Genomic DNA, 68,117 nt, shown 5'->3' on the forward strand with positions numbered 1-68,117 from the left:
GCTTACCACGTGTTGTGAGTCATCATTTGATTCATATTTAGTTTTTTTGTCTTTTATTAGCATATTTGGTATTGGAGTAATCCAAAAGTAATTGAAAGTAATCAAGTTAAAGTAACCCTACCCAACCCTGGTCGCATTTTATGTTAGTTTTGCCGGAGATCAAAGAGTTCAAAGCCAGGAGAGAAAGCTTACCACGTGTTGTGAGTCATCATTTGATTCATATTTAGTTTTTTTGTCTTTTATTAGCATATTTGGTATTGGAGTAATCCAAAAGTAATTGAAAGTAATCAAGTTAAAGTAACCCTACCCAACTCTGTTTATAATAAACCCGCCTCATTGATTTAAGTTATTTTTCCTTCCTGCAATAATTCATTTTCTTCCCTTGAAGGCCTTTTAATAGAGATCCGGACCGAACGGTGGTTTTTCTATACTATGAATGTTTTCTTTCTCTCTTTTTTTGTCTTTTTCTCCGAAAAAAGTTGTCAGGCATGTCAACTCCTTTGCCTTAAATTGATGTAAATACAAGCTGAAATGTATTGCGGTGTCGGGAAGAGAGAGGGCTGACATTTTCTAGGAGTAAACGGGACTTTGAAATAAAACAAAAACAGTAAAATCAGTTATTTGTTTCTTGGTTCGTTTAAGTTCTCTTTGATATGATCCTAAATATGGAATTAAATGGTAAATGGAAAATGAAGTCCCCCCAAAAGCGCTTTACGAGGTACTTCTACAGTAATACTACAAAATAACTAGAGATATGATACAAAAATGATGGCATGGTAAAAGTACTAAAAAGATACAACGAGAGTAATGCTACAAAATAAAATTGCAGCTATACCATAAAAATACATTAAAAATACCACAAAAATTTGACTAGAGTAATACTATAAAATACTGCAAAAACACTACAAAAATGTAGCTAGAGTAATACAACAAATATACTACAAATATACTAGATAGATAGATAGATAGGTAGATAGATAGATAGATACTTTATTCATCCCCGTGGGGAAATTCACAAAATACTACAAAAATACTATAGCAGAAATATTACCAACATATAGCTATAGTAATACTACAAAAATGTGACTTTAGAAATACAGACTAAGTGTACAGTCATACTACTAAAATACTACAGATCCTATACAATAATGATGCCATGGTAAAAGTACTACAAAGATACAACGAGAGTAATGCTACAAAATAAAAGTACAAGTATACCATAAAAATACCTTAAAAAATACCACAAAAATTCGACTAGAGTAATACTATAAAATACTGAAAAAAAAATGTAGCTAGAGTAATACAACAAATATACTACAAATATACTAGATAGATAGATAGATAGATACTTTATTCATCCCCGTGGGGAAATTCACAAAATACTACAAAAATACTATAGCAGAAATATTACCAACATATAGCTATAGTAATACTACAAAAATGTGACTTTAGAAATACAGACTAAGTGTACAGTCATACTACTAAAATACTACAGATCCTATACAATAATGATGCCATGGTAAAAGTACTACAAAGATACAACGAGAGTAATGCTACAAAATAAAAGTACAAGTATACCATAAAAATACCTTAAAAAATACCACAAAAATTCGACTAGAGTAATACTATAAAATACTGAAAAAAAAATGTAGCTAGAGTAATACAACAAATATACTACAAATATACTAGATAGATAGATAGATAGATACTTTATTCATCCCCGTGGGGAAATTCACAAAATACTACAAAAATACTATAGCAGAAATATTACCAACATATAGCTATAGTAATACTACAAAAATGTGACTTTAGAAATACAGACTAAGTGTACAGTCATACTACTAAAATACTACAGATCCTATACAATAATGATGCCATGGTAAAAGTACTACAAAAATACAACGAGAGTAATTCTACAAAATAAAAGTACAGTTATACCATAAAAATACCTTAAAAATACCACAAAAATTTGACTGGAGTAATACTATAAAATACAACAAAAACACTACAAAAATATAGCTAGAGTAATACAACAAATATACTAAAAATATACTAGATAGATAAATAGATAGATACAGTCATACCATAAAAAATACCTTAAAAATACCACAAAAATTTGACTTAAGTAATTATATAAGATACTTCAAAAATATAGCTAGAGTAATACAACAAATGTACTACACATATACTACAAAAATACTACTGCAGAAATACTGCAAATATATAGCTATAGTAATACTACAAAATGTGACTTTAGAAATACAGACTAGGAGTACGGTCATACTACAAAAATACTACAGATATGACACAAAAATGATGCCATGGTAAAAGTACTACAAAGATACAACGAGAGTAATGCTACAAAATAAAAGTAAAGTTATACCATAAAATACCACAAAAAATCGACTAGAGTAATACTATAAAATACTGCAAAAACACTACAAAAATATACAATATAATATACAACAAATATACTAGATAGAGAGATAGATACTTTATTCATCCCCGTAGGGAAATTCACAAAATACTACAAAAATACTATAGCAGAAATACTGCAAACATATAGCTATAGTAATACAGTACTACAAAAATGTGACTTTAGAAATACAGACTAGGAGTACAGTTATACTACAAAAATACTACAGATATGATACAAAAATGATGCCATGGTAAAAGTACTACAAAGATACAACGAGAGTAATGCTACAAAATTAAAGTACATTTATACCATAAAAATACATCAAAAATACCACAAAAATTCGACTAGAGTAATACAATAAAATACTACAAAAACACTACAAAAATATAGCTGGAGTAATACAACAAATATACTACAAATATACTATAAAATACCTAAAAAATACCACAAAAATTCGACTAGAGTAATACAATAAAATACTACAAAAACACTACAAAAATATAGCTGGAGTAATACAACAAATATACTACAAATATACTATAAAAATACCTAAAAAACACCACAAAAATTCGACTAGAGTAAAACTATGTTACTGCAAAACTCTACAAAAATATAGCTAGAGTAATACAACAAATATACTACACATATACTACAAAAATACTATTGCAGAAATGCTGCCAACATATAGCTATAGCAATACTACAAAAATGTAACTTTAGAAATACAGACTAGGAGTACAGTCATACTACAAAAATACTACAAATATGATACAAAAATGATACCATCGTAAGAATAAGATATAAATACTACTGTACAAATGCTACAAAATAAAAGTAGAGTCCTACTCTAAAAATATTAAAAAATACCACAAAAATACCACTAGAGTAACGCTACAAAATACTATAAGAATACTATAAAAATACTACAAAAATACAACTAAAGTAAAACGATAAAAATACCCCGAAAACTAACTAGAGTAATACTAATTATTGTTTTTCTTTTTAGAAATTATACAAAAGTAAATAAAACAGTTTTACGGATGGCATTTTATTTGAAATGACAGAATCTTAAATGGATTTCTAAATTCAAGAGTGAAACACAAAAAGAAAAGAGCAGATTGTAATTCAATAATAAATTCAATAATAATATTACCAGTGATAGAAAAGGTAAAAATTTTAATGAACCAGAACAGGATCAGGACCCAAACGCGTGACGTTTCTCACACAAGCTTTTTATTTTACAGGAAATGGGGAGTCATGCACATTAGGCAGCCGGTCTGGCGTGGAAAGACGGGAAGCCAGAGACCAACGAGATCGATAACGAACCGGGATAACGAAAATAAACGGGAGAAACTAGACGGGAACAAAAATTGGAGAAACTAACAAACAGGACAAAAACAGATAGAAACAAAACTGGAACCCGAAATTAAATCGGACAAAAATAAACAGGAACAATACCGGACTTGAAATAACAAAATCAAAAGAGGACAGAGTCAGAACCCACGTCTTGCGGGGCAGAGGATCGTTGACAGACTGACAAAGGAAGAGTGAGAGCACTGAGCTCAAATAGACGGAAAGCCAATCTCTCAACGACGGGCGAGGCCAATCGGGCACCATGCCAACTGTGACACACATGGGCGGGGCCAATTTGGCACCATGGCAACCATGACAATAATCCATCCATTCATTCATTATGTGCACCGCTTACCCTCAGTAGGGTCGCGGGGGTGCTGGAGCCCATCACAAGGGTTCTGCACAAATTCTAGTGGGCAACGATAGAAAGTTTTGGACATGTAATGTCATGATTATCGATGTGAATCACCTGTGCCCGCTCATTTGGCGCCAACCACCGCGGGTACTGATTGGCTCCCTGTCCCTACTTCAACCCAGTCCTGACAATCCCCTATGGTCAGTCCGTCTACGAACCTTTGTGTATTCAAAGCAAGCCTTTTTCGACCCTGACTCCCGCCTGTCCCGTTTTTGCTCCTGTTTGTCTCCCGCTACGACCTGTTTTGATCGCGACCACGTCTGCTCTCCCATCCCGACTTACGACCCGTTTCTGACCCTGACCATATATCCTGCTCCGGCTATCGACCAGTTTTTCCGTCCCTGACACCGCCATTGCCCGCTACGGAAAATCGCAGCCCTTTTTTTTGCTCTCCTGTCCCTGCTATCGACCTGTTCTCCGTTCCTGACACCGCCGTTGAATTGTGGGTGCACCCCTTTCCCTTCTTCCCAATAAAACTGTGAAAAACGATACGCGAGTGGGTCCTTCATCTGCATTTTTCTTTTATTAGCTGTCTTGTACGCAGAAGAAACACTTAATGAGCCGACTCGGGAACGGGAACGAAAACAGGAGGGGGTTTGGATCACTGTGCGCAGTCTGTGCCTGTCAGTTGAAGGACTGGCGGGTGTTAAGAGTCAAATCAGCAGAGAACCTGGAGGAAGGTCAAAATACTTTGGGAGTCCATGCAAATAGCAGCAGGCGGCAGAGACGCTGCCAAGATCAGAAAAAGGACATCAATCTCCTCTGTGGTTGCAACTATTCCGAGGCTTCCTGTGGCTAAAGGAGATGCGGTTGCTTTCACCCTGCCTCCCCAAATGTGATTTCTTCACATGAACACATTTAGTCATAGCATTTTGTAACAAATTGTTAGGAATTAAATATTAAAATGTAGAGGAGGGGATTCCCAGCCCCCTCGCTCAACCCAACTGAAGTGTTGGGAGTCATTAGGTGAGCAAACCCCCCAATTCCAACCCCTAATGCTGAACGCCAAGCAGGGAGGCAACGGGTACCAATCTTTAAGTCTTAGGTATGACTCGGCCGAGGCTTGAACCACAACCTTCCAGTCTCGGGGCGGGCGCCATACCCCCAAGGCCACCGAGCTGGTTTTAAAGCTGGTTTCTGGGCTGATTTAATTTCTTAAAGTATTTAACTAAGTGAACTCCATCGAATATATGGCCGAATTAGCAAGCCTCCTATCTCGATCTTCTCCCCTTCTTCTTTCGACCCACGTTTCACCTCAAGCTGGTGTGCCGGCTCCTCCCATGGGCGTGCCAGGAAAGCCCCCTCGCCTCGATGTCTGGAATGGTCAAAACAGAGAGTTTCTACCTCACCAGGGCCCCTCTGCATCAAAAAGTGCTGATTAACTTATCAGCCCTTTGTTCCAGTTCCCCGCTGTTCCTGTAAGCATCATCTTCAACTAGGTTGAATTTACCTCGCCACACAGCTCAGCCAGTGGGTATCTTTTGCATTTAAATGTAATTTGTATTCGATCGTACAAAATCCTTTATAGTCAAATGTATAAAATCCTTCAAGATGCGTCTTTACATTTAAAGGACAAAAAAATGGTATTCTGGCTTATTAGAGGGTCTCTTTTCAAGATGACACTGTAATATTTGACCCTTTTGGTACCAGCTGCTGCTCATGGCCTAATTGGCTTCCCTCCTATTTAAACTCAGTGCATTCACTCCTGGTCAGTCCGTCAAGAAACCTCTGCACTGGCAAGACACGCATTTTGACTCTGTCCGGAATCCTGCTCGTGTATCTAGTATCCGGTATCGATCTTGTCACTCCCGCCCTGTTCAGTATCTTGCTCCAATATCCAGTATCCGGTATCGATCCCGTCTATCCTGCCCTGTCCGGTATCTTGCTAGTGTATCCAGTATCCAGTATGGATCCCGTCTGTCCTGCTCTGTCCAATATGTTGCTCTAGTATCCAGTATCCGGTATCGATCCCATCTGCCATGCTCGTGTATCCAGTATCCAGTATCCAGTATCGATCCCGTCCGTCCTGTTCTGTCCTGGCCGAAATCTTGTTCCAGTATCCAGTATCCAGTATTGATCCCATCTATCCTGTCCTGTCCAGTATCTTGCTCCTGTATCCGGTATCTATCCAGTCTTTCCCGTCCTGTTCAGTATCTTGCTCAAGTATCCAGTACCCTGTATCGATCCCCTCTGTCCTGCTCATGGTTTTGCAACATCCATTGCAGCCTGGTCATCCTGGAAGGAGGATGACCTCAAGTGCGGTCCCTTCTCAAGGCTTCTTCATTTTTGTTGAGGTTTATGAGTTTTTCCTTGCCCTCGTGTAGGTTTTAGATCAGGGGATGGTGTCATAATAGTCTGTGGTTTGCAATAATCTGTGGTCTGTGCAGCCCTTTGAGACTCCTCGTGATTAAGGGCTATACTAATAAATATGACTTGACTTGACTGAGCTTTTTGAGTTTTTCCTTGCCCTCATGTAGGTTCTAGATCAGGGGATAGTGTCGTAATAGTCTGTGGTTTGCAATAATCTGTGGTCTGTGCAGCTCTTTGAGACTCCTTGTGATTGAAGGCTATGCTATTAGTCAAGTCAAGTCATATTTATTTTTTATACTGATAAATATGACTTGACTTGACTGAGCTTTTTGAGTTTTTCCTTGCCCTCATGTAGGTTCTAGATCAGGGGATAGTGTCGTAATAGTCTGTGGTTTGCAATAATCTGTGGTCTGTGCAGCTCTTTGAGACTCCTTGTGATTGAAGGCTATGCTATTAGTCAAGTCAAGTCATATTTATTTTTTATACTGATAAATATGACTTGACTTGACTGAGCTTTTTGAGTTTTTCCTTGCCCTCATGTAGGTTTTAGATCAGGGGATAGTGTAATAACAGTCTGTGGTTTGCGATAATCTGTGGTCTGTGCAGCCCTTTGAGACTGCTTGTGATTAAAGTCTATACTAATAAATATGACTTGACTGAGCTTTTTGAGTCTTTCCTTGCCCTCATGTAGGTTTTAGATCAGGGGATGTTGTCATAATAGTCTGTGGTTTGCAATAATCTGTGGTCTGTGCAGCTCTTTGAGACTCCTTGTGATTAAGGGCTATACTAATAAATCTGACTTGACTTGACTGAGCTTTTTGAGTTTTTCCTTGCCCTCATGTAGGTTTTAGATCAGGGGATGCTGTCATAATAGTATGTACTTTGTGCAGCCCTTTGAGACTTCTCGTGATTAAGGACTATACAAATAAACATGACTTGACTATCCCTCATTCTTATCAGACAGTTTTCATCAAGTCGCTAAAGTCTGAACGTGCAACATAGTTCCCAGTACGAAAGTTCACGTCCTTTCCCTTGTACTAAGTGCCCGTCCTTCACCGCTAGGCAAACGGCAGACAAACACAGAATAGAAAAGTACATATACAAGCAACGATGTCCCCCCGTGTCTCTGCCGGACAAAAGACGACCCATCGAGTGGCCCCTCCCCCCCACTGGGTCATTTAGCTATAGTTCTCCCAAACGCTTCCTGGTGCAACCCCAAATATAGAACCCAGGGGCCGTGGAGCTTTGTGGCGGAAATATCATTACGCCCCTGAAAGCTGCAGAAGATAGAGAATGGGGGATGACATCAGAGCAATTTCACACCCGGCCTGTGGATGGCCGGGCCAAGCCCAGGGCCTTGCTGCTGCGCTACGCTGATCAAAGCCTGCTGCTGCCCAAGCAAAAGGCAAAAAAAAGGGGAGACTTAGCTATGCTAATCTCCAGGACAAATATATTTTAATCTTGTTAGAATACAAGTTAATGCCGTAGCTCAGTGACCAAACTTTATAGCGTAAGGATACAAAAAAATGCTTCTGTTTGGGGGGAAAACTGGTGAATTTATCAAACAAAATGACTTATTATGCATGTAACAAACAACAGGGGGGGCTGGAGATGAGATAAGTTCGTTATATACGCTTGGAAATCGGGAAAGGGGTCGAATAAGTAAAGGGAAACCTTTAACATTTTCTCAGGACTAGTGTACGAAACAACAAAAAAGGGAAACTAGTAAACTTATAGAACAAAATGACAATTATGCATGTAACAACCAACAGGGGGGGCTGGAGATGAGAAGTTTGTTATTTACGCTTGGAAAATGGGAAAGGGGTCCCATCAGTAAAAGGAAACCTTTAACATTTTTTCAGGACTAGTGTACGAAACAAAAAAAAAAGGAAACTAGTAAACGTATAAAAAAACCCGACAACTATGCACATAACAAACAACAGGGGGGGCTGGAGATGAGATAAGTTCGTTATATACGCTTGGAAATCGGGAAAGAGGTCGAGTAAGTAGAGGGTAACCTCATCATTTTCTCAGGACTAGTGTACGAAACAACAAAAGAGGGAAACTAGTAAACTTATCGAAAAAAAATGACAATTATGCACGTAACAAACAACAGGGGGGGCTAGAGATGAGATACGTTCTTTATTTACGCTTGGAAATCGGGTAAAGGAGTCAAATAAGTAAAGGGAAACCTTTAACATTTTCTCAGGACTAGTGAACGAAACAACAAAAAGAGGAAACTAGTAAACTTATCGAACAAATTGACAATTATGCACGTAACAAACAACAGGGGGGGCTAGAGATGAGATACGTTCTTTATTTACGCTTGGAAATCGGGTAAAGGAGTCAAATAAGTAAAGGGAAACCTTTAACATTTTCTCAGGACTAGTGTACGAAACAACAAATAAGGGAAACTAGTAAACTTATCGAGCGAAATGACAATTATGCATGTAACAACCAACAGGGGGGGCTGGAGATGAGATACGTTCGTTATATACGCTTGGAAATCGGGAAAGAGGTCGAGTAAGTAGAGGGTAACCTTTAACATTTTCTCAGGACTAGTGTACGAAAAAACAAAAGAGGGAAACTAGTAAACTTATCGAAAAAAAATGACAATTATGCACGTAACAAACAACAGGGGGGGGCTAGAGATGAGATACGTTCTCTAGTTACGCTTGGAAATCGGGAAAAGGGTCGAATAAGTAAAGGGAAACCTTTAACATTTTCTCAGGACTAGTGAACGAAACAACAAAAGAAGGAAACTAGTAAACTTTTCAAACAAAATGACACCTATACATGTAACAACCAACAGGGGGGGCTGGAGATGAGATAAGTTCGTTATTTACGCTTGGAAATCGGGAAAGAGGTCGAGTAAGTAGAGGGTAACCTTTAACATTTTCTCAGGACTAGTGTACGGAAAAAAAGAGGGAAGCTAGTAAACTCATCAAAAAAAAGTGACAATAATGCACGTAACAACCAACAGGGGGGGCTGGAGATGAGATACATTCTTAATTTACGCTTGGAAATTGGGAAAGGGGTCAAATCTGTAAAGGGAAACCTTTAACATTTTTTCAGGACTAGACAAGAGCTGAAACCCTCCAATTAAGTAAACAAACAAATAAAACATTTCTGAGAGTTCAAATTAAAGGGATATTGTGTATTTAGCGGCCTCTAGTTTGGAAAAACATCAATAAAAAAACAGTGTGTTGAATAATAACTATTGTCATAAACCTGCCTTTTTTGAAAAGTAGTAAGTCAAAAAAAACAAATACTTTCTTTTAGTTACTTTAAAAGGAAACTTGTGATTTATTTAGCGCGACTTTGATTTAAAAAAATCATTTATAAAACAACAAAAACAATTTTGATTTGGATAATAAGCAAAAACACATGAATATCACAATAAACTGCATTTTCTTCAATATTAGTCAGTAAAAAACAAAAAACCTTTCTTTTGGTCATTATCAAAGATACATAGTGTATTATAGCGCCCCCTTGGATTAAAAAGACTTAATCCATTAAAAAAAAACAATAGTGATTGAAATAATAAGCAAAAATAAATGAACTATCGTCATAAACTTGACTTTTTTGAATAGTAGTAGTTCAAAAATAAATAACAAAAAAACTTTCTTTTGGTTATTTTAAAAGGAAATTTGTGTATAATTTAGCGCCCCCTTGAGTTAAAAAAAATCATTTATAAAAAAATAATTGTAATAAAAATAAAATTTTGATTTGAATAATAATCAAAAATACATAAATATCACTATAACTTTTTTTTTAGAAATATTAGTAGGGAAAATAGTAACCAAAATCATTTTTTTGTATGTTATCAAAAGTTCAGTTAAAAAATCATTTCTAAAAAAAAAAAAACAATTTTGATTTTGATAATAAGCAAAAATATATATATAAAACTATAAACTTAAAGTATCTATCTATCTCTCTTGCATTTTTTAAAAATATTAGGAGAAGAAAAAAAAAACAAAAAAACAAACAAAAAAAAACAACTTTCTTTTGGTTATTATCAAAGGTACATTTTGTATTATAGCGCCCCCATGGGTTGAAAATAATTAATTCATTAGAAAAAAAAACCCAATATTGATTGGAATAATAAGCAAAAATAAACGAACTATCGTCATACACTTGCATTTTTTAGATATTTGTAGTTCTGTAAAACCAACTTTCCTTTAATTATCAAAAAGACATTGTGTAATAAAGGGCGCCTCCTAGGGTTAAAAAACTGAATCTGCACAAAAAACCCAAATATTGATTTGAATAATAATAAAAAATAAATGAACTATCATCAATAATTCAAAATATTAGTACTTAAAATAAAGGAAAAAAAAAAAAACGTTCCGAAAAACAAACAAAACTTTTTTTTAATTATCAAAGGGAAATTTTGTATTATTTAGCACCCCTTGGATTAAAAAAAATATTGATTTGAAAAATAAGCTAAAATAAACAAATTATCATCATAAATTTGCATTTTTTGAATAGTAGCGGGTCAAAAAAAACCCAAAACTTTATTTTAGTTATTTATAAAATTACATTGTGTATTATAGGGACCCCTAAGGTTTAAAAGAGTTACTGTAAATTCCGGACTATAAGCCGCTACTTTTTCCCCAAACTCTCAACCCTGCGGCTTATTCAGTGATGCGGCCAATTTATGTCATTTTTCTAACGGCCACCAGGGGCGCTCGAGCACAAAAGGTAAGATTTAGACCGGTGGAATATATATACTAGTAAATAAATATATACTTTCAACGGGCACCCGGACTCTGCAGGTCTGCATCAAACCTTAAGTACCGGTATCATTTTCCGTTCATTTTGCCGCCTGTGATTTATGGACTTTGCCGGGTATGGGTTAATTTTGTGTTTGTGCTGCATTTTCTCAATGTGGGCGCATGCGGCTATTATACAGGTGCGGCTTGTGTATGTACAAAATCCGTTTTGTTCCTGAAATGTGGTGGGTGCGGCTTATAATCAGGTACGCTCTATAGTCCGGAATGTACGGTAATTCATTAAAAAAAACAATATTGATTTGAACAAAAAGCAAAAATAAACGAGTCATAAACTTGCATGTTTTGAATAGTAGTGGGTCAAAAAACAAAACAAATTTTCTTTTAATTATTTTTAAAGGTACATTGAGAATTATAGCGCCCCCTTGGGTGAAAAAAAAAACATTTTTGATTTGAATAATAGGAAAAACCGTACATAAATTATCACTATAAACTTGCCTTTAAAAAAAAAAGTTCAGTTAGTTTTTATCAAAGAGACATTGTGTAGGTCAGCCACAAACCACATCGTGAAGTTTGCGGACGACACAACAGTGGTGGGCCTCATCAGGGACGACGACGACCTGGCCTACAGAGAGGAGGTGGAGCAGTAGGTGGGCTGGTGCAGAGACAACAGCCTGGTCCTGAATGTTGACAAAACTAAAGAGATCATCATCGACTTCAGGAAAAACCAGCCCAACCATGCCCCACTTCTCATCAACAACAAGGCTGTGGAGGTTGTCAGCAGCACCAAGTTCCTAGGGGTGCAACATCACAAACAAACTCACTTGGACCGTGAACACTGCATCACTGGTGAAGAGGGCACAGCAGCGCCTGTACTTCCTGCGGAGGATGAGGAGAGCCCACCTGCCCCCACCCTCCCTCATCACATTCTACAGGGGCACCATAGAGAGCATCCTGACCAGCTGTATCCCGTGTGGTGTGGAGGCTGCAGTGCCTCCGACTGGGGTAGTGTGAGGAGGGTGATGAGGACAGCAGAGAAAATCATCGGGACTTCTCTCCCCTCCATTCAGGACATTGGCCAGAAGGGCTGCTTATCCCGAGCCAAGAACATCATTAGGGACCCCCCTCACCCCCATCATGGATTGTTCACTCTGGTACTGCAGTGTGCGGTGCAGGACCACCAGGTTCTGCAACAGCTTTGTCCCCCTAGCCATTAGACTGTTAAATGGTCAATCACACACATAGTAAGCCTACACAGCTGCTAATCTGTACATCTGTTTGTTTTTTTGTTTTTGTTTTTGTGTCCTTGCACTACTCGCAGTTCTCTATACCTAGCCACTCCTTTGCACATCTGTTCTCTGCACTATCGTACTCCAGTGTTATTGTTATTGTATAGTGACTTGTTTACCTGACTGCCCATTTTGCACATCTGGTTAGCTGCTCCTCTTGCACTCTTTGCACTATTGTATAATACTATACATAGCCATAATTATTTAGTATATTATAAGTACTTCAATACTCCAACTCAATACAACATTTTATTTATATCTGTACATTCAAGGAAACTCTGCGGGTCAGATGTATCGACATTTCGTTCTGTATACACGTGTACTAGAATGACAATAAAGTAGATCTGAATCTGAATCTGATTTAGCGATCCCTAGTGGTAAAAAACTTCATTCGTTAAAAAAATCTACATTTGTTTGAATAATAGGCAAAAAATACATGAGCTACTATTATAAACTTGCACTAATGAAAAACATCTGGCTCATTGGACTTGAAACCACCATAAAATTGAGCAATTTGGTTTAAAACCACAACATTTGGCTCCAAACAAACTTTTTTTAAGTGCTAAAACACACCTTGAAAAAGGTCAAGTACAGTAAGCGGGTTCATTTGTTTAAAACTACTCCAATGATGAATGTTGATTTGAACAATCCCCAAAATAACGATCAGAATTGCCAAAAAACCCTGAAAAAAAATTGCTGATTGGGGTTGAAACAATTAACCTGACAACAAAAAACAAAAACCACGGAAATTCATTTTTAAAGAAAAAAATCTCAAGTAAATGGATGGATTTGTTTTAAATTAATCCAAAAATGTAACACAATGTTGTCATAAAAACATCCCAAATTATGAAATTTAACATAACACCCTGAAAGACTGTCTCATTGGATTTGCAACAACCCTAAATGAGGGTCATCAAGATGCTAAAAACAAAAACAAAAAGAAAACTCAAGTCAATGGATCAATTTCTTTAAAATGACTCCATAAGACTTTGAGATGAAATATGATCTTTCTGGGCCCCAAAACATCAATTGCCTCCTGCCAAATGTCCCCTACTTTTACTTCACAGAATTTTGAATGTTTGTCCGAATGACTAAAGGAGGCGGGGCTTAGCCATAGCTCAATTTCAAGCTAAGAAGGATAATGTATATACCGTATTTTCCGCACTATAAGGCGCACCTAAAAGCCTTTATTTTTTTCAAAAGCTGACCATGCGCCTTATAATACAGTGCGCCTTATATATGGATCAATATTAAGTCGCAAAGTCTTGCAACTAAAGCAAGCAGCCGCCGACTCGATTTTCCCCCGAAGGCGAAGTCGTCCGCGGTTTATGCTGGGATTTATATACCGGCGTGTCATTTCCTAACCAATGTGTCAATCATCATTTGAATCAGTCACTATTGGCTAAAGTTATTCAGAGGTAAAGGGGGCGGATCCTTTTTGATCATTTACAGGCTCGCATAGGCTAAAGGGGCGAAACAAAGCCTGCAATTGGCCGAAAAAGATGAATGTGAATCACACGTTGGGTTGCACTACGGCATAGAGAAAATTTTTTTTACTATTCTGTATTTGTAAATATTTTACTCTCCTGGATTTACTACACTTACGGTTGTAAGTAGACCATGGTTATGTCTCATTATTGAACGTGATGGCTGCAAGAGAACTTCGGTGAGCTATGCGGCTTTATATTTTCCCGGTATCTTGTATTAGAACCATCTTGATGTTTCTGTGATGAGTCTATTTTTAAACTCAATTCAATTCAAAGTAAAGAACCCCGTTTCACTGCACAATAAAATTCTTACTTTGCTGTCCACACAGTTGCCAGCAAAAAATAAAATGGAAACTAAGAAATGTTTGGCATTTCTTGAATCCCAAGACTTTAAAATTCCGAATAATATTTGGAACGATGCATTTGAGTGATTGGTGACATCGTACGGACACTGTTTCCGTACATGTCTGAGACACGTATTTGCTTCTTTGCAAGCTTTCGGAATGTTAAGGGGGTAATAAGTTGGACTGAACTATCTGACTGTTTTGTCGACATTCCCATTGCAGCGCCTTATCATCCGGTGCGCCTTATGTATGGAAAATCTCATCTCATCTCATCTCATTAGCCATACCGCTTATCCTCATTAGGGTCGCGTGGGGCTGGAGCCCATCCCAGCCATCTCTAGGCAGTGGGCAGGGGACACCCTGAACTGGTTGCCAGCCAATCGCAGGGCACACAGGGACAGACAACGCACTCGCTTATTCACACCTAGGGACAATTTGGACCGGCCAATCCACCTGAAATGCATGTCTTTGGAATGTGGGAGGAAACCGGAGTGCCCGGAGGAAACCCACGCAAGCACGGGGAGAACATACAAACCCCACACAGGAAGTCTGGAGCTGGATTTGAACCCACGACAGGTTCCCATGACATGAACTGTGCCGCACAAGCGCTAACCACTGCGCCGCCGTGCTGCCTTGTATGGAAAATATACAGGTAGGACCAAAAACTATTTTTTTGAGGGGTGCGCCCTCTAACCCGGTGCGCCTTATAGTGCGGAAAATACGGTACTTTTTAACCCTAGGGCTTTTCGAGTGAAATATTCCCAGTTTAAAAAAAACACTCGTCCAACAAAATTGCCCCAAAACAACATTTGATTTCCATAAATCCGAAAGCGTTTCAATACGGCGTCATCCTCCGAGATGTGGGAAATGAGCAACAATAGCGGAGAGAAGCGTCTGTCAGCCTTTGTCAGCACTTTTGTAAGCCTTGATCTGTCAAGTGTGGAAGCTGAGCTCGCTAACATTTCCAGACAGGCAGCTAGACAAAGAGTTTGCACGGGTCCTACCGTGTCTTTGATTACTGGATAGTGAAGAATCTTGAGCGGCCAGGCGGGAGGGAAGGAGGCTGAGGGGTGAGGCGGAACAGGAAACCCAAAGGGGGGTCTTTGCGCTACTCCCGACCAATCTCATCTCATCTCATCTCATTAGCTACACCGCTTATCCTCAGTAGGGTCGCGGGGGTGCTGGAGCCCATCCCAGCAATCATCGGGCAGTGGGCAGGGGACACCCTGAACTGGTTGCCAGCCAATCGCAGGGCACACAGGGACAGACAACTCATTCGCTCACTCTGACCTAGGGACAATTTGGACCTGAAATGCATGTTTTTGGAATGTGGGAGGAAACCGGAGTGACCGGAGGAAACCCACGCAAGAACGGGGAGAACATACAAACTCCGCACAGGAAGTCTGGAGCTGGATTTGAACCCACGCAGGAGGTTCCCAAGACATGAACTGTGCCGCACATGCGCTAACCACTGCGCCGCCGTGCTGCCCCCTTCCGACCAATGTTCCCTGTAATTTTCCTTACGGGTCCGAGCGTTCACACAAAGTCGGTGAGCAACGCTTGAAACAACAGTGAGCAACCGTAATCCCAAGCGTGGCAAGATAATTCACGATCAAACATGTCCAAATTTGACATTTTGCAGAGTTTCCGGCAATGCTAAATTATTTTTCTCTTTTGAATGAATTGACTCATGTACGATGGCCTACAAACGTCGCATAATATTAATATTTTTGGGGGGTTATTTAGTCGGTTGTAAGATACAGAACTGTACTTCATCACATTTTTTTGGTGGAAGTACAATGTTGGCAACAAGATTCACTTGATATCATTGGAAATTATTGGAATGCAACACAAACTTTTTCTTCTTTTTCTGTTTTTTTTCTACTTTTTTTAAAAATTCCTTTAAAAAAAATCTCATTGTGTTTATTTTTTCCGAGCTGTTACCTTTTTTTGTTCTCTATTTACTTTTTTCCTACATTTCTTTCTTTTCTTTTTTTCTGGCTTTTTTCAAATTTTTTCCTTCTTTTTTCTCTTCCTTTTGTTTCTTTTTTTCTAAGCTTTTCACTACTTTTTCATTTTGGTATTTTTTTCTTTTTTGCTCTATTCCCCCCTTCCATTAGGTCATTTTGTGCTTTATTTTACATAATATTTGGTCATGTTGGGATGAAAGAAGCAAAAACAACCTGAAGAGCCGTTTAGGACCCGAAAGAGCCGGTTCCTTTTAGTGAGCCGAGCCGAAGAAGCCGGTTCCCCGACAAACTCTACTAACTTTACTCAACTTCGTTCTACTTTGACTCGACTTCAAAATACCGCATTTAGGACACACGTCGGGGGAACCCGTGTATTTTTACCTTCATTCACTGTAACTTTGACTTAAGTCGCTTCTTAATTAGTAATTTTGAGCCCTGATTTTTGTGCGCTGGCTAGATTTTCTTGTGCGCTGAGAATGTGCGAGCAGTGCGCAATTGCTGCAGATAGGATTTTAACTCAGACAAGACAATTGATCACATGACCCTGATTTTAGCCAACCTGCATCGGCTCCCTGTTAGCTTAAGATGTGATTTTAAGGTTCTGTTGATAGTCTTCAAAATCATGCATGTATTTGCTCCCTCATATCTTTCAGATTTAATTATTTCCCAATTGTTTAGGTCTGGTGAGTTCACTCTGAAAACGCTGGTCTACGAGTGATCCCAAGAGCCAAGAAGAAATCCGTAGGGCCCCTTTGACCTGAAGCATGTGAACGCCTGCATGGACCAGCTGGCAGAGATGGGAAGCTGCGTCGTGGCCGTCATAGACTTTCTGGACGAGTACCAAATTTGCTAATAAAAGACAAAAGAAACTAAATATGAATACAATGATGACTCACAACACGTGGTAAGCTTTCTCTCCTGGCTTTGATCTCTTTGATCTCCGGCAAAACTAACATAAAATGCGACAGAAAAGAAAATGAAAATAAATACAAATAGCTTGCCAACATCATTTTTGCCGTCTGCTCTCCTCTCCTGGCTTTCGACTCGTTGCTGATCTCGACCACGTTTTTTGCTCTCCCGTTCCGGCTACTAACCCAATTTTTCTGTTCCCGACACAGCCATCGCTCGCCACCAAAGTACAACTTCCTCGTTCAGAGCGACCTGCTCCCCGCAACCAGCGATCACCGGATCGTGCGGGCAATCCTTTCCCTTCTTCCCAATAAAACTGAGAGAAACGTAACGCATGTGGGTCCTGTCTCCGTTCTGGTCCTGACAGGTCATCCTGGAAGGAAGGTTACCTCATGTGCGGTCCCTTCTCAAGGTTTCTTGATTGACCTCATGTTGAGGTTTTTGAGTTTTTCCTTGCCTTCATGTAGGTTTTAGATCAGGGGATGGTGTATTGCCCAGGTGTCAAACAGGCGGCCCGCGGGCCAGATCAGGCCCGCTAAGGGATTGAATCCGGCCTGCAAGACAACACTCAGAGAAGCGCAAGATAAAAACAAGCTGCAAGGTTGAAATATGTCAACTTGATGTTGCCAAAGCCAGGTGCCTCGAACAAAGACACTGTACTTGTATTTCTTTCTTTCTCTTTTTCTCTCTCTCTCTCTTCCTCCCTTTTTCTCTCACTCTTTCTCTCTCTCTTTCACTCTCTCTGTCTCTCTTTTTCTCAATCTTTGTCCCTCTTGGTCTTTTTCTGTCTTTTTACCTTATTTTGCTCTCTTACTTTCCTTCTCCTTTCTCTCCTCTTTTTTTCCCCTCTTTCACTATTTCTCTTTTTATCTCTTGTTTTTCATGTGCGCAACCTCTCTCTCTCTGTCCTACACCCTCTCTCTCTCTGTCCTACCCCCTCTCTCTCTCTCTCTGTCCTACCCCCCCCCCTCTCTCTCTCTCTCTCTCTCTCTCTGTCCTACCCCCTCTCTCTCTCTGTCCTACCCCCCCCTCTCTCTCTCTCTCTCTCTCTGTCCTACCCCCCCCCCCCTCTCTCTCTCTCTCTCTCTCTCTCTCTCTCTGTCCTACCCCCCCTCTCTCTCTCTCTCTCTCTCTGTCCTACCCCCTCTCTCTCTCTCTCTGTCCTACCCCCTCTCTCTCTCTGTCCTACCCCCTCTCTCTCTCTGTCCTACCCCCCCTCTCTCTCTCTCTCTCTCTGTCCTACCCCCCCCCTCTCTCTCTCTCTCTCTCTCTGTCCTACCCCCCCCCTCTCTCTCTCTCTGTCCTACCCCCCCCCCTCTCTCTCTCTCTCTCTCTGTCCTACCCCCCCCTCTCTCTCTCTCTCTCTCTCTGTCCTACCCCCCCCCCCTCTCTCTCTCTCTCTCTCCTACCCCCCCCTCTCTCTCTCTCTCTGTCCTACCCCCCCCTCTCTCTCTCTGTCCTACCCCCCCCTCTCTCTCTCTGTCCTACCCCCCCTCTCTCTCTCTGTCCTACCCCTCCTCTCTCTCTGTCCTACCCCCCAGCCCCCCCCCCCCCCTCTCTCTCTCTCTCTCTCTCTCTCTCTCTCTCTCTCTCTCTCTCTCTCTCTCATTTCTTTATCTTTTCTTCTTTCTCTCTAATCTACCCTTCCGGCCCCCGAGACAATGTTAGTTCCAACGTGTGGCCCCCAAGTTAAAATGAGTTGGACACCCATGGTGTATTGGAAGCAGTTACCGGATCACCTGTTATAGATTTGACTCTTTGGCCAAAATGAGCTGAAAACGTAGTCAAGTGAATATAAATATATATTTCAATGCATAAGATGAATAATTTATCATAAGTGGTATGTGCAGGACCATCAATCATGAAATGAACCTCACACAGAAGTTTTGAAATTATCTATTTATTAAAATGATTGTTTAAAAACATTTGTTAATCCATTTCATTGAAACAAAATTGGTCACGCCGTTTTATCCTAAAAAAAGAACAACAACTGCACACAAAACTATAATTCATCATTTCTGTTACTGGTGTCGTTACAGTAGTCTGAAACAAAAAAAGCAGAAAATGCAAAATTAAAATTTTAATTTTTTAAATTATGAGGCATATTTAAGAAAAAGATGGTAATCAGAAGGTAGTACCGTATTTTCCGCACTATAAGGCGCACCTAAAAGCCTTTATTTTTTTCAAAAGCTGACCATGCGCCTTATAATACAGTGCGCCTTATATATGGATCAATATTAGTCTTGCAACTAAGGCAAGCGGCCGCCGACTAGATTTTCCCCCGAACGCAAAGTAGTCCGCGGTGTATGCTGGGATTTATATACCGGCGTTTCATTGGCTAACCAATGTGTCAATCATCATTTGAATCGATCTTTATTGGCTAAAGTTATTCGGAGGTAAAGGAGGCGGATCCTTTTTATCATTTACAGGCTCGCATAGGCTAAAGGGGCAAAACAAAGCCTACAATTGGCCGAAAAAGATGAATGTGAATAGCATGTTTGGTTGTCTACGGCATAGAGAAAACATTTTTTACTATTCTGTATTTGTAAATATTTTACCCTCCTGAATTTACTACACTCACGGATATAAGAGGACCATGGTTGCACATTATTATTGAACGCAACGATTTCGGTGAGCTACTCCGGCTATATATTTTCCCAGTATCTTGTTTCAGAGTGATATCGATGTTTCTGTGATGGTTTTTTTTTTTAAATTAAACTCAATTCCAAGTGTTTATTGTCATATGCACAGTAAAGTTGCGAGCGAAAAAGAAAATAGAAACTAAGGAATGGTTGGCATTTCTTGAATCCCAAGACTTTAACCTTCCGAATATTTGGAACTTTGAGTGACATCGTACAGACACTGTTTCCGTACATGACAGACACGTATTTTCTTCTTTGCAAGCTTTGGGAATGTTAAGGGGGTAATCAGTTGGACTGAATCATCTGACTGTTTTGTCGACGTTCCCATTGTAGCGCCTTATAATCCGGTCCGCCTTATGTATGGAAGATATAGGACCAAAAACTGTTTTTTTGGGGGTGCGCCCTATAACCCGGTGCGCCCTATAGTGCGGAAAATACGGTACTTTAAACTTTAAAGTAACTCATTAAAGGTGGCTTATGTAACTTCAAAACATTCTACTTGCTGACCCCTACTGGCTGAAATCATCATTGCAGCTCCTTTTGTTGCATGTGCAAGTATGTCAAATGTTTAGATGCACTCGAAAAAAACTTCAATTTTTCATCTTTTTGGGTTAGCATTTGGACTGTATTTGAAACAGCCCCTTTTCTTACTTTCACCATTTTCATCCAGGAAAAAAACGCGATCACACGCATGATATAACTCTCCTCCCTCCTTTAAATACCCGTGTTCCCTTTATGTTGGAATTATATACATATATTTATCCTACAGTTGACATTAATATGTTATAAGTGTTCTCAGCCCTTTTTGTAGAGTTTTCAGTTTGTAAGCTGTTCTTCAAGGCCATGAGTTGTTTTTTGTACAGTCTGTCTCTTTATCCCACATACCAATGGGTGCAACTTGCCCTGGAATAATATTCCTTTTATGCATGCAATAACTTAAGTTGTTTTTCACCGAAAGCCTTGAAAGAAGAAAGAAGGTGTCCAAACAGAAACCAGCTGTGATCATCAGCCGAAAAGCAAGGCGCGCGAAAGAAGATTAATTAATTCTGCGTAGCAACAGTTACAATGCGGTCTCAACCAGTTAGAATAGAACCCCCCCCTTTAAGAAGTTGAGACTTATGTACGATAGGGCGAATCCTAATAAAAAGAGAAGAGAGATCGAAGATTTCTTCAGAGTGATTTGCGAGATTGGCGGTATACAATCTCCGATCGCTCTCCTTGCAAGATATCTAAAAACTGATCAGATTCTCTTTGTCTTCAATTTCAGAGCGTTTTATCATAAATGTTGGGGACTTAAACCTAACACTTCCCTCCAGCGTGGCTGAAACACTGATGATATAAGATAAAAGCAGATAGGCACAGTTGGAAAATATATATAAAGGCTCTTTAAACTCAGCTAGGCATTGTGAACACATAAATAACAGAGAGACTATTTCATTCTAAACTATTTAAGGACACCTCAAACTACAGACCCCACCTTTAAAAAAGGGTATGTACACATCGCAGAGGGACAATGACACCGTCATAGTAAAATTGCCTTGCAAATTTCCAGATTTCTTTTTAAAAAGTGGAACAATTCTGTTAGGATTCAAAAGTCATTGTCTATGTGTATTGCTATATAACGTTGTTATTACGTGGATAAACAAAATCTGAGGCATACATGTGTGAGTACCTGAAACAACGTTGCATAACTCCTTGTGCGCATCCTCTGTGCTCTGGCTGAAAAGAGCGATGATATCATCCTCTAGCTCCTCTACGATGACTTCACACTGTGAAAGAAAACAAAACTTGAGTGTGGCGCTGTTAGAGGTCACCCGGCATCCACCCAAAGAAAAATCCGGTTTCTCCTTCCTGGTTCGTGTGTAATCCTAACAACCGGAACTTTGACATTTTTATAGTTTGATATCTCGTGCATCCCTTCAATATGGTTGGTGTAAATTGTAAACAAGCAGCGAGCTGTTTCTTTTGAAATGGAAGCGGAATAAAAAAGCTTGATGCGGTTGAGAAAATGGGCGGAACGCTTTTTTTCAGCCACTTTTTACCACGGAGGAGGACCTCTTGAAGCGCATCTTCCGAAATTAAGTTAAACCTCACTTTATTTATCTTTATAGAGTACCGTATTTTCCGCACTATAAGGCGCACCTAAAAGTCTTAATTTTTTTCAAAAGCTGACCATGCGCCTTATAATACACTGCGCCTTATATATGGCTCAATATTAAATCGCAAGGTCTCGCAACTTACGCAACAGCCAACCGACTCGATTTTCCCCCCAACATGGAGTAGTCCGCGGTGTATGCTGGGATTTATATACCGGCGTTTCATTGGCTAACCAATGTGTCAATCATCATTTGAATCGATCGCTATTGGCTAAAGTTATTCGGAGCCTCGGATAGGCTAGAGGGCCGAAACAAACCCTGCAATTGGCCGAAAAAGATGTGTCAATCATCCGTTAAATCGATCGTTATTGGCTGAAGTTATTCGGAGCCTCGGATAGGCTAGAGGGCCAAAACAAACCCTGCAATTGGCCAAAAAAGATGTGTCAATCATCAGTTAAATCGATCGCTATTGGCTGAAGTTATTCGGAGCCTCGGATAGGCTAGAGGGCCAAAACAAACCCTGCAATTGGCCAAAAAAGATGTGTCAATCATAGGTTAAATTGATTGCTATTGGCTGAAGTTATTCGGAGCCTCGGATAGGCTAGAGGACAAAAACAAACCCTGCAATTGGCCGAAAAAGATGACTGTATAGCAAGCTTGCTAAACTACGCCATAAAGAAACATGTTTCATTAGTCCGTATTTGTAAATACTTTACTCTCCTGGATTTACTACACTCACGCTTGTAAGAAGACCATGGTTGCGTATCATTATTGAACGTGAGAACTTAGGTGAGCTATGCGGCTTTATATTTTCCCGGTATCTTGTTTTAGAATGATCTTGATGTTGCTGTGATGAGTTGAGTGAATTAAACTCAATTCCAGGTGTTTATTGTCATATGCACAGTAAAGTTGCGAGCGAAAAAGAAAATAGAAACTAAGGAATGGTTGGCATTTCTTGAATCCCTAGACTTTAACTTTCCGAATGATGGAACGATGCATTTGAGTGACATCGTACGGACACCGCATCCGCACGTGTTCTCGACACGTATTTGCGTCTTTGCAAGCTTTGGGAATGTTAAGGGGGTAATAAGTTGGACTGAACTATCTGACTGTTTTGTCCACGTTCCCATTGTAGCGCCTTATAATCCGGTGCGTCTTATGTATGTCAAAAATAGGACCAAAAACTATTTTTTCGGGGTGCGCCCTTTAACCCGGTGCGCCTTATAGTGCGGAAAATACGGTATTTGCGGTAACCTTGTTATTGAACCCAGATGACCATCTGGGTTAAAATAAACAGTCTGAGCCAACATATATCGTATTTTCTGGACCGAATAAAGTATCTATCTATCTATCTATCTATCTATCAAGAGTATAAGTCGCACCAGCCAAAAAATGCATTAATGAAGAAGGAAAAAAACAAAAATACGTCGCCCCTGGAGTATAAGTCGCATTTTTGGGGGAAATGTATTAGATAAAATCCACCAAAAACATATATTTCATTTTGAAAGGCAATTTAAAATAAAAATGAAGAAATAAATGTCCCCCTGGTGCACTTTTTATAGAAATAACTTATAAGCAAGTTAAATATATTTACTTTGGTGAAATGACACCACCTTTTCTTACCATTTGGGACATTTCGCCAAAGTAAATATTTTCAACTGAATCAAAAGTAATTTCTATACAAGGTGCAAATGCTCTGTGATTTACTGTTTTATTACATTTCCCCTTTTTTCGGTACAACACGCAAAGGTTGAAATGATAAAGAACGGCCTAGCGCGGCCTCTAGTGGTTTAGAAGAGCAGCTTCAGCGACAGACTGCTGTCACAGTCTTGTTCCACGGACAGACTGAGGAGATCATTCTTTCCTCATGCCATGAGGCTCTTTAACTCCACCCGGGGGAGTAAAAGCCCGCATTAAACCCCACCCCCACATTTGCAAAATACCCTATTTTTATTACAGTGTTTATTTTCCATAGCCCTATTTAAATACTCTATATCACAGGTGTCAAACAGGCGGCCCGCGGGCCGGATCAGGCCCGCTAAGGGATTGAATCCGGCCCGCGAGACAACACTCGGAGAAGCGCAAGAGAAAAACAAGTTGAAATATGTCAACTTAATGTTGCCAAAGGCAGGTGCCTCTCACAAAGGCACTGTACTTTTATTTATTCCTCTCTCTCTCTCTCTCTCTCTCTTTTTTTCCTTTCTCTTCTTTCTTTCTTTCTCTTCTTTTTTTCTCTTCTTTCTTTTCTTTCTCTTTTTTCTTTCTCTTCTTTCTTTCCCTTCTTTCTTTCTCTTCTTGCTTTCTCTTCTTTATTTTGTTTCTCTTCTTTCTCTTCTTTTTTTCTCTTCTTTCATTCTCTTCTTTCATCATCTTCTTTCTCTTCTTTCTTTTATTTCTCTTATTTCTTTCTCTTTCTTTCTCTTCTTTCTTTTCATTCTCTTCTTTCTTTTTCTCTTTCTCTTTCTTTCTCTTCTCTTCTGTTCTCTTCTGTTCTCTTCTCTTTAATCTACTAGTCCGGCCCCCAACTGAATGTTTGTTCTATCGTGTGGCCCCCGAGTTAAAATGAGTTTGACACCCCTGCTCTATATCAACACATTATATTGGGTATTTTTGTATTCTATATCTTTATCATTTGTTTTTCAACACAAGGATACTGCTGGAAGTGAGAATTTCCCTACGGGGAATAAATAAAGTATCTATCTATCTAGTGTGAAAATAACATGCGAAATGACATACAGTACCGCTAATGAAAAGTTAAAACTCAATGATATATGTGAAATTATAAACACATTATTGTAAATCGCACTAGAGAATAAATCTGTGATTTATAATCTGGAAAATACGGTAGTCATAGAAACCAAACGTCATGTTTTTCTTTAAATGTATCAACCTCAATTTAAAAAGCTGTCCCCCCCCCAACCCCCACATCACAGCTTGCCCAACTGTTCAGCCATTTTGACTCACAGAGATATTTGTTGTGCTCATGCTGGCAGTGCAATGGCGCATGCTACTGCTGTGCGCGCAAATGGCAGAGGTTTGATTCCCGGTCCGAGGCGGAATAGCCGGGTGAAAAGTTAGTAGGTCGCATGAGGAAGGACATCCGGAATCAAATCCGTGCCAGAAAAAAAATCGGGCAGGCGACCCACAGCGACGGCGAATGTCGGGAAAAACAAAATCTCGGCAACGCTACGATGAAATCTATCGATATAATTTATGCATTTTGTCAACCTTGAGCAAAGATTGCAGTACGACAATAATTGCTTTGGGAGAAAAATGCTAAACACTGTTAACTATTAAAAACAATAGATAAATTAATAATATAAAATACATTGATAATAATAATTCTACATTACCGTATTTTCCGCACTATAAGGCGCACCGGGTTATAGGGCGCACCCCGAAAAAATAGTTCTTGGTTCTATATTTGACATACATAAGACGCACCGGATTATAGTAGCCTAGATGGTAAGGCGCCCGCTTTGAGACTGGGAGGTCGCTGGTTCGCGCCTCGGCCGAGTCATACCTAAGACTTATAACATTGGTAAAAATGGCGGCGCCCTCTGTTGGCTGCGGCTGCATCGGCTCGCTACAACGATTCAGGTGTATCGACATTTCGTTCTGTGTACATTGTTACAAAGAATGACAATACAAAGGAAATTATTATTATTATTATTATTATAAGGCGCTACAATGGGAACGTCGACAAAACAGTCAGATTGTTCAGTCCAACTTATTACCCCCTTAACATTCCCAAAGCTTGCAAAGACGCAAATACGTGTCGAGAACACGTGCGGATGCGGTGTCCGTACGATGTCACTCAAATGCATCGTTCCATCATTCGGAAGGTTAAAGTCTTGGGATTCAAGAAATGCCAACCATTCCTTGGTTTCTATTTTCGCTCGCAACTTTACTGTGCATATGACAATAAACACTTGGAATTGAGTTTAATTTAAAAATACACACTCCATTCCATCCATTATCTGCACCGCTTATCACAGAAACATCGAGTTCAGTCTGAAACAAGATACAGGGAAAATATATAGCCGAAGTAGCTTACCGAAGTTGTTGTGTTCAATAATAATGTGCAGCCATGGTCCTCTTATACCCGTGAGTTTAGTAAATCCAGGAGAATAAAATATTTACAAATACAGAATAGTAAAAAAATGCTTTCTGTATGCCGTCAACCATGTGCTATACGCATTCATCTTTTTCGGCCAGTTGCAGGCTTTGTTTTGCCGCTTTAGCCATTGCCAGCCTGTAAATGATAAAAAGGATCCGCCCCTTGACCTCCGAATAACTTTAGCCAATAGTGATCGATTCAACTGATGATTGACACATCTTTTTTGGCCAATTGCAGGCTTTGTTTTACAGCTTAAGCCTATGCCAGCCTGTAAATGATAAAAAGGATCCGCCCCTTGACCTCCGAATAACAATAGTGATAGATTCAAATGATGATTGACACATTGGTTAGCCAATGAAACGCCGGTAAATAAATCCCAGCATACACCGCGGACTACTTGGCGTTCGGGGGAAAATCTAGTCGGCGGCTGCAAGTTAGTTGGAAGACTTTGCGATTTAATATTGATCCATAAATAAGGCGCAGTGTATTATAAGGCGCATGGTCAGCTTTTGAAAAAAATTTAGGTGCGCCTTATAGTGCGGAAAATACGGTACTCTATATAGATAAATAAAGTGAGGTTTAACTTAATTTTGGAAGATGCGCTTCAAGAGGTCCTCCTCCATGGTAAAAAGTGTCTTTTGTTGAAATAACCAATTGCTTAGTATTGATACCACATCATGAGATTGACAAAACGATCACTAATTAGCCAAAAAATAATTAAAATATTTCTCCATGCAATTGCAGCATAACTGTTTACAGATTTTTCATGCCTTAATGGCCTTACCAACATCTGATGAATTTGTAGATAACATTGAAGCCCCAGTGTGTAATATATGACCACTAGATGGCCTTGTATTGTCTAATGCGAATGAAGAGCACAGTGTAGCGGTTTTGCAGAGATCGTCCTTGGGCGCCGCCCCCAAAAATACGCAGAGAGGAGATATGGCGAAAAGGGAACGCGCTTTATTGCATCCGGGGCACGTTCAAAGTTACAGACGTTCAACATTGGCTTTTATAGTGTTCTCAAATAAAGTTAAGATATCTCGTGAAGGTCGTCCGCCCCGGCTCCCTTAGCATATCAGCTTGTGACCTCTTGCAACAACTTCATCCCACGTCCTTCACTAGATGTCTACATACTTATCATTAGTTATTATCCACATTCCACAACAGTGGCTAGATCCCCGACGACACGGCGGCCACCTCTAGGTAGGGATTCCACTTTGTAAAACGGAAACAAGTTTTTTTAGACCAATGATTTTTTTTCAATAAAATTTAAAATTGGAATTATGTTCCATGTATTTTTTCCAAGTATTCGAATCAATTCTTTTTTACTGAATGAAAGTTGTTTGTACCACTAAGAAACACTAAACAATACACACTGTACCTTGTAAGTCGCATTGTGTAATACTTGACCACTAGAGTGCACTGTGCAAACGAAAGCCAGTGCCGACTTCCCAGTAAGGATTCACTATGGAACAGAAATACAAATTTCTGGACCTAGGGTTTTTTATAAAAATTAACATTGGTATGATAATTCATGTATTTTTGCCCAATAGAAGTGTCTGAAACTCATGACAAAAAGTTAGCGGACACCAAGGCAGACAACTTTGAAAAGTAGCCTGCCCAGCCATAAAGTTGCCTGCCCCGTTTTTCACAACTTGAAACACAGTAAGACAACTAATCGCAAAAAAAACTGTTGTTGCAAAGTATTAAGGATTGATAATCAGAATATATAACAGAACAACACTTTAAAATTAAGATTATTATAAATCTACTTATTATATTCTTTGCATGTATATAACATTGCTGTTTCCCATCTGCCATGAGTATGTACCTGTATTTACTCATCTTCATTCATGCATTGTTTGCGTTGCGTCGTCTGCTACAAACCACGTGAACTTCTCTTTCCACGATGCTTTAAATGTACGTTTACGTTTTGTAGCGTCATATATTTTGTTAGCTTCTTTTGAAACTTTCTTCTGGGGCTGAGGTTTTGGCTTGATTCCTGGTAAGGATATGTCAGAGTGTGCCGTTTCCTCATGCATGAGAAGATAAGCAGGACATTGTGGTTCAGCCTTTAAACATATTTATTCCTCAACAGCTAGGAAACAACAACACGTCTCCATTCAATACAACATGGCAATCAACAATTAGCTAAACAAAAAATGGTGCGCGAGTAATGACGTCACACAATACCACGAGTAAGAGCGCTGTTAAATTGACAAATCTTAATAATTCCTATCCACTTATCCATTTTCTTGTGTTCTCTGTGCGTCTACTTTGGAAAATGATATGCAAATGCACGACCTAAGAACGATCGGGAAAGTCAGGAAAAAAATAAAAAAATACTAATAAAAACGAAAGAATTTCTTTTTCTTTCTTGAAAAAGTTTTCGGCCAAGACGTTTTGTAAGCCCAAAATAGAATATGCACGCCCCGGGCGTCCGAGCAGCCGTTATTTCAGACACTGCTAGGAGGTACTAAATATTACACACTGTCCCTTTGACAAAAAATAACATTTCAAAATGATATTCTATGGCCTTACAGTACAGTCATTATCGCATATTAGGTATGCAAGTAGTTCCGATTCAGAATATCTATTGCCATGGTCAAAAAGACCAATGAATCTTCGCTCCGGAGCATCCATTCATCCGATAATTGAAAGAAAATACAAAATCCGCGGCATAAATATCCATAAAACCCATAGATAAACCAATGTAAAGATTAAAACAAAGGTACCGTAATAACTTAAAAGCAGCGCAAGTCAATGTTTAAGTGCAATCGCGTTCTATGGTCATCATTATTCACAAGGGGAGAAAGGAGAAGAATGTGGTTACGGCTATTATCGCATGCCAACAGTTCAATTATTGAATTTATATCATTCATAATCCAAATATTGAGAGATTAATACAAATATAAACAACTGAGATGATCTTCCTACATCCCATGCATAAAATAAAACATCGTAAAAATATTCAGTAGTGCCATCTACTCCTGATGCGCACTGCTCGCACATTCTCAGCGCACAAGAAAATTTAGCCAGCGCACAAAAATGAGGGCTCAAGTCAAAGTTACAGTGCATGAAGGAAAAAATTCACGGGTTCCCCTGACGTTGTGTCCTAAATGTGGTATTTTGAAGTCGAGTCGAAGGAGAACGAAGTTGAGTAAAGTTAGTAGAGTTTGTTGAGGAACCGGCTTCTTCGGCTCGGCTCACTAAAAGGAACAGGCTCTTTCGGGTCCTATACGGCTCTCTGGGTTGTTTTTGCTTCTTTAATCCCAACATGACCAAATATTATGTAAAATTATGCACAAAACGACTTAAAGGAAGGGGGGAATAGAACAAAAAAGAAAAAAATACCAAAATTAAAAAGTAGTGAAAAGCTGAGAAAAAAAAGAAACAAAAGGTAGAGAAAAAAGAAGGAAACATTTAGAAGAAAGACAGAAAAAAAGAAAAGAAAGAAATATAGGAAAAAAGTAAATAGAGAACAAAAAGAAAAAAGTAACAGCTCGGAAAATATAAACACAATGAGACTTTTTTTAAAGGAATTCTAAAAAAAGTAGAAAAAAAACACGGAAAGAAGAAGAAAAAGTTTGTGTTGCATTCATATAATTTCCAATTGTATCAAGTGAATCTTGTTGCCAACATTGTACTTCCACTAAAAATGTGATTAAGTACAGTTCTGTATCTTACAACCGACTAAATAAGCCCCCAAAAATGTTAATATTATTGGACAAAAGATTTCAGGAAAAAAAAGAAATGGATATCTTGTGAAAGAATTGTAAGAACAAACGACGTTTGTAGGCCGTACAACCTTTGCAATAGTACACGAGTCAATTCATTCAAAAGAGAAAAATAATTTTGCATTGCCGGAAACTCAGCAAAATGTAACTTGATGTCAAGTTTTGGACATGTTTGATTATTAATTATCTTGCCACACTTGGGATTATGGTTGCTCACTGTTGTTTCGAGCGCTGCTCACCGACTTTGTGTGAATGCTCAGACCCGTAAGGAAAATTACAGGGAACATTGCTACTGATACACCTTTATTTGCAAACTATGAACACTTTAATCACTAAGTATATTCCAATAACATGGCACTAAAAAGTAATCCAAGACAAAATAAGCTTAAAATAAATGTTAGGATAGAGCGGAATACACTGCATGAACCTAGTTTAAAAGGATTGTGTGCGACCTAGTAAAAATAAGTGGTGCAGAAAATGGATGCATGGATGTTTGCAAGTACTGTATATCCTAATCCAAATTGCAGTTAAAACACATTGCTTACATTTCATATAGATTACTCAGACACAAGCCTATTGCAACAGAACATTGTCCAATTAAAACAGCGCAGATAAACCTGAGGTCTATACGAAACCTCAAGCGCCTCACGTGTTCTTCGTCTCAATTTACACATAAATAATTCTTGTAGGGACAAACGAGATGCACTAACACACCGTATAACGTTTTCAGCTTTCCTATCCGTGTGGATAAGCCTCCCGCAGGTCATTTTCCTCACATTGTTCGTCTGCGCCTTGTCACAATTCTATTTTATTTCTATTATTGTTTGTTTCGATTGGATTTTAAACCAGTGCGTCTGTGTATGAGGTGTTCCAGGTTGTTGAGCAGGGATAATGGAGGACAATTTATTGTCTTATTGTAAACTAAATGTTTTTATACAGTACTTTGAGTTGCAAGCATGAAAAGTACATTAAGAATTGATTTGATTTGAAATGAGATAGGAGTGTATCAAGGTATTCAGCCCACAGAATGACAACTAGCACAAAAACCTTTTTTAAATAACACCACCATAATTAGTTATTCTAATACAGTATTTAAGAGGCGCCTGTATTCTAAAACACGTATTCAAGATATTAAATCTATAATTTTTCCTGATAGAATCTGGAGAGATAAATACTGAGGGACCGAGTATGCAATTGTTTCAATGTATCTGCCAAGGTAATTGCTCTACGCTCATTTTCTGTGAAAAAAGTAAGCTATAGTAAATTGTAAAATTCGGTGAAGGTACAAAAAGATGAATGAAAACTTTATTTCGAACATTAAAATAAAAACGGAACATAAACAATAACTCAAAAACAAAATAATGTTACATAATATGTTCGAAAAGGGGTAGTAAAAAGCAGATGCTTATATTGCCTACCCCTTCCTCTTCCCTATTAAATACAACAATGATGATAACAATAATAGTAATAATATTAATAATAACAGTTATGATATAACTATAGCAACAATAACCAAGTTAACCGTAGTTCTAGGCGCACTATTCCCAATCTCTCGTATCACTCATACCCCATTTTCTTCATCTCTGTATTCCGCCAGTCATGTTTTTTTTTGTATTTAAATTTGAACAAGTGAATAGTTGGACATTGTTTGATCTCGTCTTGTAAATTGTTCCAAAGTTTGCCTCCACACACAGACACACACATACTTTTCCTGGTGGTTCTCACCTTCGGGATTATGAATTTACTACAGCCCCATAAATCATAATTTCCCTCTTTCAGAATGAATCATTAATGGATGTTTTCTGGCACTATGTTTTTGTTGACCTTAAATAGCAATTGTGCAGTGAAAAATTTTACTAAATCATCCAATTTTAATAATTTGGACTGCAGGAATAAAATACGAGTATGATCTCGATATCCTACTCTATGGTTCTAATTGCACGTTTTTGGAGGATAAAATTGTGCTGTAGTGAAATTTTGTAATTTTTAGATAAGATAGATTAGGCTTAAATAAAGGTCAACTTATCTTATCCCATTAAATTAGTGTTAGCTCATTGGAGAAATACGTTTTCATGCAAAAACCCCGAAAACATGAGAAAAATGTTATCAGCAAATAATTAATAGTCAAGTTTACTGTACTGAAAGCACTTTCATACGGAACAGGCATTAAACCAGGAAATATTGCAGCAGAGTAAAAAATTAAAGGTTTTTTTTTGTATTAATAATGGTTACTGAGCAAGTCAATTTGAAAACAATTTAGTCAGCGCGGAACTGTAAGCAAATTAAAAGACAGAAATAATTTTGGATATTATGTTGTGTAGATATGACTAATTGGGTCTCCAATTTTCTGGCAGAGTACGATAATAGAGAAGGGCACATTTGCACATAAATGAAATGTTCTAATCCAGGGGTTTTGAAACTATAGTTTGGGGGTTATTTGTAGCCTGCCGACCAATTTTCAGCTGGCCAAACCATTTCTAGTATCCCGAAATTCAAAGTAATTACTTATCTGGTAACTACTTGTGATACAACATTTTTCAATGCTTATTTTAATTCCAAAATGTATAAACCGTGGGGAAAAAAAAGCAATCGGGGCTTCAGGTTAATTACAAAACAAAATAAATTTTCCTTTTGTAGCTCTCAGAGGAAAAAAATATGACTTATTCAATTTTAAGTTGACTCCGACAATACAGTAGTTATCATTTTAGTGTCTTCAGATTCGTCTCAATGTCCAACGTAAATGTGTCAGAATCATCAAAAACCCACCCAAAACAATCCCAGTTTTTGCACTCACTGCGAATTTCAAGGCATTGGGAGCTTCGGGTCCATCGAACTGAAAGTTTTTAAGGTCAGGGAAGTCTCCAGAGAAGCCGGTGCTCCTGGGCGCAAACCTCATGTACTGTTTCTTTCGGGTATCGGGATCCACGTGGAGAGCGTAATCACTCATGGAACTGCAAACCCCGTCCAAAAGCTCGCTGAGGTGAGTTTCAGAACGAGCCAGAGGTACCTGGGACAAAAGAGAGAACGGGATTCTTATCTAGCTTTAAAACACGTTGTTAAATTTGACATCAGATCATTTTGGGGGCAAAATACACTAAGCAAAGCAGATGTTGTAAAATGATTCCCAATGATGCACAGAAACACACAACCTCAGCAATTAGAGTTAACATACACATCAAAATGCTCCTTTGCCAAATGAAAGACCGAACGTGGAAAAACCTCCGCATTGTAAAAGTCCTTCAGAGCGCCCTCAGGTCAACTGTGCTACACCGCAAGACTCTGCGGGTCAGCAGCGTGACCTTCGATTCCTGCCTTGTTTTCTTCCCTAACAAACCTCACCCTCCGGCTCTGACTTTTAACCTACGCCAGTACTTCCCCACAGCTCCATCCGAACCCCACGGTCTTCTTCCTGTGGCCTCTCGGAAGACAAAACAGAGAGCAGCTATGTCTAGACGGGTCAAGACAGGTGCAGCGCCCCGACCGGCCCCGGAAGGACACCCGTAAGTGGGATATGTGGGGGAGGATGAGGTAGGGGGACAGGGCAATGAAAAGGGCAAAAAAAGAGGGGTGTTTTTTTATGACAAGTGACCAGGGCTGCGGGGAAAAACACAGAGGGGCGCATTTTTTGGGGGAGATGGTCGTCAAAGGATATGGAAAACACAGGAGGCCTCAACAGAAGCAATGTACAGAATAAAAAGCTTTTTTTTTCATCTGCTTTTGTGTCCAGTATATCCCTTGCGCCATCCTCCACTGATCAAAAGGAGGAAATTGTCCTAGTCTTTTCTTCTTCTTCATTCATAAGTGTTACTGTGGCAACGAGAGGTTTGCCAGGAGAAATGGAAGTGAGAAAGCAACCATTTAAACATTATTTTAAAAACAGTGGTGGGCAAATTTCTTGAGTCATGGGTTAAAAAAAATTGTATATGGGCCCAGGATGGTTAAAAACATAGCTGTTTGATGTGTATATATTTTGTATACACCAAAAGAGTCTTAAATCCGGTACCTTGGTATTACGTGAGGAAAAATCATAACACAAGCCATTTACCTGTTTCATTGTATTTTTTGTTGATAAAACGACCATTTTATCGAATTGGTTTTGAAACACTAATAAATAGTCATTTACAGTATTCATTTACAAACAAAAACTTGAATTAAAAGTCATTTCTATCTATCTATCTATTTATTTATCTATCCTGGTCATATCCCTTAAGAGGGGTGACCGACAGCAAGACAAACACATATAAAAACAAAGAACATTAAAAAATAAATAAAAATAAATAAATAAAAAAATTAAAAAGGGAAAAAGGAGCGAAAAACACACAAACATTTTTGGACAAAGGCCAACCCAAATGCCCAAACAGTTAGGCACCTCGGCACCCAAGTTAGTCATCCTTTTGTCCCTCCAGATGAAACAGGACACGAGGAAGCGGCCATGTCACTCGGGTCAGGGTGACACAACACACTTTCGCTGGTTTACCCCTGCCGTATGATACAGGTGCCCTGCCCATCCCTTAGAACGCGTCCAAACATCCCACTATCCTTTCACAACACCTCTCCACTCATTCCTATCGCCAACAAGAGCTCTGGCTTCCACAATATTTAGACCTCTTTCCTGCAGTGCACTCATAACACCATCCATCCACGTCAATCGCGGCCTTCCTCTTGGTTTCCTTCCATTTATTTCTGCTCTGTAGATCCTCTTCAACATTTGCTCCTCATCCATCCTCTTCATGTGTCCAAACCAACCGAGTACTCTCTTATCCACACGCTTGCACAATTCCACTACGACTCCAGTTCTGTCTCTCACAATTTCATTTCTCAATCTATCCAATCTTGTCACTCCGAACATACTCCTCGAACACTTCATCTCAAAAACATTTCATTTCCTTCTCAAATGTGCGTTCAGGCTCCAAATCTCTGCACCATACAACACAGTCGGCACAATCACACTCTCATACGGTCCGCTCTTAACATCCATACTCATACTCTTGTTGCTCAAAATTTAAAAGTAATAGTCATATTTCCCATTTTAGGCAATACATTTGATCATTTGCATAGAAAAACCCAATGGAAGCATTGGGACGACTTCAGAAGTGTATTGCATGACGTGTCATAGCTTGATAAATAACAATCATTTAAAAAAAAGCAACTGCTGTACTTAAAAATGAAGCCAGTTTTTCGAATATTGGCCATGAGCACAATAAAAACGATCGTTTTATCAGGGGTACACAAAGGCTTAGAAATCTCGGTAAGTGCAATCATATTGTCTTAAACAGCGAGTTCTATTTTAAATCAAATAACGATGGGATGGGCATTTTGTTCAAATTTTTTCTGGTTGATCAATCGTAGTCAGCATTTACATCTACAGTAGGTGGTTTGGAGCGCATGTAGCTTTGGCGACCTCCAGTGAAGATATTTTTTCATAAGAAGCAGCTCAAATGGTTTCTTATACAGTGGAACCTCGGTTCTCGACCATAATCCGTTCCATAACCCTGTTCGAAAACCGATTAGTTCGATCACCAAAATCATTTTTCCCATTAAAAATAATGTAAATCGTTTTAATCCGTTCCAACACCCTGAATATTTACCTTGAATGTTTGACCGAAACATAAAGCTAACCCAGGCTAATCGTACGTCCGCGTTATCGTAATATTCTGTACGAAAGATGACGCTAACATGAACGTGTAAAAATAAAAAAATCTGGTCGTTTACAAGTCATTTAGCACCAGGGTCTCCACAACAAGTGGTGAGCAGTTCATTGAAAAGGGGGGTCCGTTCCATCACCCTGAATGTTTACCTCGAATGTTCAACGTAAACAAAGCTAACCCAGGCTAATCGTACATTCGCGTTATCGTAATCTTCCATACGAAAGATTACGCCAACATGAACGTGTAAAAATTAAAAAAAAAGGATAAAGAAACGAATTATAAATAGGAATTTTTACCTTTGAGGTGGTCAGCAGAAGGCGTAGGCAAGATCAGACACTCGCACACCTCCTTCATATTTTGCTATTATTTCTTTCTTAAATGCAATAGTTGTACGCACTGCTTTTTTTTTTCACCTGTAGCAACTTTGCTGCTTGCACTGACTTTCTTCGAAGGCATAATTAGGGGCTAAAACACTTTGTACACCTATATTAAAAGCGAAAGCAAAACAAAGCACGTCCGCACGCGATAACAGTTGGTCACGAAAAGAGCGACCTACACCCGTACGTCGCTCAGCATCGCACCCTAGCGTACGCACTGACGCATTACCGGCGTTCGAACTCCGATTTTTTCACCGAACAGCGAAGCAATAATTTCTCAAAATTTTTGGTCGGACTCGGATTTGTTCGAACTGAGAGGCGTTCGAAAACCGAGGTTCCACTGTACCTCTCAGTATTAAATCTGAAGGCGGCTCAGTTAGCCTGTGGGCCGTAGGTTAGCCAACCCCTGTTTTAAACTTTGTATATGTGTATAATAACAACTTTTGTTTGGTTGAAATTCCTGCTGAAATATGTTTGTATAGTTTGTGTATAAGTGTCCTGCAATGACGAGTCCAACAGTGCCACCTGCTGGTATGGGGTAAGGTTTAGTTTAGCCTCTCATTTTATGACCGGAAGGCGGATATTGTTAGCAGTCTCCTGCGCGCTGCTAACGGTAAGACACGATCTTTTGGTGCTCCGCAAAAAGTTTATGAACAACATTAAAACCATAACTGACAAATCTGCAACATACACAGTAATATAATCGATGTTGTCAAGCTGTTTTGGCGCCAATTATGTTAGTTTTGTCGTACGTTGTACTCGACTGAAATGCTAATTTCCCTCATAGATGTTGAGAGCGAGCGGAGGTGCTAACCACACGGTGTGTGTATGTTGTGTCGCTCATTGTAGGTAAATTGTTCCCGTTTTTACACTCGTTATTGTAATTATTTCTGTTTTCACAAATATATAAAAATGATGATGTTGGTTTAAGTTCAGATTAGAATATATGTTGAGTTGAATTCATTGTAAAAGTTAAAACCACTATACGATCACTTTTCAAAAGTATCTTGTTAAAATGTACCGTATTTTCCGCACTATAAGGCGCACCTAAAAGCCTTTATTTTTTTCAAAAGCTGACCATGCGCCTTATAATACAGTGCGCCTTATATATGGATCAATATTAAGTCGCAAAGTCTTGCAACTAAGGCAAGCAGCCGCAGTTTAGATTTTCCCCCGAAGGCGAAGTCGTCCGCCGTGTATGCTGGGATTTATATACCGGCGTTTCATTGGCCAACCACTGTGTCAATCATCATTTGAATCAGTCACTATTGGCTAAAGTTATTCGGAGGTAAAGGGGGCGGATCCTTTTTATCATTTACAGGCTCGCATAGGCTAAAGGGGCGAAACAAAGCCTGCAATTGGCCGAAAAAGATGAATGTGAATCACACGTTGGGTTGCACTACGGCATAGAGAAAACATTTCTTACTATTCTGTATTTGAAAATATTTTACTCTCCTGGATTTACTACACTCACGGTTGTAAGAAGACCATGGTTACTTCTCATTATTGAACGTGATGGCTGCAAGAGAACTTAGGTGAGCTATGCGGCTTTATATTTTCCCGGTTTCTTGTTTTAGAACGATCTTGATGTTTCTGTGATGAGTCTATTTTTAAACTCAATTCAATTCAGAGTGTTTATTGTCATATGCACAGTAAAGGACCCCGTTTCCCTGCACAATAAAATTCTTACTTTGCTGTCCACACAGTTGCCAGCAATCAAATCAAATGGAAACTAAGAAATGTTTGGCATTTCTTGAATCCCAAGACTTTAACCTTCCGAATGATATGTGGAAGGATGCATTTGAGTGATTGGTGACATTGTACGGACACTTTTCCGTACATGTCTGAGAGACGTATTTGCTTCTTTGCAAGCTTTCGGAATGTTAAGGGGTTAATAAGTTTGACTGAATCATCTGACTGTTTTGTCGACGTTCCCATTGTAGCGCCTTATAATCCGGTGCGCCTTGTGTATGGAAAATATAGGATCAAAAACTATTTTTTGGGGGTGCGCCCTATAACCCGGTGTGCCTTATAGTGCGGAAAACACGGTATGTAAAAATTATTGTAATGGTTGATTTTCTGAACTGTATTGTATGTCAACTGAAAAGAGAACCATTTGTTTGATATTGTGAGCAGTCTCCAGCGCGCTGCTAACGATGTTGAGAACCAGCGGAGGTGCTAACCACACGGTGTGTGTATGTTGTGTCGCTCATTGCAGCAACTGTAATAAAAGCCTCGTCATCCAGTCCAGCCTGAATGTGGATCCTTGGTGGGACGGGTACACATGTGCATTCTCTCTTTTGACACCTCTGAATTAATTGAGTCTCCTATATTATATCAACAATTCTACTTCCTTACCGCACGGTCTCTTCTTAAAATAGAAAAACCATAAAAGCAATCACTAATCCCCCCCCCAGCTTTAGGGTCGACCCCACCTCTTCCACATGCGATTCATTCAAGAGAAATGCGATTCATTCAGAAGGGGATGCCTTGAGCTTGACAACGTTGTTGTGCTCAGGAGGAAGGAAGTCGGAGGAACAACACCACGGTACAGCACGAGGGCAAAGGCTGAAGCAACGGAGGATGTAGGTCACCCTAGCCCATAATGATGAGCTTCATCTGTCAATCATTATTTAGATTTTTTGCCTCCCAAAATATAATTTTTCCCTCCCACAGTTTTTAACAATTTCCCATAGAAAAATAAAAATAATGGTACAAAACGAGCAGCACGGCGGCGCAGTGGTTAGCGCTTGTGCAGCACAGTTCATTTCATGGGAACCTCCTGTGTGGGTTCAAATCCAGCTCCAGACTTCCTGTGCGGAGTTTGTATGTTCTTCCCGTGCTTGCGTGGGTTTCCTCCGGGCACTCCGGTTTCCTCCCACATTCCAAAAACATGCATTTCAGGTGAATTGGCCGGTCCAAATTGTCCCTAGGTGTGAATGAGCGAGTGAGTTGTCTGTCCCCGTGTGCCCAGCGATTGGCTGGCAACCAGTTCAGCGTGTCCCCTGCCCACTGCCCGGGGATGGCTGGGATGGGCTCCAGCCCCCCCGTGACCCTAATGAGGATAAGCGGTAAGGCTAATGAGATGAGATGAGATGAGGTACAAAACGAAAAAAAAACGGGCAGAAGAGCAGTGCATCATCAAATGTGGAAAAAAGATCGGTAAACAGGGGTTTTATCTGCACTCTTCACTTTTACTTTATTTGAAAGCATTGACTTCTTTATGTTTTATCCGTGGTTTTAATGCATTTTAAAAAAACACATTTTCAATGTTCAATGTCTTTTCTTCTATGTTTTAACAGTAATTGTGTTTTTTTCTCTTTGCCATTTCTGTAAAGCACTTTGATTGCCTTGTGTATGAATTGTGCTATATAAATAAACTTGCCTTGCCTTGCCCAAACATATCCTGAAAGACTCATCACACCCCGGGAACAATATTTTCGAACTGCTACCATCGAGCGGACGGTTCAGACCCAGACGGTTCAGATCCCGTATAAACAGCCTGAGGGATAGTTTCTTCCCCAAAACTAGCAACACACTAAATTCAGTGTGATAAAAAGTTAGCGGACACCAGGGCAGACAACTCTGAACAGTTGCCTGCCCAGCCATAAAGTTGCCTGCCCCATTTTTCACAACTTGAAACACAATAAGACGACTTATCGCAAAAAAACCCGTTGTAGCAAAGTATTAAGGATCGATAAACAGAATATATAACAGAACAACACTTTCAAATTAAGTTTATTATAAATCTACTTGTAACATAGCGCCGTCTGCAACAAGCCACGTGAACTCCTCTTTCCACAATGCTTTTAATGTATGTTTACGTTTTGTAGCGTCATAAATTTTGTAAGCTTCTTTAGAATATTTCTTCTGGGGCTGAAGTTTTCGCTTGATTCCTAACGACGTATCCATTTTTCTTGTGTTCTCTGTGTGTGCTTTGGAAAATGATATGCAAATGCGCGACCTTATAACGAGCAGGAAAGTCCGTTATTCGATGCGGGCTTCTGATTGGCTGCCGAGTATGCAAATTACCAAACGAACCGGAATTGAAATTCCGAAATTTCCAAACTGAACAAAGATTTCGAAATCGGAATAGAGCAAACGATTGATTTGAAAAAAATAAAAATAAATAAATACATAAAAACGATTTTTTTTTTTAGCAGCACGGCGGCGCAGTGGTTAGCGCTTGTGCGGCACAGTTCATGTCATGGGAACCTGTCGTGGGTTCAAATCCAGCTCTAGACTTCCTGTGCGGAGTTTGTATGTTCTCCCCGTGCTTGCGTGGGTTTCCTCCGGGCACTCCGGTTTCCTCCCACATTCCAAAAACATGCATTTCAGGTGAATTGGCCGGTCCAAATTGTCCCTAGGTGTGACTGAGCGAGTGAGTTGTCTGTCCCTGTGTGCCCTGCAATTGGCTGGCAACCAATTCAGGGTGTCCCCTGCCCACTGCCCGGAGATGGCTGGGATGGGCTCCAGCCCCCCCGCGACCCTAATGAGGATAAGCGGTACGGCTGATGAGATGAGATGAGATTTTTTTTTAATTATTATTTTTTTCCTTGAAAAAGTCGTCGACCACCAGGGCAGAGACGTCGTGTAAGTTGTACGCCCGACGTAAAAGATGCACGCCCAGGGCATCCGGCAGACGTTATTTAAGACACTGCTAAACCACAGTCATAAAACAGTTTTAAATGCATTACCCCGTTTTTAAGTGCCACATCCCGGTTAAGTGCAATATTCCGGTTATGTACAGTTTATATTTTAGATTTTCCTAACCTGGTTCTAAAACATTGGTGCTGAAATAGTTTTTTTATTTGCAGAAGAAGTGTTTTACTTTATTTAGTTTTTGTACAGTTAAACCTTTTTCATATTACTGTACTTATTTACACTTGAAGTCATTTACATAATTTTGATATTTCATGTCAATTCATGTTTATTTGTATAGCCCTTAATCACAAAGAGTCTCAAAGGGCTGTTTCACTTGTCGTGTTAACTTGTTACGCTATTGTTACGCTGCAATATCCCAATTTAAAGTGCAATATGCAGGTTGTGTATATATATATATATTTTTGTTTTGTTCTTTACATTAGGGGTGAACACTTGATGTTTTTCTATTTATTAGCAGTGTCTGAAATAACGTCTGTCCGGACGCCCGGGGCGTGCATTTTTTACGTCGGGCGTACAACTTACACAACATCTCCGCCCGGGTGGCCGACTATTTTTATTTTTATTTTTATTTATTTTTTTAAATCACTTTCGCACATTCGCTTGGCAATTTGTATACTCGGAAGCCAATCAGAAGCCTGCATCGAATAACTTTGTATTTCCGGACTTATAAGGACGTTATAAGGTTGTGCATTTGCATATAATTTTCCAAAATAGACGTACAGAGAACACAAGGAAAAAAAACTTTGCAACAATGTTTTTTTTGCAACTAGTCGTCTTATTGTGTTTCACGTTGGGAAATATTTTCAGATTTGTCTGCCCTGGTGTCCGGTAACTTTTTGTCATGAGTTTCAGACACTGTAAACACCAAAACTCATTATCAGAAAACACAAGAGAAATGGATAAGTGGTTAGGAATCAAGTCAAAACCTCAGCCCCAGAGGAAATATTCAAAAGAAGCTAACAAAATTTATGACGCTACAAAACGTAAACGTACATCAAAAGCATTGTGGAAAGAGTTCACGTGGCTTGTAGCAGACGACGCAACGTGAACATTGCATGAATGGAGTTAATACAGGTACATACTGCTGGCAGATGGAAAACAGTGATGTCATATACATGTCATGGACGTTATAAGTGTTGTTCTGTTATATATTCTGATTATCAATCCTTAATACTTTGCAACAATGTTTTTTTTTTTTGCGATTAGATAGATAGATAGATAGATACTTTATTCATCCCCGAAGGGAAATTCACATTTCCAGCAGCATCCCTGAGCTGAGAACAATACAATAATAAAGCAAAAAGAATACAATATACAAGTACCCAGTGTGACGTGCAAATGCCCACTGTAGCGTGTTATATAGAATATCTAAATAGTGCTACACAGAATACATATTGCAATAAAATTCAGTAATATGCAATGTAGGGGGTGTGGTTTAATGTGGGCTTTTACTCTGCCGGGTAGAGTTAAAGAGCCTCATGGCATGAGGAAGAAAAGATTAGTCGTCTTATTGTGTTTTCCAGTTGTGAAAAATCTGCCCTGGTGTCCGCTAACTTTTTCTCATGAGTTTCAGACACTGTTATTCGTCTTTATAATGTCTACTTTTGCAAACTGCAGTGCAACCATAATCTCGTTGTAGCAATACAAATGTGCTTCTGATTCTGATTCTGAAATAAAAAGTAGTTCACCTAACTAGGAGTGTCTTGCATTCCACTACGAATACGAAGACGTTACAGATTCTGGTTGGGACACAAAGTTACCAAAGTCATCACATTGGTCATTGGTCACATTCACAATCCATTTAATCTCCATAGCATTTTTCACAAGCTATTGCGTCCACCATCAGCGTTTTCCAAACATTTATGGCTGTCAGAGTGCAGATCACGAGTTAAGTCATTAGTATTTGTTTGGGTCCAAGTGGGGAACCACAGTTCTATCACACAGTCTTTCTGATTTTGAGAGTGTCCATTTTAATGATTTTCCCATGCAGTCTACATCATTTTCCCCTAAGGAAACAACTTTGGAACATTCCCACAGAGCATGTATCACCGTAGCTCCAAAATATAATTTCTGAATATGAATTAATCAAAATAATAAATATGGTTATGCAATTGTTACAATTGTTTCTTTTTCTTAGGGATTTTAAGCAAAATGGCCATTATCAGGCCGATAGAAGATTGCATTCAGCTGCTTGGATTGGTCAGGAGCTGCAGTAACCAATTTGGCCGCCAGAAGATGTTAGAGACTCCAGGGAAGTAGATCACACAAAAGCAGATGATTATTATTATTATTTTGGTATGTATGGGGGGTGGGGGCTTCACACGAAACCTGGCTAAAGGCACTTGCGGTAGCCTAAAGTACAAATGTGTACATTTTCACGAAAATCGGTTAAGCCGCGTTGGAGCCTATAACTCACAACACCCATCTCATCTCATTAGCTGCACCGCTTATCCTCAGTAGGGTCGCGGGGATGCTGGAGCCCATCCCAGCAATCATCGGGCAGCGGACACCCTGAACTGGTTGCCAGCCAATCGCAGGGCACACAGGGACAGACAACTCGCTCGCTCATTCACACTTAGGGACAATTTGGACCGGCCAATCCACCTGAAATGCATGTCTTTGGAATGTGGGAGGAAACCGGAGTGCCCGGAGTAAACCCACGCAAGCACGGGGAGAACATACAAACTCCGCACAGGAAGTCCGGTAGCTGGATTTGAACCCACACAGGAGGTTCCCAAGACCTTAGAACTGTGCCGCACACGCACTAACCACTGCGCCGCCGTGCTGCCACTCACAACACCCTTCCACACACAAATCAGGATTTGTAGCGTAGATGGTAAAAAAGTGGACATTTTTGACTATTTAAATTTCACACATTCAATGTATTCTGTAAAAGCAGGACCCAATTCTGCAAGATTGTCATCATAATCATCAACATTTAAAAAAAAACTGAAGCCGTTTATCAAATTTTCATCTCACGGAAAGCGCTAAATTTCATTACTCTTATCTAGGGAGAAAAAGGACCTTTTGGTGTCCAACAACATAACAAAACCATGTTGGCCCATTGCAGCCCTTGGGCTTGTGTCTGAGTCATTATCATGCCATGCTACAAAATGGTTTAGAATTAAAGCCCTTCTTTGCCAGTTGCAACCCAGTGAAAAGGAGCTGTCAGTCACCGCCTTGTTTGAAGAATGAGGTGGATGGGGGTGCATCGGGGGCAATCGGTTGGGCCAGAGAATAGGCTTCTCAGGGATGCTATCCTCCATTCAATTCCCATTGGACAGGGCGCCATTATTACACTGCCGTGGACGGGGGCCATTCACTTTCATTGTCCTGCTAAAATGGGCCAAATGAAGCCCCATAAAAAAAAATAATATTGACTCCAAAGCACACGGACGGAAAACGAAAACATAACGCAGTTGAGTACAAATTACAAGAATATGATCTGCATTTGAAATGAACTGCATTTATATAGCAATGAAAAGTGTACTTCACATTTCACAATAGCGGCCTTGTATTGTGGCCATGTAAGACGCTAACCTGCTTATTTGGGGTATTAGGGGTTCAGTGTCTTACCCAAGGACACTTCGACATGTAACACGGACAAGCCGGGATTCGAACTGGGATCCCTTGATCCCAAGACGAGCGCTCTACCTCCTGAGCTACTGCCGCCCCTAATATGCTGAAATTATAATTTAAAGGGCTGTAGCAAATTCATCATCCCAAAGGTGAGAACCACCAGGAAAAGTATGTGTGTGTCTGTGTGCGGAGTCAAACTTTGGAACAATTTACAAGACGAGATCAAACAATGTCCAACTATTCACGTGTTCAAATTTAAATAGAAAAAAAACATTACTATTGGAATACAAGGATGAAGAAAATGGGGTATGAGTGATACGAGAGATTGGGAATAGTGCGTTTACAACTATGGTTAACTTTATTGTTATCGTTGCCTTTGTTATATCATAACTGTTATTATTAATATTAGAGATGGAGATAGATAGATAGATACTTTATTCATCCCCGCAGGGAAATTCACACTTCCAGCAGTCTACCCCGTTGTTTATTAACAGGTTAATATGATGCCCTAAGGGTGCTTGTAGCGGAGTGGATGACGTCACGCCATTCCAAAAGTTCGACATCCCTGCGGCAGATGGAAATCTTTTCTTTGTAAAAATCCAGGGATACACCACCTCGTGTTAGCAAGTCCGCCTCCTCTCCGATTCCCCCCGGCTTTCTTGTCTCTGTATAGCGGCGTTGAAGCCGGATAGCTCCGGGTAGCTACATGTTAGCGTCCGGAATGCTAAACGTGAGCCACGTTTCCGCAAAACACAGCAACTGCGCTCCCTGTGCGCTTCGATGTTTTCCACCAGCACTCGATGATCTTATTTGGCCGTGAGTTCGCATTAACCATGATTACGGATGGTACCGAAGACTTATAACGCCGCTAACCGCTTCACTAGCTCCGGCTCTTCTTCCACGATAGGCCCCTTCATCACGCCGGCACGGGAATTCTTCAGGGCAAGGAGTTGAAATTCCTTGAATACACGCATTTTTGTGCGCTAAAACCCATGTCCCATAGCCTAGATGGTAGTGTGCCCGCTTTGAGACTGGTAGGTCGCTGGTTCGCGCCTCGGCCGAGTCATACCTAAGACTTATAACATTGGTAAAAATGGTGGCGCCCTCTGTTGGCTGCGGCTGCATCGGCTCGCTACAACGGGTCAGGTGTATCGACATTTCGTTCTGTGTACATTGTTACAAAGAATGACAATACAAAGGAACTTATTATAATTATTATTATTATTATAGAAGTAATCCATAGTGTAGTTGTCAAAACGGGAAGAAAAAACACCGAAGATAGGAGCAGACAATAAAACAATAGGGCAGCTGCTGGAAAAGGCAGCTACTATTATTACTATTGTTGTTATTATCATTGGTGTATTTAATAGGAAAGATGAAAGGGTAGGGAAAATAAGCATCTGCTTCTTACTACCCCTTTTCGAACAGATTATGTAAAATTATTTTGTTGTTGAGTTTTTGTTTTTGTTCGGTTTTTATTCTAATGTTCAAAAGCTTTCATTCATTCATTCAAAAGGTTTGATGGCGGATTCCATCGTGCCCGTTGGGTGATGTGTAATTTAGTTGCTGCTGTAATTTATATTCATTTTCGAAAAAGCTCTCAAATGTTGCCTACGGCCATTTTATGTCATCGTTTCAGACGAAGATTGGGGGACAGCTGCGGCATTCGGAGAACAAAATGCAGTGATGTGACACTGGAGGATAATTTTCACCAGGGAAGTTTAATTGGTTAATTTATTTTCTAGACTGACAATGAGGGTTGGATTTTAAATATGAAAGATTTAGACTTCCTTACTACATGAATTTGATGAGCATTCGGCATAGTGTTAAGAATAAAAAATAAAATAAATAATACAGTGTTTTAAAGAAAGATGAAATCCTTGATAACAGATCTACATAGATCTTTATCTTAATAATGGACAGAATTTGATAGCATGAATCATAATCTACTATTAAAAAAACTGGAAAGATGTGGCATCAGGGGCGTGGCTTTGCAATGGATTCAGTTATTTGACGGGGAGGAAGCAATATGTGAAAATGGGAGTTGTCATCTGAATACATCTGTTGTGGAGTACCACAGGGTTCTATCCTGGGTCCAAAGTTATTTAATTTATATATTAACGAAATTTTTAATAGATAGATAGATAGATAGATAGATAGATAGATAGATAGATAGATAGATAGATAGATAGATAGATAGATAGATAGATAGATAGATAGATAGATAGATAGATAGATAGATAGATAGATAGATAGATAGATAGATAGATAGATAGATAGATAGATAGATAGATAGATAGATAGATAGATAGATAGATAGATAGATAGATAGATAGATAGATAGATAGATAGATAGATAGATAGATAGATAGATAGATAGATAGATAGATAGATAGATAGATAGATAGATAGATAGATAGATAGATAGATAGATAGATAGATAGATAGATAGATAGATAGATAGATAGATAGATAGATAGATAGATAGATAGATAGATAGATAGATAGATAGATAGATAGATAGATAGATAGATAGATAGATAGATAGATAGATAGATAGATAGATAGATAGATAGATAGATAGATAGATAGATAGATAGATAGATAGATAGATAGATAGATAGATAGATAGATAGATAGATAGATAGATAGATAGATAGATAGATAGATAGATAGATAGATAGATAGATAGATAGATAGATAGATACTTTATTCATCCCCGTTTCAAAACTATTAAAAATAGTCATATTTGCAGACGACACTAACATTTTCTATTCAAATGATAACTATATTGATTTGGTAACCTGTATTATTCGTGAATTGATTAACCTAAAAGTATGGATGGATATAAATAAATGATCTTTAAATTTAAATAAAACCAAAGTAATATTCTTTGGTACTCGCAAGGCAAATCAATATTTAGAAGTAAAAATGGATGGTGCTGCAACAGACACTGTATCGGAAATTAAGTTTTTAGGGGTCATAATAGACAATAAATTAGGTATCTAAAACATTTCAATAAACAATAAAGCCAAATTCATTTTAAACTATGATCTATCGTATTTATTATATTGTTCTCTAGTTCTGCCATACTTAACATATTGTGCAGAACTCTGGGGCAATAATTACAAAAGTTCACTACAGCCTCTTTTCATCCTCCAAAAACGTGCAATTAGAACCATACACAGGGTAGGATATCGGGATCATACTCATATTTTATTCCTGCAGTCCAAATGATTAAAATTAGATGATTTTGTAAAAAATTTCACTGCAGAACTGCTATTTAAGGTCAACAAAAACATAGTGCCAGAAAACATCCAAAAATTATTCATTCGGAAAGAGGGAAATTATAATTTAAGGGGCTGTCGTAAATTCATAATCCCAAAGGTGAGAACCACCAGGAAAAGTATGTGTGTGTCTGTGTGTGGAGTCAACCTTTGGAACAATTTACAAGACGAGATCAAACAATTTCCAACTATTTACATGTTCAAATTTAAATATAAAAAAAAACATTCCTGGCTGAATACAGAGATGAAAAAAATGGGGTAAATGAAATGAAATGAAATGAAATGATCTGCATTTATATAGCGCTTTTCAAGTCAATGACTTCCCAAAGCGCTTTACAATGTGCTCCACATTTCCCAATAGCGGCCTTGCAGCCATGTAAGGCGCTAACCTGCTTATTGGGGGTATTAGGGGTTCAGTGTCTTACCCAAGGACACTTCGACATGTAACACGGACGAGCCGGGATTCGAACTGGGATCCCTTGATCCCTAGACGAGCGCTCTACCTCCTGAGCTATTGCCGCCCCGGGGTATGAGTGATACGAGAGATTGGAATTACTGCGTTTGTAGTTAACCTTGTTGTTATTGTTACTATTATTATATCATTACTGTTATTATTACTATTGTCGTTATTATCATTGGTGTATTTCATAGGGAAGATGAAGGGTTAGGGAAAATAAGCATCTGCTTCTTACTACCCCTTTTCGAACAAGTTATGCAACATTATTTTGTTGTTGAGTTGTTTTTGTTCTGTTTTTATTTTAATGCTCGAAATAAAGTTTTCATTCAGTCATTCATTCATACAACCTCGTCTAGAAAAACATGTGAAATACTTTAACATAGAAGAAAGACTATTAGTGCCAAACCGGTTCCAAATTAAATCCTCTACAAATCACAAAGTCAACTTGACGTCTATTCATTGTTTTTGAATGATTGTGTAGAGCACAGGTGTCAAACAGGTGAACCGCGGGCCAGATTAGGCCCGCTAAGGGATTGAATCCGGCCCGCGAAACAACACTCAGAGAAGCGCAAGAGAAAAACAAGCTGCAGGTTGAAATAGGTCGACTTGATGTTGCCAAAGCCAGGTGCCTCCCACAAAGACACTGTACTTGTATGTATTTATTTCTTTTTCTATCTCTCTCTCTCTTTTTCTCCCACTCTGTCTCTGTCTCTTTCACTCCCTGCGTCTCTCTTTTTCTCTTCCTTTGTTGCTCTTTGTCTCTTTCTCTCTCTGTGTCTTTTAACTTCTTTTGCTCTAACTTCCTTTTTTCCTTTTCTCTCTTTTCTCTTTCTCTCTTCATACCCTTTGCGCTTTCTTTTCTCTCCTTCTGTCTTTCTATTTCTCTTTGGATTTTTTTCTTCCTGTCCCTTTCTTTTCCCCCTCCCTCACGACTTTTTATCTTTTGTTTCTCACGCTCCCTCCCTCTCTCTCTTATTCTTTCTTTGTCCCGCCCTCTCTCCTTTTCACTCCCTCTTTCTCTTATTTCTTTATCTCTTTAATCTACTAGTCCGGCCCCCCGAGTTAAAATGAGTTTGACACCCCAGGTGTAGAGTGTGGGTAACCAATATGATGCCCATGTTAGCAAGTCAAGTTCAGTTGATTTGTATCGCTCTGAATCGCAAAAGGCACCAAGGGGCTGCACAGACTATTGCAAACCACAGACTATTATGACACCATCCCCTGATCTGAAACCTACATGAGGGCAAGGAAAAACCCGAAAACATCAGCATAATGAAAATGAAGAAACCTTCCCAAATTATTTTTAAAGATTTATTATTATTATTTATGCAGGTAAATCACTCAGTGTCCTTAATCAAGTCATATGTTTGACTATTTTAGCCCCAATTCTAATAATCTTAACCTAGCAACAACATAATAGTAATATAGCAACAAAAATAGAATTATTAAAAGGATGAGTTCTTAGTTTAGAAATGCATATAAAGCAGGTAAATTTTCATGCATATCAGTAACAAAAATGTAGGGTTTTGCGAGGTATTCAGTTTCTATATTTTGATGCAGTTACAATCTTAAAAGAGACGATCAAATATTGTGGTCACGGTTGCCATGGCGCCCAATTGGCCCCGCCCGAGTGGCGCCAGCTGCGGCTCATTGACAGATTGGCTTTCCGTCTATTTAAGCTCAGTGCTCTTATTTTTCGTTGGTCAGCCCGTCAACGGACCACTGCCCCGCAAGACGTGGGTTTTGACTCGGTCCTGTTTCCTGTTGGCATTTCCTGTCCGGTATTGTTCCCGTTTGTTTTTGTACTGTTTAATATCGGTTTCCAGTTTCGTTCCTGTCTATTTTTGTCCTGTTTATCATCCTCTCCAGTTTTCGTTCCCGTCTAGTTTGTCCTGTTTTATTTCGATATCTTGTTTCTTTATCAATCCTGTCTGTCCCGTCCTGTCCGGTATCGACCCCATCTGTCCGATATCTACTCGGGCAATCGGTATCGATCTCGTCGGCCTCTGGCTTCCTATCATTTCACGCCAGACTGCTGCTTAACGTGCATGACTCCCCATTTCCCGTAAAATAAAAAGCTTGTGTGAGAAACGTTACACGTTTGGGTCCTGATCCTGTTCTGGTTCATGACGATCGTTTTTTAATTGTAGTTCAGCAATAAAGGATTTGTCACAGGACTGAAAGTAAGAGCTGTGACTAGGGAGAAAACCTTTAATTTACCCGCCATTCTACATCCTTACTCACGCTGTGATCACAAGCCCGGGATCATGACTGAAAATTACATGACTCCGTCCTCACTGTGTGGAGTTTGCACGTTACACCCATGCTGTCGTCGGTTTTCCGAGATGCACCTGTTCTACTGATTTCTAAAAACATTCTTGGGATGTTGACTCTAAATTAGCCCTACAGTATTCAATGTAGCCGTTTAAAAACTAATTAATGGCGGCCATGGGCGTAACCAGCCCATTTGAGGCTGATCAAACACCCCCAAAATGAAAGCATTTCTAAAACTCTCTTTAGCTTAATAATGGACAGGATGGGCTTAAATATGATGGAAAAGTGCTAGATGAAAGAATAGAAATTGTCAGGAGCAGAACGGAAACAAGACCCACTAGCGTAACGTTACTCACAGTTTTATTGGGAAGAACGGAAAGGATTGCACAAACAATCCGGTGATTGCTGGTCGCGGGGAGCAGGTTGCTCAGATGCGGAAGTGGCACATTCGTGGCGAGCGATGGCGGTGTCGGGAGTGGAAAAAACAGGTCAGTAGCCAGAATAGGGGAGCAAAAACGTGATCAGGATCGGAAACAAGTCGAAAGCCGGGAGAGGAGAGTAGACGTGGTCGAGATGAAAAAACGGATCGTTATTCGGGACGGGAAAAAAGACGTGGTCGAGATCAAAACAGGTCGTAATTCGGGACGGGAAAGCAGACATGGTCGAAATCAAAACAGTTCGTAACGGGAGAAACACTGGATCAAAAACAGGACAGGCAAAAAGGACTTGTGTAGAAACAGAGATTCGCAGACAGACCAACAAAAGAAGACTGACAGGACAGAGTTTAAATACTGACAGGAAGCCAATCTGTCAACAAGCTGCAGCTGGCGCCACACGGGCGGAGCCAATTGGGCGCCATGGCAACCGTGACTCACGGGCGGTGCCAATTGAGCGCCATGGCAACCGTGACAGAAAAAGGAAAACAAACAAAACAGCGTCGGAAATACTCCACTTCCTTAAAATTGTTCAATTTGATTCCTAGCACTGCTTTTGCCTAGTGTCACTTGTGGCATAGCAGCTGAGTCTGTGGAGGCTTTGGTGTACTGTATTATAGTGAGTGTATGCCATACAGAGGTTATTTTAAACAGCTATTTTACCAGCCAATACCATGACTTTGTCATCATCAACACATATTAGTCCTCCTTTTAGCTGCATTATATCGAATGCAACAATGAGCCTACCTTAAAGGCACAGTTTGAAATATTTAACATATAAATATTTAAATATTTAAAATTTAAAAGATGGCACTGTCTTGTCAGGTGTGAGCGAGGGCCAATGCCACAGGGCACTTCTTTCTTTCTTTCTCTTTTTCACTCTCTGTCTTTCTCTTGCTTTGTCTCAGTTTTTCTGTCCTTTTTCACGTTCCTTTTCCTCTCTCCTTCTTTCATTCTTTCTTTCCCTATTTTTATAATGCTCTCATTCTCTCTCTCTCTCTTACTCTCTCTCTTTCTGCCTTTCTTTCTTGCTGTATTTTTTTCTGTATGTCTTTCTCTCCTTTTCTCTTTTCCTTCTTTTTCACTTTCTTTCATTCTATCTTCCTATATTTCTGTCTCTCTTCATGATAATTTCTTCCTTTCTCTTGTTTCCTTCTCTGCCTTTCTCTCCTTTTCTCTTTCCCTTCTCTTTCGCTTTCTTTTTCATCTTTCTATTTTTTTTGCCTGCCTCTTCCTCCCTTCATGATCATTTCTTCCTTTCTCTTGTTTCCTTCTCTGTATTTCTCTCTTTTTTATCTTTCCTGTCTGTTTTACTTTCTCTTACTGTCTTTCTGTCTTTCACGCTTTCTCCCTCTCTTCTTTATTCTTTCTTTCTTTCTTTCTCTGTCTTTTTTCTTTTCCTTTTTTTCTCTCTTTCATTTTTTAATCTATCTTCCTCTCTTTCTTTCCCACATGACAAAGTGAAACCAATAAACTAAAATTTAACAAAACAACTGTAGCTTTTTTAAAAAGTAGCTCTCAACTTGAAAAAGGTTAGAAACCCCGGTTTTAAAAAGATAAAAACTAGCATGGACATATATTGGAAAAGAAAATAAATGATATCAGCAACATGGCCATATCCATCTGTTTCTCTATAATCCTCTCATTCCAGTGGAGACCCGGAATGGCTTGACTGTTTCCAGGCAGTTATATTATGTGTCACTGACACTGTGTAAGCACGCCATTGTGAATCCTCTCATTCTCAATGCATGACTTCCCACCGGTCGCTATGAGATCAGCTCGCCTTCAAACTAAGTTCAATGTCTTTGAAAATCTTAAATGTGTCATTGTTACAGCGGGCAGGTTTAACTTTTGTGTCAGAGAGCGGCTTCGTCCCCCCAGGAAGTCCTACTGTGAAGAGGCCAAAGAGCGGAGACTTAAAACCAGCAAATCCTTCTGGCTGATGGCATCTAAGCTGTGACATCCCTCCCTCTCTGATTCAGGATAGGTCAAAAGCTGCTGAAAAGGAGGGAGCCGGGAGGGCAAGGGATCAAGGTTTGGGTTCTTCTGTGCTTCGGGACGGTTTGAGTGACCGGACGACAGGTGGAGGATTGTTTCGGCAAAGGGCGGAGGAGAAGCTCATCCCTGGGAGAACTAGAATGTTCTACTTGGCTGGCTAGAATGGTAACAATTCACTAGGGAAGGTTGGTAAATCCAATGCTTGGATGGCTTCCTTTAACAGAATGCAGATTTTCTTTACTGATAAAACTAATACAAAAGTAACATTCTGTTTAACAGTTTTTGAAACTCATGAGAAAAAGTTACAGGACATCAGCCATAAAGTTGCCTGCCCCATTTTTCACAACTTGAAACACAATAAGACGACTCATCGCAGAAAAAAAACCCTATTGTTGCAAAGTATTAAGCATTGATAATAAGAATATATGACAGAACAACACTTTAAAATTACCGTAAATTCCGGACTATAGAGCGCACCCGATTACAAGCCGCACCCACCACATTTTGAGAGGATAGTCGCTTTTGAACTTACACAAGCCGCACCAGTATATAAGCCGCATGCGCCCAAATTAAAATAAGTAACCATAAAATTAACCCAAACCCAACTTTGATTTTAACTGAACACGAAGTTCACAGTTCAAAAACCACAGCCGGTAAAGTAACGGAAAACGATACCGGTAGTTATCATTGGTTGCGGACCTGCAGAGTCCGGGTCCCGTTAAAAGTAATCCAAGGAAAAAAAGTGTATATTTCCAAAGGTAAGGGTGGGAAAAATAGATATCCACTATTGTCTGCCATGTCCACAAACACTCACCTTTACCGGTCCCCACTTGCCGTCATCCCCCGCGTCTGTTACGCCCCTTCTTTTTAATTGGTCGAGCAAGACTTATCAGAATAAGTGTCCAAAATAAATACAAATAAATACATTACAAAAATATACAGTTGCAAATACATATGATACATGGTTATACATATTTACAAAGAAAGACGGTACACCGAGAGAGTTTTCAAAGCTGTACCTGTGAAGGGTAGCAAAACGCTACTAGAAACACGCTCGCAACACTGTTAAAAAAAAAACAATCCATTCTTGCAAAAACCACGGTAAACCGTCCTCATCTACCTCCTTATAATTGACGTCATCATAGTTGACTTCCCCAGTATGGGTAAGAGACTTTGTCATATAGACGACGTTCCACGCTCACGTAATCAAAAACACGCTAGCAACACGCACGCAAGGTATTTTACCTTGCGTGCAGTAGCTCTGTTTCCTTCTTTATCGGACTGCTCGATTGCGTTTAGCTTGTAAGCTGCGTCATGTGCCTTGAATTCGAGCGCCGCTGGCGACTGTTAGAAAAATGACATAAATTGGCCGCATCACTGAATAAGCCGCGGGGTTGAAATTTTGGGGAAAAAAAGTAGCGGCTTATAGTCCGGAATTTACGGTAAGTTTATTGTAAATCTATTTATAACATTCATTGCATGGATACGACATCGCTGTTTTCCATCTTACAACAGTATTTACTTATCTTCACCCATGCAATGTTTGCGTTGCGTTGTCTGCTACAAGCCACGTGAACTCCTCTTTCCACGATGTTTTAATGTACGTTTACGTTTTGTAGCGTCAGAAATTTTGTTAGCTTCTTTTGAATCTTCTGGGGCTGAGGTTTTGGCTTGATTTCTAACCACTTGTCCATTTGTCTTGTGTTCTCTGTGTGCCACAGTGATGGCTGGACAATCTCCTTCAGGATCTTCTGGTAAATGCCAGAATCCAGAACTCTGTCAACCAAAGCAAGATGTCTTGATCCGGAAGCAGATGGGCAGCCCAAGACCATCACACTGCCACAGCCATGTTTTACTGTTTTCATCATGATCTTTTTGTCAAATTTTATACCAGATGTCACGGGCTGCACACCTTCCAAAAAAATTCAGTTTTTGATTCATCAGTCCACAGAATGTTTCACCAAAAGTATTGAGGATAATAAAGATGCTTTATGGCAAATGTGAGAGTATTCATTGTGTTGTTTTCTAACAGCTGCTTTTCGCCAGGCGGCACGGCAGCTCAGTGATTAGTGCATCCGCATCAGCCTTCCTGTGCGGAGTTTGAATGTTCCTCCCACATTCCGAAAACATGCGTGTCAGGTAATTGGCCGGTCCAAGTTGTCCCTAGGTTTAAAAGGCGAGTGAGTTGTCTGTCTCTGTGTGCCCTGAAACTGGTTGGCAACCGGTTCAGGGTGTCTCCTGCCCATTGTAGCTGGGAAGGGCTCCAGCACCCCCATGGCCCTACTGAGGATAAGCGGTGCAGATAATGGATGGATGTTTTTTGCCTGGAGGATCTCCCTTGGATGCCATTTTGGGCGAGTCTCTTCGTTATAGCTGACTCACGAACACTGACCATAACAATGACAATAAAGGTATATTCTAGTCTATTCTATTCATAACCACTTGCTGTGGTTGGCGGGATAACGAATTCTGGTGTTTAACAGAAGATCCTAAAGGAGAACGTCTAGCCATCAGTACGTGCCATCAAACTCAAGCGCTCTTGGATCATGCAGCAGGACAACGCTACTAAACACACCAGCAAGTCCACCACTGAATGTCTCTAAAACAAACAAAATTATATTGAATATATTTCCACATTATTCCCGCTTGTACAAAGTTGGCTCCAGCTATTCCTCGCTTGATATAGAACACTGAGTTACATGTTACTGTTTTTCTTTTGTTTTTCTGTCATCGGTGGAATTTCCTGATACTATACAGCAGGGGTCAGCAACCTTTTCGATGTGGAGTGCCACTTTCAAATTTCCTTGTAAATCAGTGTGCCACACCAGGATTAACGACTCGCGCAGCATTTCTGTTATATCCAACAGAGCTGTAATTTTACGCCAGTCCAAATATACAACATGGATATACATTTAAATAATATAACTTACCTATTTATCTTCCACTATTCTTGTTCATCAATCAAATAAAAAATGAATGTGAACAACATGTGGAAAGGCCTGTAGCCTTTCATGACTTCAACTTTTTGCCACGAGAATTAACCAGAATCAACCATTCTTCATTAACCATGAACTACAATCAAAAAACAAGTGATGAGGACAGCTACAATACCATTCATCAATGATATCTTGTTGCAGAAAATATCAAAACTTGAAATAACAGCAGCAAAGCAGAAGGCACGCACGCACACAAGCACACACACAGGCTTCTTTAAAATATTCGTTATCAGTAAATGGTTTTCTGTGCTTTGCTACGCAGTGAGCAATGTGATAGCTTGCTTCAGTGGTGGCGTTTTTAGCAGTGACAAAGGTCTTCAGGGTCTGTGTTTGCTTGCCGTACCTGGACACTGCGCGTTTTAATGTCTCCGCCATGTCGGACTCATCCTTGAATTCATGTTTCGTCTTGTAATGACGTGCAACGCTTGATGTGCGAGGTACAACGCTCGAGGCATAATGCACAAAACAGAACGGTCATTTTTTGCACAAAGTCTCTATCATCTGTCCACACTGGCTGAAAAGAACGAGATTTTTTGCTGGAGGAGTGGTCACGATTCGTTCATTTATCGCGCGCCAGTGTTTCTGTGGCTGGGTTAAAACACGGATCTCTCCTCTCCACAGCGCAGCGCAGACACATACACAAAGCAGAGGAGGAGGGGCGCTACCGTAAAGCCTCTAAATAACACAGCGCGCCACTGAAAATGTCTAAATTTCAGGTTAAAGGCGGATTTTAAAAAATATAATCATTTTTATTCCCGTTATCCACTGGTTAACATAGGTTGCTGACCCCTGCAATACAGTATGTCAGTAAATGGAATACTATGCGCCACAGAAAACAGAATTTCTTCCAAATAGCAGGAATGACAAATGTTAAAAAGGAACACGCAAACTACATTTATATATTTGACGATTTATTTTGCATTAAATGTCTAAGCACAATAGTGTATTCAAAGACTGAAAGGTCCATTTTCTACAGTCCTTCCCTTTTTTCACTTCCTCCAGCGAATCAATGCAGATATCAGTGCTTGTCTAACAGGAACTAATCCGGGGAGATCAATACCTGCTGGACACCTTATGATAGCCTGGTCCTTGGGGACTAAAGGATATCCAAGATCCAGTGGGACACGACCTCATTAGGCCAGCATCAGGAATATCATTCCCAATGTGTTTTATTTCCTTGTTTGGCTAGCTTGGCTACAGGTCACACAAAACAAAAACAAACAGACTCAGAGACAGTTTCTTCCCCAGAGCCATTGTTGTTGTTGGGGTTGTCCATCGATTTGATGATGACCATCTTCTTTTATTTGTGAGTCTGCTGATGTTTGAACAGTCCGATCCTGGATTGTGGTCGGAGACTCAGGTAAAAGAGGATACCTGCGCAATGATGGTTTTTAAAGTGGCGTAAGGGGTGCGCTTTCCCCAACGCCACTATCTTGATTGTAAAGAAGATGGTTCCAGTGGCAAGGGAGACCCTAGACGACCGGCATCTTTCTACAACTGCAGGCGGCTAACGGGATCCAAGTCTGTAGGAAACCGCCTCAAAGCGTGCCGCCACCAGCTTTTGGGATCACTCAGTCTGGACTCTACCCTTCGACCTGTTCGGCTTGGGTAACCCTACCAGGAGTACGAGACTCCCGCCGACATAGCTCTAGGGGTCATGGAGACGCGCAAAGTTCCCCGACCACGATAAAGTGGTGATCCGTCGCCATTACCACCCTTAACACACACCGCACCAAAAACTGAAAACTCTTGCAAACACACTACCTTATACGAACGTAAAATGGTACTCATGTCTATGTTTCTTGCACAATGTTGACTGCACTATGTTTACTGCTCACCTTGCACAATGTTGACTATTTTTTTTCCACTATGTTGACTATTTTTGCACCAAATGCATATTGCACAAACCCTTACGATACCAACTGTATGTAACATCCTACATGCCGTCATTTCTTTGTGTAAATTATAACTATAACCTTGTTTTATAACCTTATCTTCTCTGTTCCTTATCTTCTTGGTTTCTTTACCTCACAGTTAATGTGTGAAACTGGAGTGTCATGCCCAATTTTGTTGTCACAATATGTTAACCCATTTTGTAACAATGACAATAAAGGATATATTTTATTCTATTCTAGCTTGAGCAGACAGACCAGAATAAACATTAAAAAAACACACCTAAGCTTCATGACAATCATGGTGTAGATCAGGGGTCAGCAACCTTTTTGGTGTGGAGTGCCACTTTCAAATTTCCTTGTGAATCAGTGTGCCACACCAAGATCAATGACTTGCACAACCTTTTTTTTTTAATATCCGAAAGAGCTGTCATTTCACACCAATATACAACAGGGTTATACATTGAAATAATATAACTGACCAATTTATCTTCCACTATTCTTGTTCAGAAAATTAATGTGAATAACAAGTGGAGAGGCCTGTATACATCCATGACTTCAACTTTTTGCCTCAAGAATTAATCAGAAGTTATACGTAACTTTATCTTTATAGTCAAGGCATGATTATTTGGATAGCCCTCAATCACAAGTGTCAAAGGGCTTCACAGACTACTTTATGTCAACGCCAAATGAGTAGCTTTGTTTTTATCATTCAACCTGCTTTTATTGTGGAAACAGCCCGATCAATTTGCCCCACAATATACTAATAATACTTGAAAAACAAGGTCTAAAGGAGTCGGTGACGTAAGAGGAAGAGTTCTTGTTCATCAATAAACTAAAACATTAATGTGAGCAACATGTGCAGAGGCCTGTAGACATCCATGACTTCAACTTTCTACCACAAGAATGAACCAGAATCAACCATTCTTCATCAACAATGAACTACAATCAAAAACAGGTGATATGGACAGCTACCATACCATTCATCAATGAAATCTTGTTGCAGAAAATATCAAAAATTGAAATAACAGCAGCAAGGTAGAAGGCTACTTGAAAATAAGTGCAACAGACATAACAGCTGATTTGGTCTCAGATATAAATGGTTTCCCGTGTTTGCTATGTATGCAGTGAGCAATGTGATAACTTGCTTCAGTGGTGGTGTTTTTAGCAGTGAGAAAGATTTTTAGGGTCTGTGTTTGTTTGCCGTACTTGGACACTGCGTGTTTTAATGTGTACGCCTTGAATTCATGTTTCATCTCGTCATGACGTTTAACACTTGACGGGCAGGGTACAACATTCTCGAGGCATAATGCACAAACAGCACAGTCTTTTTTTGCACAAGCCCCCGTCGTCAGTCAAAGAACAAGATGTTTTCGCTAAAGGAGGTGTCATTATTCATTCATTTATATTTCACAATTATCTAGAATATTTTGGTCAATTAAGTATTATGTCTTTAGTTTCGAGCTGTTCTATCATACCACGATAGGTAAAGTGTACTGTTGGTGTGCAGTAATATAAGAAACGGATGGATTCTTTGATTCTGCAAGAATCAGAGGAATTTACCTTTTTGTCTTTTATAGTTCCGTCTGGATTGAGTCGATAGCTGCCAACATTAATGGTCTTCTTTGGGTCCACCTGGTCAATTGAGTGATTCAACTCGTCTACAATTGCACGGCAAGCTGGAAAACAGATGAAAATTACAGTACAATGATGGAAAACGTTTGATCTATGTAGTATGAGTATGAACAGGGTTGGGTAGGGTTACTTTAACTTGATTACTTTCAATTACTTATGGATTACTACAATACCAAATATGCTAATAAAAGACAAAAGAAACTAAACATGAATAAAATGACTCAATTTTGTGCAGGCTTGGGGAGTAACGGAATACATGGAACGGCAAAAATGATGTTGGCAAGCTTAGTTTTTCCGGAGAACAAAGAGATCAAAGCCAGGAGAGAAAGCTTACCACGTGTTGTGAGTCATCATTTTATTCATATTTAGTTTCTTTTGTCTTTTATTAGCATATTTGGTATTGGAGTAATCCAAAAGTAATTGAAAGTAACCCAGTTAAAGTAACCCAACCCTGTGTATGAAAGTCAGTTATTTTCAGCATTTTCCTTTACCAATGGTCTGGAAGGTGTCCTACAAGAAATAATAAGTGTATTTTGGTTTATTTTTTTATTAAACTCTGTGTTGATTTACCCAATTCATAATAGGTCATGACTATCACATCTTGAGCAGGTTCGATTCCCGGCTCGTCCGTGTTACATGTCGAAGTGTCCTTGGGTAAGACACTGAACCCCTAATACCCCCAATAAGCAGGTTAGCGCCTTACATGGCTGCAAGGCCGCTATTAGGAATTGTGAAGCACATTGTAAAGCGCTTTGGGAAGTCATTGACTTGAAAAGCGCTATATAAATGCAGATCATTTCATTTCAATACAATTTTTAACAGAATAACCTAATTTTCGGGTGCTACTTTAAATAAAATGACCCGGTTTTAGGGGATTTGTTGAACACTAAAACCACTAGACTTATAATTTTATAATATAATAATTTTAAAATATTACCCGTCTGTTTAAACAAAATAAGTCACTTATTAGGGCAGCACGGCGGCGCAGAGGTTAGCGCATGTGCGGCACAGTTCATGTCATGGGAACCTCCTGCGTTGGTTCAAATCCAGCTCCAGACTTCCTGTGCGGAGTTTGTATGTTCTCCCCGTGCTTGCGTGGGTTTCCTCCGGGCACTCCGGTTTCCTCCCACATTCCAAAAACATGCATTTCAGGTGAATTGGCCGGTCCAAATTGTCCCTAGGCTTGAATGAGCGAGCGAGTTGTCTGTCCCTGTGTGCCCTGCGATTGGCTGGCAATCAGTTCAGGGTGTCCCCTCCCCACTGCCCGATGATTGCTGGGATGGGCTCCAGCACCCCTGCGACCCTACTGAGGATAAGCGGTGCAGCTAATGAGATGAGATGAGAGATGTTTTAGGTAACTTACCAGAACAGTATACTGTCGGGTCCCTCTTTGCTTGGCAGCAAAAGATAATGTGGAGTAAAATAACAATAATTCCGAGATTCCATCGCGCCATACCGTAATTGTTAATCTAAAGAGAGGATAGAAAAGAAAGGCAACACATAATTCAGTATGCAATGACAACACAGAAAATCATATCGGTCATTTGAGAAGAATATGCGTGTTTTAAGGCAAATAAAAGTAGGTGTCGACTGATTTAGTGAATGATATAGTGAAGCAAACGCACACATCAAGTCAGGTATAGCCCATTATCACAAGGAGTCTCAAAGGGCTGCACAGACCACAGATTATTGCAAACTACAGACTATTATGGCACCATCCCCTGATCTCAAACCTACACTAGGGCAAGGAAAAACTCAAAAACCTTAAGTCAAATCATGTTTAATTGTATAATCACAAGGATTCTGAAAGGGCTGCACAGACCACAGATTATTGTAAACTACAGACTATTATGACACCATCCCCTGATCTCAAACCTACACTAGGGCAAGGAAAAACTCAAAAACCTTAAATCAAGTCATGTTTAATTGTATAAATACAAGGAGTCTGAAAGGGCTGCACAGACCACAGATTATTGCAAACTACAGACTATTATGGCACCATCCCCTGATCTCAAACCTACCCTAGGGCAAGGGAAAACTCAACAACCTTAAGTCAAGTCATGTTTAATTGTATAATCACAAGGAGTCTGAAAGGGCTGCACAGACCACAGATTATTGCAAACTACAGACTACTATGACACCATCCCCTGATCTAAAACCTACATGAGGGCAAGGAAAAACTCAAATTCCTCAGCATGAAGAAAATAAGGAAACCTTGAGAAGGGAGCTCACATGAGGTAATCCCCCTTCCAGGATGACCAATAACAAATAATACAGATAATGTATGACAAGAACTTTTTCCTCATAATGCCGCATTTCAGGCTTTAAAATCTGAAAATGTTTTCGAGACACAATCGTGAAGTTGAACCGATTTATTTGGACATTTATATTTACATTGGTACCTGCAATATCACCTGTCAATTGAAAGATTTTATCGTATTTCAGACGACTATTTGTTCAAATCTTTCTCTCTCGCTCTCTCTCTATCCTTTCTCAATCCCCTCTCCCTCTCTCTTGCTTTATCCTCTCAATCCCCTCTCTCCCTCTATCTCTCCATCTTTCTCTCCCTATATCCTCTCTTTCTCCATCTTGCTATAAATCCTCTCTTTCTCTCTCTATATATCCTCTCTCTATCCTCTCTTTCTCTCACTATATCCTTTCTTTATCCCCTCTCTCTCTTTCTTTCTTTATCTATGTATATTTCTCTCTATATATCCTCTCTTTCACTCTCTATATCCTCTCTTTATCCCCTCTCTCTCTTTCTCTATCCTCTCTCTCTTTCTCTCTCTATATCCTTTCTTTATCCTCTCTCTCTTTTTATATCCTCCCTCTTTCTTTCTTTATCTATGTATGTTTCTCTCTCTATATCCTCTCTTTCTCTGACTCTCTTTCTCTCTATATATCCTGTCTTTTACTCTCTATAATCTCTCTTTATCCCCTCTCTCTCTTTCTCTATCCTCTCTCTCTTTATCCTCTCTCTTTCTCTCTCTGTATCCTCCCTCTTTATTCTCTCTCTTTCTCTATATATATATTTCTCTCTATATATCTCTCTATATATATGGGAAACAAGTATTTCGACACAGATTGTCTTTTAAATCCCCAAAGGAAGAATTATCTGACTTTTTAGGGAAAATCACATTTCTTTTTTGACATTTTAGTCACTCGTTGTTGACAGGATTTCGACAATAGAGAGTTACAGCTTTTTTTTCCTCTAAAAGTGAATGAAATATAGTGTCACGATTATTACATCCTCCCTCCTTCAAAGCCGAATTAAAGTCAACTTTATCAAACTTTGCATAGAGTGATTTACTATTTCATCCATTAACCTTTAGACTCTTAGCCATGATAGAAAGAATAATATTCAATACATTGTACTGAAGTTCGGGTTGTTGCTGTTTCTTGAGGGCAGCGTGACTTACCTGGTGAGAATGAAAACAGTCTCGCAGTGGGGAGCAGTAATTCTATGTAAAAAGAGAAATGTGAAGGTAAATAAAATAACAAAGAATTGTTTAAAATTCTTTTGGGATTTTACCTGCTTCGGACTTTACACAAACTGTCAAAAACAACTACAGGTCGTATTGAATTTCAATCATAGAACTGACTGTTACTTCCGAGAAACCTGTCAAAATAAAAGTAATTTGACAACAAAGGGTCGTCAGTGGTTTGTTTTAAATACTTTATTTTTAGGCTAGTCTTTATATTATATAATATTTTATGTATTTTTTATTAGTAAATTACCGTACATAATATTTTGGGCGTAAAAACAAAACAACTTAAGTTTTAGTTTGAAAGGCATCTTTGCCAACCCTCATGTACATACTTCCTTCTAGTTTGACAGGCCACAGTTCTAACGTGCTCGTCCGTGGTGTGGCCACGTTCAGGTTATCAGGAAGTCCGTCAGCCAATCACATTGGAGATCATCCATAAAAGATAAACAATAAATGTATCCATGGAGGTTTATGAACTGCTTTTAAAAACATACAAAAATTTGTAGTACTTACTACAAGTTGAGTGGTTTATGGTGTATGAAGTAAAGTATTTGATTGTAAGCAAATGACACAGTCCTCCTAAAGCACAAGCAGGCGGCCCGCGGGCCAGATCAGGCCCACTAAGGGATTGGATCCGGCCCGCGAGATGACACTCAGAGAAGTGCAAGAGAAAAACAAGCTGCAAGGTTGAAATATGTCGACTTGATGTTGCCAAAGCCAGGTGCCTCAAATAAAGACATTGCACTTGTATTTATTTCTCTCTCTTTCTCTCTCTCTCTGTCTTTCTTTCTTTTCCACCCCTTTTCTCCTACTCTGTCTCTTTCACTCTCTGTGTTTCTCTTTTTCTCTTCCTTTGTTGCTCTTAGTCTCTTTCTCTCTGTGTCTTTTTGACTTATTTTGCTCTAACCTCCTTTTTTCCTTTTCCCTCTTTTCTCTTTCTCTCTTCATACCCTTCGCGCTTTCTTTTCTCTCCTTCTGTCTTTCTATTTCTCTTTGGATTTCTTTCTTTCCTCTCCCTTTCTTTTCCCCCTCTCTCACGACTTTTTATCTTTTGTTTCTCGCGCTCTCTCCCTTTCTCTCTTTGTCTTTCTTTGTCCCACCCTCTCTCATTTTCCCTCCTTCTTTCTCTTATTTCTTTATCTCTCTTTTTCTTTCTCTTTAATCTACAAGTCCGGCCCTCGACAGAATGTTTGTTCTATCGTGTGGCCCCCGAGTTAAAATGAGTTTGACACCCCTGACCTAAAGGCATAAACCAGGTGTGTCCAAAGTCCAGTCCGGGTGCCAGTTACAGCATCAGCTTCCGACCCCGACCACATTTTGTCAGACATAGTGTCATGATTATCTATATGCATCACCTGTGCCCGCTCCTTTGGCGCCAACTGCCTTGGACTCTGATTGGCTGCCTGTCCCTATTGATACCGACTCCTATGTGTCCCCTTTTGTCAGTCCGTCTGCGAACCTCAGTTAACACTAGGCAAGCCTTTTTTCGACCCTGACTCCAACCTGTTTTTTGCTCCTGTCCCCAGCTTCGACCCGTTTTTGATCCTGATCACGTCTACTCTCCCGTTCCGGCTTTCGACCTTTTTTGTCTCCGACCACGTCTGTTCCCCTTTCCTCGCTTCCGACTCACTTCCGACCCCGACCACGTTTTTGATCTCCTGTGCCGGCTACTGACCACTTTTTCCGTTCCCGACACCGCCATGGCTCGTCACGGAAGATCCACTTCCGCGTTCAGATCAACCTGCTTCCCGCGTCCAGTGAACACCAGAACGTGGGCGCAACCCTTTCTCTTTCTTCCAATAAAACTTGTTAGAAATGCAACGCAAGTGAGTCCTGTCTCCGTTCTGGTCTTGACACATAGTTTGGATTGACAATACCATTTCCTTGAATTTCTACCAGTATTTGCTGAAAACACTCACGTAAACTCGCACATTCTCAGCGCACAAGAAAATCGAGCCAGCTCACGAAAATGAGGGCTCAAAATTATTAATTAAGAATAATAATAATAAAAATAATAATTTCCTTGTATTGTCATTCTGTGTAACAATGTACACAGAACGAAATGTCGATTGCACCTGACCCGTTGTAGCGAGCCGATGCAGCCGCAGCCAACAGAGGGCGCCGCCGACCACTTTTTAAGTCTTAGGAATGACTCGGCCGGGGCGCGAACCACCGACCTCCCAGTCTCAAAGCGGGCGCCTTACCATCTAGGCAAGAAGCGACTTAAGTCAAAGTTACAGCGCATGAAGGTCAAAATACACGGGTTCCCCTGATGTTGTGTCCTAAATGCGGTATTTTGAAGTCGAGTCGAAGGAAAACGAAGTTGAGTAAAGTTAGTAGAGTTTGTCGGGAACCGGCTTCTTCGGCTCGGCTCACTAAAAGGAACCGGCTCTTTCTTTGGGGTGGCAGTAGCTCAGGAGGTAAAGCGATCGTTTTAGGATTAAGGGATCCCAGTTCGAATCACAGCTTGTCCGTGTCACATGCCGAAGTGTCCTTGGGTAAGACACTGAACCCCCAATACCCCCAATAAGCAGGTTAGCGCCTTACATGGCTGCACAGATCACTGCTATTGGGAAATGTGAAGCAGAATGTAAAGCGCTTTGGGAAGTCATTAACTTGAAAAGCGCTATATAAATGCAGATCATTTCATTTCATTTCGGGTCCTAAACGGCTCTTCGGGTTGTTTTTGCTTCTTTAATCCCAACATGACCAAATATTAGATAGATAGATAGATAGATAGATAGATAGATACTTTATTCATCCCCGAAGGGAAATTCACTTTTCCAGCAGCATCCCTGAGCTGAGAACAATCGAAAATAACACGGGAGCTGCTGGAGTGGCTGCCATTCGTGACGGCGCCGGAGAAACGATTCAATTTGAATCATGTACAAACAAACAAACAATTGAATCATGTACAAACAAACAAACAAAATATTTATGTTTCAATAAGTGGAGTGTTAATAAAATGGGGGGAAAATAATTTCTGATACTGATATAACCAGGTAAAACTAATTTTAAGTTAGGTAAAATTATGCACAAAATGACTTAAAGGAAGGGGGAATAGAACAAAAAAGAAAAAAAATACCAAAAGGAATAAGTTGTGGAAAGCTGAGAAAAAAAGAAGGAAAGATTTAGAAAAAAGCCAGAAAAAAAGAAAAGAAAGAAATGTGGGAAAAAAGTAAATAGAGAACAAAAAAAAAAAGTAACAGCTCGGAAAAAATAAAGACAATGAGATTTTTTTAAAGGAATTTTTAAAAAAGTAGAAAAAAAAACACGGAAAAAAGAAGAAGTTTGTGTTGCATTCAAATAATATCCAATTATATCAAGTGAATCTTGTTGCCAACATTGTACTTCCACTACAAAATGTGACCAAATACAGTTTTGTAGCGTGCAACCGACTCAATAAGCCCCCAAAAATGTTAGTATTATGCCACAAAAGATACCAGGAATAAAATAAATGGAAATCTTGTGAAAAAATTGTAAAAACAAACGATGTTTGTAGGTTGCACAACATTTGTAATAATACACGAGTCAATTCATTCAAAAGTGAAAAAAAATTTGCATTTCCAGAAACTCAGCAAAATGTAACTTGATGTCAAATTTTGGACATGTTTGATAATGACTTAGTTGCCACACTTGGGATTGCCGTGGCTCACTGTTGTTTCAAGCGTTGCTCACCGACTTTGTGTGAACGCTCGGACCCGTAAGGAAAATGACAGGGAACATTGATGTTTGAGTGTACAATGTGACCTTGCTCTCGTGTAGAGCAAGTGCAACCTTTTGCGTTCAATACTACCCGAGCTTATCATTTGTCTTGTAGACTGGTAAAAGGTCAACATGCAGGTCTTTCCCTTGTCATTCTTCTGCTGGTCGAACGGATTCCAACTCATGTGAATTTCTCTGTTCAGAATGTTCTTGCCAGTATTGTCACAAGCCAGGAACGGAGACACGACCCAATAGCGTTCGTTTTACTCAGTTTTTATTGAGAAAGAGAGCAGCGCTTGCTTCCACGATCCGATGATCGTCGGTCATGGGTAGCTGATGGCAGGAATGCGGAAGTGGCACATCCGTGTCGAGCGAGGGCAGTCGTAGGCAGCGAGAATACAGGTCGATGGCCGGGACGGAGGATCAAGGCAGAAACAGGTCCAGAAACAGGTCGGCAACAGGTATCAGGCAGGAAACAGGGCAAAACAGGTCGATGGCCGGGACGGAGGATTAAGGCAGAAACAGTTCCAGAAACAGGTCGGCAACAGGTATCAGGCAGGAAACAGGGCAAAACAGGTCGATGGCCGGGACGGAGGAGCAAAAGCAGAAAAGGCTCCAGAAACAGGTCGGCAACAGGTATCAGGCAGGAAAAACAGGGCAGGATAATGTTGGATTGTACAAAGCTTGCCTAGCTGAGAGCATAGGTTCTCAGACGGTCTGACGGCTTCCTCTTGGAAGACGGGGGTTTAAAAAGAGTTCAACAGCCAATCAGATCCCGTGGCTGTTGGCGCCAACAGGGCAGTCGCAGGTGCCCCGAATCGGCAATCGTGACAAGTATACGGATTTTCTTCTTTTGAAAGAAGCCTTCCTTGAGAACGTCATTATCCTGAAAAAATAAAATACAATTTGGGCTCTTTTCACAAAACCTTAGACCAAATGGTTCTCAATTATTTCCTGTCACGCACCCCCAGCCCTCCTTTAGAAGAAAAAATGCTCTTGCGCCCACCAAGATCTATGTATTTTTTCTAAAAAGCTAACGTAACCAACACAGAAAAAAACAAAAGGGAAGTATTTACCAACAACGTCCAACATATCACCACAAACATCACCATCAACCATAGAGAACTAGAACCTGTCACCAAACATCTGTGTCTTGGAACTGTCATATCAGAAGTGGGGTCAGAACCAGAAATCAAGGTCAGGATAGCTCAAACCACAGCCTCACTTGAAAACTGGCTCGGAATCTGATTGGCTCCCTGTCCCTAGTTAAACCCACTCCTGTCCGTCTCCTTTTGTCAGTCCGTCTGCGAACCTCAGTTAACACTAGGCAAGCCTTTTTCAACCCTGACTCCCAACTGTTTTTGCTCCCATCTGTCCTCTGGCCTCGATCCGTTTTGGATCCTGACCATGTCTCCTCTTCCGTTCCAGCTTTCGACCTCTTTTTGTCCCCGACCAGGTCTGCACGTATTTCCTGGCTTGGGACTCGCTTCCGACCGACCATGTTTTTGCTCTCCTGTACCGGCTATTGACCCGTTTTCCGTTCCCGACACCGGCATCGCTCGCCACAGAAGATCCACTTCTGCGTTCAGCGTTATTTGTATAGCCCTTAATCACAAAGAGTCTCAAAGGGCTGCACAGATCAAAGACTATTGCAAACTACAGACTATTATGACACCATCTCCTTATATTGTCAACATAAATCTTAGGTTATTCATATTCTATAGAATAGAAGTGTGTTTTAAGCTTAGATTCAAACATTTCCACTGAGGTTGCAGATCGGATCTCAGGGGGAAGAGCATTCCACAGCACCGGGGCCCGATCGGAGAACGCTCTCCGACCTGCGGATTTCTTCTTAG

The 68,117-nt window shown here is 39.9% G+C and overlaps 2 protein-coding genes across 2 annotated transcripts in view; one reads left to right on the plus strand and one right to left on the minus strand.

The window, feature by feature from the left end:
• The window catches only part of en2b (engrailed homeobox 2b), an 8,269-nt gene extending 7,681 nt beyond the window's left edge, over nucleotides 1-588 (plus strand). The window contains exon 2 of the mRNA XM_088350192.1: nucleotides 1-588. This exon is cut by the window's left edge and continues 2,119 nt beyond it. The gene's annotated coding sequence lies outside the window, so the exon portion shown is untranslated.
• An 18,524-nt stretch (nucleotides 589-19,112) lies between these two features.
• cnpy1 (canopy FGF signaling regulator 1) lies at nucleotides 19,113-60,556 on the minus strand. The gene is made up of 5 exons (XM_088320367.1): nucleotides 60,432-60,556; nucleotides 58,997-59,112; nucleotides 32,621-32,833; nucleotides 21,543-21,639; nucleotides 19,113-19,271 (listed from the first exon to the last, which is right to left on the minus strand). Exons 1-5 carry the CDS (start codon nucleotides 60,520-60,522, stop codon nucleotides 19,231-19,233), a joined length of 558 nt encoding a protein of 185 aa, XP_088176493.1. The 5' UTR covers nucleotides 60,523-60,556; the 3' UTR covers nucleotides 19,113-19,230.
• Between the last annotated feature and the right edge of the window lie 7,561 nt (nucleotides 60,557-68,117).

The sequence above is a fragment of the Urocampus carinirostris genome, chromosome 1 (genome assembly GCF_059441175.1).
Source record: "Urocampus carinirostris isolate Australia breed hairy pipefish chromosome 1, RoL_Ucar_1.0, whole genome shotgun sequence".
NCBI classification, from domain to species: Eukaryota; Metazoa; Chordata; class Actinopteri; order Syngnathiformes; family Syngnathidae; genus Urocampus; species Urocampus carinirostris.

Bases quoted from the DNA above. Each gene is read 5' to 3' on its own strand.
- cnpy1 (XM_088320367.1), bottom strand. From the start codon at position 60,522: ATGGCGCGATGGAATCTCGGAATTATTGTTATTTTACTCCACATTATC. The intron at 59,113-60,431 runs GTAAGTTACCTA...TCTGTTTTCCAG, and splicing joins CCCGACAGTATACTGTTCTG to CTTGCCGTGCAATTGTAGAC. The intron at 19,272-21,542 runs GTACTCACACAT...TTTTTGTTTCAG, and splicing joins GTTATGCAACGTTGTTTCAG to ACTACTGTAACGACACCAGT.